Source organism: Pholcus phalangioides, unplaced genomic scaffold (genome assembly GCF_987345545.1).
Source record: "Pholcus phalangioides strain wild (caught in Gottingen) unplaced genomic scaffold, Ppha-v1.0 ptg000001l_1, whole genome shotgun sequence".
Classification (NCBI taxonomy): domain Eukaryota; kingdom Metazoa; phylum Arthropoda; class Arachnida; order Araneae; family Pholcidae; genus Pholcus; species Pholcus phalangioides.
In genome coordinates, this window is record NW_028301594.1 from 30,314,488 (window position 1) to 30,386,576 (window position 72,089).

The window sequence follows — 72,089 nt, forward strand, 5'->3', positions numbered from 1 at the left end:
CAAAAGACGTTGAATCCTGGAGACGTTCCTAATTTCACGATTGATCGAGACACGGCGTCGTGACATATGACGACGTTCATCCCTGTTGTTCTGGGAATTATTGTTGAGTTCTGTTTGTTTGATATATAATCAGAAATATGGATTTACTGCGTGGAGTTTCTTATGTGTAGTTTGCTCTCCAAGAAAACAAATGGAGTTAATAAGCGGAGTTTTTATATCCAATGACGAATGTTCGTGACAATACGGGATTTTGGATTTTTTTTCTTGGTTCTCTAACAACCAAATATTTATAATTCTGACATAAAAATTCGTGGTATTGAGCCAGAAACGAGAGATTTCTCTTAGTCGGAACAACAATTATTATTATAACGTAATAATGCTGAAATATATTAATAGAAAAAGTATAAACACGACTAAATGTACATTTTGTAAAAAATTCTCGAACTGATAATAATTTATAGCTGAAGAATATTTTAAACTCATGAAAATTGAAAACTGAAGAATGTTTTAAACTCATGAGAATTCAAGGTGAAAAAGTGATTCAAATTTTAAAGTGATGAAAGAAACATTTCCAAAATGCATTGAAAGTAATGATTCATCAAAATGATTGAATGTAAATTTCCAGTGTCTTTTAAAATTCAGAATTAATGAAAAAATGATTCCAGAAGCAATGTTATCCGAAAAAATAATTTTGAAGAGTAATTTTTTACTGTTATCCAAAATTTTAAGGGTTAATTTTGCAAAAGATGGGGGTTTTTAATGAAAAATAGAGAAATAACTATACTGGAAAACATATTTACCTACAATTTGGAGTATTTTCACTCCCCAACGAAATTTCTAATAAATCGAATTTTGATGCGTTAATCACGTATCTCGATGCGCATTGGCGAACACTGTCCAGAACAGATAAAATAAATAATTCCGGAGTTGATAAAAATTCAGAATACATGAAAGATTATTAATTTATTCCCCTCCCCATGAATTTGGATGGGGGGAAAAAGAGCCAATGTGATGCCCTTGGCATCAAATACATCTGCCTTTCCCTAGATTTGGTTCCGCAACCGAGTTTCTTTTGCGAGACGAATATCTGTCCTAAATATTCATTTTTACATTTTCATAGTTGAATCTGGCACCTTATCTACAGGGGCAGAAGGTAACTGATACATATTTTTTTTCATTTTATTACCGTGAGTACGCGGCACGGGAAGACTTCAATTATCACACAAGCCCAAAGGTGGCTCGGAACCTACCGTTCAAAATAAATTTTACATGCTTAGAAAATCATGTGGTACAAGAAAATATGCATTTCAAATTTCGTCATATTGTGTGCTTGCATTTCTTCAAAAGTGTTCTGTACTTTTTCTTCTCATGTGTGCAGAAAAAAATATAAATCTCAGCGTGGACCCGCGAACATGTCTTTGATTTTGACTTATGTCAATTCCTATGGCTGGCATACACCATACCATTTTTCGCTTTAGGGGCCTTTTGACCCACAAAAAATATTTCTAGCCGATTTCGCAAGTTAGGACAAAAACTTGTCATAAACTGGGAATCGAACCTCGTTGAAATAGAGGCTGTAGTGCTAACCATTCGGCCACCAGGCGGCAAAATCGCAACATAACAACGCCACCTGATAATTCGTTACAGCACTAATAGGTATCAGGTTGTTATTGTCGAGTGATCGGTTTCATTCTAATTATGGGAACAGGTGCTACAGCAGCCATGGTGTCGGTAGCTATGATGTACTTGATGCTCTTGGAGCCGTTCCTTGCTGTTAAGCTGAACGAAATATCGGAGCCGGTCTACAAAACCGAAAAACAAGATCGAAGTAAGTTAATTATTTTTACCAATGAATTAATTCCATAACATGGCAAAAAAAATTTGAAGTGAACTTTAAAAATTCATTATTTTTTTCAAATACATTAAGAAAATTTCTTAACAATCAATTACATATTGTTACTATTAGACCTTCGGTTACATCGAATGTGATTGAAGGTCTAATACATAGTTTTCCAACCTTTTTTTGTCCCATCGTTCCCCCCCCCCCCACCCGCAATCTAACACATAGAATCGCATGTTATACCCGTAGCATTTACCGTCCCCTGGAACATTTCATCGCCCCCCAGGGGACGTTAACTCCCACGTTGGGAATCACTGGTCTAATAGATGCCAAAAAAAAAAAATTTAAAAAATGATTTTTGAGAGAATGAGAATTTTTTGCGGATTGTTTTGCTTGTTGGGATTAGCAGAACAGCCCATGGGGGATGGTAATGTGACAGCTGAGATCACACCAGGTTCATAGGTGGAGATAGACGGAGGCTTTCCCCCCCCGATCAGTGAAAAAATTGTGTTATCATAGGCGGAAGGGGACGAATGTCCCCCTTTTAAGGGGCTTGTATCCGTTAATGATCAAGCCCCACACTCACGGTGACAGTAATGATTTTTTTTTTCCCCAAGGTTTTCACCTTTTAAATGTGAAAATGTTCATGATAATCTAAATAAGGAATTAGTGAAACATTTTCGTCGCACAGAGGGGCCACGCGATTTTCACATCAGGTTCCATGTTTAATAAGTGCGAGCCTTGGATAGACTTTGAAATGTGGTGATTAATCATAATGAAATTTAAAAATTAGCTGAAAATCCAGTCAGTTTTGAAAATAACATGAAAATTATTTTCGTTCACGAATCAAGTTCTAGATTCTCCTGAGAAATTGGCGAAGTTTTACTTGTTCGGTCGAAGGAAACAAAGTCGAACTCTGAACCTTTCAAATCAGAAGTCATTCGAAGATTTCGATCCATCCTTGGATACCAAAGTCATCATTCACGGGTTCTTAGATCAAGTACGGATCGCCGATTGGATGCACGTAAGTGTTTATAATCCGACGAACTTTGAAATAATATTTGATTTTAGGATCCGTGTTTGCTAATTTGAACAGAATAATTCAAAGTGAATAAAATCGTTTTTTTCCCTATTATATACTAATTCGTGTAACGCATTGTATTAGAGCTACCGTGTAATTTCGTTTTTTGCAGGAAATGAAAGACGAATTTCTCAAGCTCGGTGATTTCAACGTTATAATCGTGGATTGGAGTTCCGGGAATTCAATTCCTTACTCAAAAGCTGCCGGTAACACAGAGAAAGTTGGACATGAGATTGCGGATCTTTTGGCATATCTTAGGGTGAGTTATAAATCGGATTCATAAGACGATTGCTGATGCATTCTCCCAGCATGGTCTATCCAACTGCATATGACCCTTTTCTTTCTAGTATAGAAGGTGTTGCTTCGGGGGGGGGGGGGAAGCGGAGCCAATGCTCTAGTCGTGGGGATACAGTATACTCTCGCTAATCTGACACCATATTACGGCAGGCAGTGCCGGAATACTGAAATCGCCGGATTAATAGATGTTAGTTGAAAAATCCCATTTGAATAATATAAAAATCTGCGCATATATATGCAGTGACCAGCGTAGTCTTAAGACTCGTGAGAACCCCCACTGGCGCCGCAGTAGTGGTCATCTGAAGTCTGTTTTTTGTGGTTTCCAATTTTGAGCCACGCTGGCGAGCATGTCCGGAAAATTCACCGCATAGTAAATAGCCCATGGCTATAGACCGGAGTTGTGCTCGGTTTGAAAGAAAGAGGTCCGTCTTATAAGCCATGAACCCCCTGGAAAATCTTTTTTCAGGCCTCTATCCGACTAGAGATGCCTGCTTACCCAAATTCAGTAGTTCATTCTCAAAAACCTTAATTAAATTTCATTATCACGAGGCTCTCTTTGCTTTTGAGGCCCCGGGTGGGCCCATACATGAATTAAGACGGCACTGGAAATGACGTCTTTCCTCTTCTGTGCTTAAAAAAACTCGTATGAAAAAGCGTGAACGGAATACTGGATGTGCAGGGTTATCGAGGGTCTACTGTAGTACATACTTGTATATTCCAAATACGTATCCCCCCCCCCCCCCCACGTATTAGACGGCATGCCGTAAAACTCGAGCTACACTAGCTTTCGAATGTTGGGCCTGGTCCGTTTCCGGCATGCCGGAAAAAGTTGGTTTAATAAGGATCACAGTATGCATTCGGCCAATTCAATGGATTTTTAGAAGAGATATTCAAGAAATTTTTCCAGAATCTGTGGCAATACATTCATTTAATGCCGAGAATACTCTCATTTCCCGGCTAATTTAGGGGGAATACAGTAAGTGTTTATGATACAAGACAATATTTTGAACTGGTAATATAAGTTGAGCAGCCAATGTACGATTACAGAAAATCGAATTATGTTGTATAATTAGTGTCCATAACTATTTGTATGTGCAATCAGATCAATCTTCGAGCTGAGCATTTTCATTAGCTATATTTTCATATTTTAGGAGAAAGTAGGAGCGAAAACTGAAACGTTTCACCTAATAGGTCACAGCTTAGGATCACACGTGGCTGGTTTTGCCGGAGAACGGATCAAACCTCTTGGACGAATTACTGGTACGTATCGTAATTATATTCGTGACGTTCACGTATTTAACCCTCAATGTTGTCACGTGTCCAATCCGGTTTTACAAGTCGTAAATTATATTTTTCGAATTTATCGTATATTTTAAAGTTTTTGAGATAAAACATTGATTTATTTTACTATTTCCATTTATATAATCCATATCTTAAGCATAAAATTCATTTTTGTGTAGAGATAGAAGAGTACGAATTTTTTATAATTTTTATTCATTAGTATGAATAGACACTAATTTTGATCGTTTTGCTCCCTCGAAGGATTAGACCCTGCAATGTATCACTTCAAAAACGAGTCTCCGAGAAAGCGTCTCGACCCATCAGATGCCAAGTTTGTTGATGCAATCCACACTGATGCTGGTGGTTGGTATTACATTAATTGCGTTCCTTATGGTTTGTTGTGATTCATGTATGTTTATGAGCAACATAAGTTGTTTCTGATTTTTTTTAAGTTCACAGGTTTTTAAACTCATTAAGCGGCATAGCATAAATCACTAAAAACCCTCTATAAAAAATGCCAGTAGCATTGAATATTTGTATGAGCTCACGGTGATATTTGTTCCCAATATGTATTAACTTCATAGTAATGTTTATGTGCTTTCACAATAGCATGAAAAAAAGAAAATTTATGTAATGTAAATAATGTATGCGAGTAATTGAGAAATGTGAATGTCCAGCACTGTCAACGGAGGCTCTGTTTGATTATTCCCGTCGCAGTGGAGGCTTTTTACATATTGTGTATTTAGACCATTTTCAAATCTCTTCCCCCTTCAACATGTCAACTTCTTACCTGCCCCACAAGTCTTTTCCACACTTCTTTTGAAATCCCAGGATGCGGTCCCCGGTCCTTATGTGCCACTGGGCGCACGTGCGATTTTTCTCCCTAGTCATTGGGTTCAGCTATCCATTTTGGTCAAATGGCTTGCACGTTGTATCGAGTTGATGGCAGTTTTCAAGAAAAGAACGACGCGAGTGATTCGATACTTGCGAGCACGGGGCAAGGAAAGACACTGCTATAAATCTTTGCTAACTTTTTCCAACACAACTCTGCCTCGTTTGAGGTAACGGAACTAAGGTGCTTTGCATAAGTCCGGGGGTTGTGGTCTGTTGTCTATCTATAAAAAATGCCATTTTTTTTAAGGTTTTTCCGATTTTCAGCAGGTGCAAGGAAGTATAGGGGAAAAGTATGTATATTAAGATCGGTTCCACACCACAAGAACACTGCAGTTAGAAAATCGGTTTTGAGGTGTAGCTAGCACAGCACGGGTGTTTTTAAATGGTCGATTTTGCGTACCCACACCATAAAGCTGAATTCTCCTCTGCTGAGTTACTGCCGATGTGAAACAGACTCAAAGGGTCTCCTACCTTTTCAACATAAAAAAAACTTTCTTACGGCGAAATATTATTAAAAATATTATTTATCCATTGATTTATTTCAAATTTTTACCACATATATTTGATTATGTATATGCTATTTTATGTTCCAGTGCAAAATTTTACACATCTCTAATACTTAATTTTTTACAAATTAAAAAAAAAAATACATTAAAAACAGCTTGTGTGCATAAAATACCGTGAAACCTGAATATAGCGATATTCTGTTGTCCAAGAAAAAATATCGTTGTAGAGGGACTGTCGTTATATATCGAGAGGCTTACATTGTCATCACGTGTTACCAAATTTATGCTGCTGTTGGTATATTTTCTGAATCTGTTAGTACCATCAGAGAATACGCTTTAAAGTATTTATTCGCGTCGAAAAACTAGTTGATTAATTGAAATTCATTCAGATGCATCGTCCCTGTAAAATAGTTTACCGTATTGCAATTTTGTGTTTTATAGTGAAAGTGGCAATATTTACAGCTACATCAACATTTTCGGTGATCATGTGGTTTTGACCATTACACTGATATTATTAGACGCTGTTGGGAAAATGAAAACAAATAACTGTTATTTAGTTTGAAATTAAATTCAAGACGATGTTCAGCGAAATATAAAAAACATCGTTGTAGCGGTTTCAAAATCTCTTAAAAAAATTATCGTTAATAGAGGGATTTATCGTAGTAGTGGATATCATTGTATATAGAGATATGTTTAACAATGCACTATAGGCAATTCCAAACAAGATTTGAAAATATCGTTGTAGAGGGGTATATCGTTATAGCGAAGTTTTACTGTAACATGACATCAATGAAATTGAATAAAAATTGATTCAAAATAAAAACTGTTCAGTTCATAAAATGGTGAAAAGGTTTGGGATCCATTTATAAATATAGTATACTTAAAAAAAAATTTATAATCGTTTAAAAATTTAATTTTGAATAATAGGTAAAGATTGAGTTGATAAAATTTAACTTTTTCGTCATTTCATGAACTGGACAGTTTATTTCATTGATGCCATGCTTTTTTTTTGTCATGCGCGCAAGCTGATTTTAATGAGTTTTTTTTAATTTGTGAAAAATTAAGTATTAGAGACACAAAATTTTCGTACTAGCATAAGATAGCATAGACAATCATGTGGTAAAAATTTGAAATTAATGGATAAATAACATTTTAATATTATTTCTACATAAGGAAGTTTTTTTACCATGTTAAAAGGTAGGAGAGGCCCCTTAAGAAATTAACTTTACAAAATATCTGGGCTTGTCGATGCGAAAATAAGACCTTTTAAGTAGGCGAGATGTCTCGTCAATGCTTAAAAGGTTAACCAACGGTAATGCCACTGAACTCTTTTCGAATGGTTTTTTTTCATTTGCTTATAACGCAATCCAGAGATTTAAAGAGACACAGTTTGTACCTATACTATTAAGTTTTTTTGTTTGAGTTCCATTTCTCGTAAGTTTTGGATTGCATGTGCAGAACGTGGTCATCAGGATAATCGCCCAAGGTCTGAAATATGTTTATATTGCCTATTTGGAAAGAAGTTTTTCTGATGTGCCTATATTTTCTATTCGATGGGAATTTTACACACAAAATAGATGCACTTTCATGAATATGCGGGTTTCTTTTAATCGTAGGCATTGGAATAATCGATCCCGTAGGCCACGTTGATTTCTATCCGAACGGTGGAAGTTTACAGCCTGGTTGCACAGCTACGAATTATATCACATCGCTAGTTGAAAGAGGAGTTGTGGAAAGTGAGTTTCTAATGTAGAATAATATTGTAATAGTAATAAGTAGTGATGTAGAATAATATTGATCTCTACGGAACTAATTTTTTCGCAGAATGAATTTATAAAAATTAGTTTTCTTGAAAACGTTATTATTGAATAGAAATTAGGAGCTTATTTTCAAAAGGGAACATTGCCGCTTTTGCTAAATTTACAGTACAAGTAAAAAACTTATTCCAGAGGAATACGTTTGCTTTTTGCAAAAGTAGAAACTAGCCTAACTGGCAGCATAAAGGAATGGTAGAAGAGTAAATATTTAAATACTATATCTCCTGATCAACATTTACATGCATTAGGAAACGTTATCTTTTGATTAAAATTAGAGCTGACTAAGTCTGAAAATTGGAAATTTCTACGTCACCTGCTAGTTCTAGGTTTTTACTAGCCCAGGAAGGTACACTTACTACCCTCTTGTCATTAACATAAGAAACACCATCATTCTACAGTGGAACTTCCCATAATGGACACCTCCTCTAATGGAACTTTCGAATTACGTCAGAGGGACTCAATATATTTTACTATCCATTAATGGGTACTCTCCTTGTTAGCGGACAAAATTTTAGGTCCCATTGGTGACCGTTATTGATAGGTTCTACGAACAAATACCGAAGTGAATAAAGGAGGTGGATGTGTTCCCTTTTGATAAAAATGACTAACTTTACATTGCAATTTTTATCAAAAACATTTCCATTGGAATAAACCCCGTTACATAATCCGACAGCTCCTCCCAAACATTCAGAAACCGTTTAAAAATGAATTTCGGAAAAAAATAGAAATGTTCCTTTTTGAAAATAAGCTTAAGTATTTCCGATTACTTTTTTTCACAAACAATTTTACTTGCAAGAAACTGACATGCAATACATGGATAATCGCTCATTTTCACAGGTGTACGCAGTCTAATCTGCAGTCATATGCGGGCCATTATGCTCTTCACTGAGTCTATAAACTCCGAATATTGCCAGATGATTTCTTACCGGTGCGGATCCTGGAAAGAATACGAAGCTGGAAGTTGCACAGATTGTGGGAAAAGCGGAGAGAACTGCACTATCATGGGCTACCACACAGATATATCTCACAAAGAGATGAATTCGTCGTATTACTTGTACACTGAAGCGAATCCTCGTTATTGCGGTGAGATGAAATCGCAGAGAAAATTCTACAGATTTTCTTTATTTTTGTTATATTGAATGTTGTTGATTCCAATTTCCTTTTCAGTTTTCGAATACAGGCTTCACATATCGGATGTGAACGAACCAGCTTTTGCCAGGATTCTACCAGCTTTGCCATCTTTAGGAGCCAGGGATTTGTTCAATAAGAACAAGTTTCTTATAACGCTCATTGGCGATAAAGGTGAAGCAGAATTCTTATTGGATGACAGGTAAGAATAGGGTGTATGTGCATCTTGTTTTACCGAATTCTTGAGAATACGAAATTCAAGCAAAGGAATTTCTAAGGCCGGGATTGCACTAAGAAAGTTCGATAAGAGATCTTTCACAAAACTTGGAAGAAACAATGAATAAGCCTATTGATTACATTCAGGCAAATGCAGCCGATGTGTTTTTTGGTTACATTTTCAACTTCTATAAAAACTTTTACTAAACTTATATAGTGTAATCCCGGCTTTAGGCTGTGTCTCAGGGTGACAGGTAAGCGCGAGGGCTGTGAACCGTGGCGTGTTCGTGTAACCCAACTACTTTGGGAGCCTGAGCTGGCGGACGGCTTGAGGTTGGGAGTTCTAACTGCTGTGGTTCTATGTCGATCGGGCGTCCGCACTAAGCCCGATGTCGATATGGTTGCTTCGGGGGAGCCCATTGTGACCAGGTCGATTTCTAAGGAGGTAAGCTCGATTCGCCCCTGGAGATCCTTTAATTTCCGCAGTTTCGGAAATCAAGTAAAAGAGCAGCATATTTTTTTAAGGGACAAACTTGAGAGTGAAAATTTGAAAGGAAACACAGTTTTATATCACAACTTCTATGATTTCTGAGATGCTCCATTTGACCTTTAATAAATATGTTGGCAGAAATTGCACACACAAACGTGGATTTTTTTTTGATGGGCACATTAGAGACGGGGGCATCAACCTTTTAACTGCACTTTGGAGGACCGTCGAAAAATTATGCAAGTTTTACCGACTATATATGCTACTGCCAAAGTCCGACGTAGCCGGCCACTTCGCGAATTGGCTGAGAGTTTTAAAGTTTGATTTTCAGAAATGATTAATGATTTTTTGGTATTTGACTGGCCAATTCTCAAAGTGGCTGGAGATCCTTGACCAAAGATCGATGCGTTGATGTAAGACGGGTCCGGTAGTCATTAGATCCACTTTTTTCGTCGCCAACGTGTGATGCATTGCTATGTATAGTAGCTGTATGGGATCAGCTTCATGTGACGAGAAAAAAAGAAATTTGAGAGAAAAAAAAACTATAGTAAATAGTCAAATTTTTTGAAGGAAAAAAAATTATCGTATCGTGACTAATGGGTTGCCATAGCTAACGTGGACACACTGTAATTATCACGAATAAGTAGGCCAACTTGGCGGTGATGATGCAAGTACACACAGCTATCCCATCTATAAGGGTATTCAGGTAACTTTCGTAAACCGGACGCCGCCATCCGACTCGGTACAGATCTGGCAGGGCGAGGTGGAAATAAATCCCGAATGGAGAGCCAGCGGAGCCAGGTTTGAGGGTTGATGCCAACCCTCAATGTCCGTCGTGTGGCTTTTGCTAAAGATACAAATCTATAGCCTTCGACCGCAAGGCTAATTAGTGCTACATAACGGCAGCACCAAGCTGAAGCTCTATCCTACACGCAAGGGCGAAATACCCAACAGTAGGTTAAAACATACTGTCTCACAACGATCAAAACTTGGCTATGATCCCGAATCGTGTCTTTTCGGATTTTGGCAAGGGATCTTCAGCCAAAGACCGAAATTCGGACATTGTCCAGGTGAATTCACAACGAAGTTGGCCAATTCACGAACTAGTCGATTTCGGGCTTTAACATGTACACCGTTGGGTACAGTTGATTTTATATATATACACACACCCATAACAAATCTTTTTGAATAGCGATGCAGTTTCGAAGGGATCTTACGTCGTAACGAGTCGAAGAATCCTCGGCAAAATAGATGGTGCAGTGTTGAAATGGAAGCCGAAACCTGTACAAAAAGTTGCCGGACTCGTCTCCAGAGTGGTTCGCCAGAGAAATAACTATCCACTGATAAGCCAGATGGAAATCAGGACTATGGATTTCTCTTCGGGAAGGTGAGGAATCAAAACTGGTTCTATGATAACTAATCGCAGCCTGGAATTTAATATTTATTCTTAATACATAGTTTGATTAGCTCTTAAATCCTATATTTTCAATATACGTATTTTTTTTCAGGTTGACCAAATTCATTCTGTGTACAAGTCCAGTCACCTTAGATGCTCATCAATCTATAATTGGGCTTAGGACCGTGTACTGCTAATATAATCCACCACCGTGAATACTTTTTTTTAAACCCATTATCACATTTATTTCACAATTTTGTACTAGAATGTATATTTATAGATTATAAAATTAGTTTCAAAATTAATGCTTCATTTATTGCTTTATCGTAGTAACAGCCCTATAACCGAACAGGATAAATTAGCCCGAGTGCATAAAATGACAACGTGCCGTATAACTGAATTACTTAATCCAAACATGCTCAACCCGTGGGCCAAATGTGGCTCTCGGAGTCATCTGACGTAGCCCGCGACGTGACCTAATTAAAAAAAATGGACTAGTTGGCACATTTCTAGATCACTTAAGTGAACCGCGACATATTTACAGGTCATTCAAGCGGCCTGCAGCACATTCACAGTACAGATCATTGAGTGACCAACGGCATAGTTCCAGATCACTTAAGTGCCTTACGGCACATTTAAAGATCACTTAATTATCGGCCGCCTCACACGTTTCCACATCGATGAAGTTACCCGTATTCTTCTAAAGGTTGAATACCCTTTACTCCAACCCATTTGCGTCCCCAAGAAGAATAATCCATGAAATCTCTTATTTTCCTTTATCGCCAAGCGCTGAGCATTCCGCAAAAATGTGACGGTCCCTTATTACTGAAAAAGGAATAATTCACTCGCCCCAGCTGTTAAAATTATATAAATCTTTTAAGTGACATTGTGTGTGGAGCTGTTTTTTTTTATCATGCATTTTCACGTTCATGACACTTATCTTTGCCCTTTTGTAGTCACAATCAGTAGTTCTCCTCTAAAGGAATACGTCGGTTTATGCTTTATACAGGTGCATGACAGATTTAAATTAAATAATACACAATATAAATTACGTTGATTTTGTACACGTGCTCGTAATATAGTTCTCAATACTATCAGCGATGCGAAGCCTTCGACCAAAAGCTGTAGTAGCTTTGCGTGATTTTACATTTTATGGCCCAAGCTTGATTAAATCTTTTGGCGAATTTATACAAGCATCTGATGTCAGTAATATCTTATTTTTGCTTCTGTGAAAGATTTCGCTCCGAGGACAGACCACTGACGTCACATAATCTCTTGGTCTATGGAAAAAAAGAAAAAAATTATTTTCTTTTTAAAATATCATAGATGCAAATATCGATTGTCGAATGAAAAAAAATAACACCGGATACGAGTATGAAAACTCTTTCAGCAGCTTAACACTTTCATACCCCGAGCATTCATTTTTGGAATTTCCAAGATATTTTAGTATTTTTTCATTGTGAAAAAATTCGTTAAAAACAAATGTCATCAAATCTTTATTTTTCAAATTTTCAATTTTTTTGCGAAGAAATAATTCATTTCGTTCGTTCAAATTTTTCCAGCTAAGATGATGCAGGGTATATTCATATTCACATAAAAAATTTTCCAGAATTTTGTTGCTATATTTCTTGTAATAAATCTCACTTCTTCCGGAGGCACTTTTTCTTGAAAGCCATCTTAAAAACGCTTGCAAGTTCAACTTTTGGTGCTGTCCTCTGATGAAAGCTCCAAAGTTCATATTCACCATACGTCTAACTCAAAACTTACACAATCCTTTAAGTTAAGGCGTTACTTCCAGAGGTAAAAAAAAATCTACAGGGAGAAAAACAACCCACACATTTGTGCATACAGGGTTAAGGAAGGCCCTTGACTGGGCTCTCTGAATATCTAATTGCCCTCGAGGAACTGTTGGTACATTTATATCCTGACGGTACTTACCAGGTTAGATAACTTGCTTTGAATTGTTTCAAAATAATTTTTTTTTGATTAGAACTAAAATGACCTACCAAATAATTTAAATAACTATTATCATCGTTACATTTATACTTTTATTTTTAATTTATTATTTTTTTGTTGATTTTTCACAACGTCTGATATAAAGGGATAAATGAATGCTAAACGATTTTAACCGATTGTCCTTTTTTTGGGACTTCATTATTTAGGTACAACAATCCAAAAAAAAAAACTGATTCCTACAAAAGTTACAACTTTAATAAAAGTAATTTTACCAATTTTAATAAATATAATTTAAACTTTAAACAGTTTTTCTTTTATATTTCATTCATGTTATCATATTAATGCATTTTTTTTCTTCGAAAAATGAAATAACAGTTTAACAAAATTTTGGAACATAATGGATTAATGGAATACTTACAACGGAAATAAGTACGTCACTCTGACCCTGTCGACGAATAGTGAATTAGGATATCCATACTCTTCTGAATGATCATCGATGTCTTCGAAAATCTTCAGTTCCGCATGCGCGACTTGGCCGATATGATGAGGTGACGTTAACAGAACATTCACGGGTTTGCCGTGTCGGGTATCCAAAGTGCTGTAAAATTCACACATTATGTGAAAAGTCGAGAATACTGAAAGTATACTGGGTGGGCGAACAGTTACGGTGTGTGAATTTGATTGTCATTTAATTTTTAAAATAATTGCGGGTGGCAATAAATACTTATGGCGTAGAGTTTGTTTTTAATAAATTGAAACTTCACAGAATTTTAAAAACATAATTTTTATCATAAAAACTCCACATGTAAAATGCGAATTAAACGCGTGAATATAATTAATATCGCGATTATTACGATTCGCGTTAAATATAAACCTAACATTTCAATAAGAGCAGCCCGTTGCAGCTTGGGCTACATCTAACCTACACTCTAACTGATAGTCTAAATACTAACATCGATTACGTAGAGTCTGGAACAATCTTCATTTAATTCATGTTGATTTCATGTGAAGCGAAAAATAGGTTGCTCTTTATATGTTGAGTTTCATGATACACCCTGTCATCTGTTAGTGAAATTTTGAACTTTTAAATTCATAAAATTACGCCATGATAGGAATTTTTTTTTTAGTGAAATAGTTTCCCAAAGAGTACATGTCACAGAGAAAAGTTCGAAATACTGACGTTCATTGATAAAGTTTATAATTTAGAAAGAAAAATATTATAGATCATTAGACTATATATAATAGAAAGATTCATTACTCACGACAAAGAGATCACACCATGAAGAGTGCCGTGTTCCCCTTTAATGATACTTTTGATCAAGATTTTATGATGAATGGATGCCAAGTTTATATGTCGCACATACAAAGTGACTCTGTATTGATGAACTACATAAAAATGAACATAACTATAAGAAAAATAAACTTTGACTTTTTAGCTTGAAATGATTAAATTGGCAGAATATATTCAAATTTTATAAATTAAGAGCGTCAATGAAATCGTGTCATGGTTGAGTCCATTAATTCTCGGTTTCATTACGACTAATTTCAGTCAAAACCAAAATAGTTACACTGCTCAACACTGATTTTGTTCTCAAAGATATTTCAGTGATTTTGGGGAACTGAATCCAAACTTGGCGTTGGTTTCTCAGATTGGCTCTAGTTTGAGATGAAATGGAAATTAAATTTCTCTCTCTCAATAGTAATACAGAATACATCAAAATAGTGAAGAATATTCATTATTTTTCAAAAAGTATAGAGCCAATCAGCAAAAGTAAGTCCAGTTTTGAAATTTGTAACCCAAAAATATCCTATCACAGTTTAAACTTCCTTTGAAAAAACACTAATTTCTTTTTGTTGAACAGTGTTATAATTATATTGGTAGATAATTATGTAATTTGTGTCGTTTACCGATATTCAAATTATCGGTAGGCTACTGTGTGTATAAAACGATATTCAAAACTAATTGTAAAGAAAACGGCAAGAACTTGTTTGACCTTGTGAAAAAAAGTAAATACATATTCTTACCACAGAAAGGTCTGTCCGGATCAACTTTTAGGTACAACCTCCGATGGCCCGCAATCTTGTAATCAGCATGATAAGGAGATCGATTCAATGGAGTAAGCAAACCCATAAACGCACACCTCTCCCCATTTATACCACAATCGCATTTGCCATCAAGGAAATGTGCGTAGGAATCGCATTCGACACTTACGAAATCACAATGTTTCAAGTCGAACGAATACGTGAAATACTCCGACGACCTTAAGTGAGGACATGCGAATACGTTTGCCGCAGCTGAAAAATAAATGACAATGGCGCTGATGTATGCATTTAAAGTGAAATAATTTAACACACGGGACTACTTTGCAGCAGTTTTGAGAGTATATTAGGAAGAACTCGCGTTTAGCGTAATATGCGAAATGAATATATTCTAAGACAATGAGAGAACAATGTGCCATAAAAAGCCATGACTTTATTTTTTTTTTAATTAAACCCGCTCCTGTGGGTTACTTAACCATTACTGTTTTTTTTGTGGTGCTATTTCTAAGTAAGACAATATATATATTAGAGAACTGTGGATGCACTTAAAATTTATTGTGCTACCACATAGTACAGCGGGAAACTGACATGATATGGATTATTTTGGCCTAGTTAACGTTGAGAATATTTTTTTCATCATTGGTGCAAAGTAGCCTCGGACTACATTAGTCTTTTAATTAAAACATTGATATGAGCACTGAAAAAGGTTGTGGATTTAAAAATTTTTCACAACCAATATGAGCGGCTTGCAGATTACCTTCGAATGCCGAGCTCTCGATTAACGAGCGAGACACGGATAAGTCGCATCTCTGTTGCAAACCTCCGTCCGGATAGATATCCACATGTCCAAGATCGTCTGTGGTGCCGAAACCTTTCGAAAAAGTTGAAAGACATTGGTTTATATATATAGCGTCTTTAGGAGAATTATATTCACAACTTGGACACTCGGTTAAAGCTGTAAAAAATTAGATAGTGAGGTTTTGCTGTTTGTTCATGTACAGGGGTGTCCTAGAATAGACTGCTAATAAACCGTATATGCACCTCATAATCATTCCTTTGGGAGATTTCAAACGAAATGGTTTATGCCGGATTGTGTTTTCTTAGAGTATGCCCTAACGTATCTATGTTATCAGAGTTATGCGTGTTTTATCGGTGCTGCAATTTGTGTCCCGTATTTTGAAATGAAAACTACTGACTCCCGAATTTTCGTGTTGAAGGTTTGCCTGATCTCTGCGGAGAGACTTTCCCAAAAGGAGACCGATTCGCGTCTCGAAGTCGGAAAGCCAAAAATAGACTGAAGGTTTTTGAAATGGCTAGCAAATGGCGATGGTCATTGAAATTAAGATCTATGTGTTGTGTCAGAGGAATGTTCTGTTGATACGCTTCCTTGTGCCATATTGAAAGGGTGACGCTCGGTTTCTGTTGCAGTCAATCATTCGGAAACTTTCGCAAATCGCATCACAAACAGTTCTCGAAATGTAACGCAGTAAACAAAGTACGAGATTAGCATACACTTTCAGTGACGTCGCTAATATGAAATCATCTCATTCCACTGCATAACATTCATAACTAAGGGTGTGAATCCTCAAGCGTAGTGGTGTTCTGTAGGCAACAAAAAGAAAGCAATCGCATGAATTGAGATATTGCGATGGTCAATTCACACCCTTGCGATACGTACAATTGGTAATAACGATATCAAACATTTCCCCGATCTCTTATTTCATCCAGGCTTCTATTGAGTTTCGACAGTTGAAAAGATAATTCTATTACACCCTGTATATCATCCGGATGATTTATTCGTCAAAAATATTTGAATATGGACAATCGATTCGAGTCTGAAATCGCATATCGTCAGTATTACCTAATAATAAAATAGAGGCCGGATTGGTGTGAATGATGTCCACAAAAACGGCATCGCTGGGGTCTAGTTTGACTCTATCAGGAACTCCTCTGAAATATGGTCCGGCTGGATCCAAACCTTTTGAAAAAATAGAAAATACCCAATTCGGTCAAGAATTCATTATTCAGTCCACGTCCATCGATTCAAATTAAGAATTTCACGATGGGTTAACGTAAGTTTTATTTTCACGGAAATAAGATAAAATATTTTGTACAACAATTTTTGAAACACATTTGCATACATTTCGGGATAAATGATTTCCTATCCTATCATCAGTTTCATTTGCGTTTTTTATATACAGGGTGTTTCATCTTAATTGACTGAAAGGAACATAAATTCTATGGTTCATTTTAAAATTCAACAAAAATATGAAAAATAATCAGCTGAGGGAACGGAATTTATCTGTGATAGTTGTGTGTGAACATTTCAAAAATCATTATTGGGGAAATACAAAAATCGAAATTTGACACGGCCCCCCCCCAAACCTAAAAAATGCCAATTAGTAAATTTTACGCTTTTCTCTGTGAAACTCAAAGAAATTTACTTCATGAAATTTGGATCGAAATTCGTCGAGATATTGATGGTCCAAAATGCTGATTTTTCGTCACTTTTGAAAGATTTTCTGTCTCGAAAGCTAAATCGACTTAGAAAATTTTCGCTTGAAATTTGCCGAAAAATTACGAGATTTGACTCAATATCTCAATGAGTTTCGATTGAAATTTCACGAGGTAAATTTCTTTGAGTTTCACAGAGAAAAGCGTGAAATTTATTAATTGGCATTTTTTAGATTTGGGGGCCTTATACAAATTCAATTTTTGTATTTTCCCCAATAATGATTTTTCGGATGTTCAACTATCACAGATAAATTCCGCTCCCTCAGCTAATTATTTTTCATATTTGCAATATTAGCCTGCATATAAAAATAGGTATATTCCTTTTTCTCATTTTTATGACTTGAGGCGTAATCTTTACACGTTTCGTAATATATCTATTGATATTACGAAACTCTACTTACTATATTGTTAATATTATATATACTGTATAATACTATGTAAATATATATACAGTATATATATTTTTTGAAATTCATTGTTTCACATAATATAATTATAACCATCGCTCGGGGTCAAAATTCACAACACAATGCTCACACATGCAATTTTTTTCGTTCTTTTACGAATAAAGACAGAAGATCAAAATCTCGATTTACGCTCGAGTAGAAACAAAGAGTTGCCCGTGTAACAATTTATTATCACAGCTAAATGTACCTGTAATTCTTCCGAGCCTGTGCAATCTTTCGCCCGCGTAACCAGCAGCGTGCGCACCAAGACTCAGTCCAATTATATGGAAACTTTCTGGTGAACTTCCTTTCACGACCTTCAAGAAATACGTGATTGAAATATATGTATATATGAAATATATGTTTATAAGATAGAAGATCTGGAACAACAGATAACGTTATCAAGTATTGAAGGGAACTGTTCAAAACTTGTGATATAATACTTTTATTTACAAGGTCGATACGCTAAGGTGGTGGGAAAAAATGTTTAGGACAGACGAAATATCACCATATATCTCGAAAACCTGTGGGTGTAAATATATGGAAATTAAAAAAGCGATAATTATAAGTGCATTTAAATATTTTCCAGTGAAAATAATGTTGAGTGCTTCACTGCTCCAGAAAAAAAAATTGTTTAAATTATAGTAAAGGTCAAAACCTGGGAAAAAGTATGAAGAACACACGCGCGGGTTTTCTGAAGCCGGGGAAAGAATTTTGCAGTTTTCTCATGTTGGCGTAACAGCCGGGAATGTTTTGACCAGTTTTTTGGAATCGAATATTTTCTGAAAGTGTGAAGATGGCCAAAGGCAACAAGTTTGTTGGATATTGAAAGGGCAAAATACTTGCTCTCAGAGGAACTGCGATGCCTAGTCATGAAATTTCGAGAAAAATTAAAAAACTGAAAACAGTTGTTTAGAGTTTCGTAAATGGGCCAGTGAATTATATGAACCGAAAGCTAGCGCAAGAAAGCTTTTTTTCTCTTACTATTCGTAAAAAAAAGACGATTATTCTCAGTTTTTACGTGGGGAAAAAACAACTCTCTGTGTAATTCAGAAGAAATACAACTTGCCTTGCGCACGTCGAACTTTGCCTTAATGTGGTAAAAACAATTCAAAGTCTGGTATGCAAAACCGAAGTGCAAACTCCCCTTATAAAAGAGCACAGAGAGAAGAACGATGTGAATTGACCATACAGCATGTATCTTTCAGTTCCAAGTGTGGGATGAGGATGTTTTATTTGATGAGAAGCAATTTGATGGACTCGATGTTATCAAATTTCACTGGCCTATGCAATGACAGTCATGTTTTCGAAATATAGCCATATCAATGAGTTCCTATTTTCTGAGGAATTTTCTCATTATTTTTAGGTAGCTTTTGTTCCAACAACACAATTCTTCTGCACGTGTTCAAAGTCTAAAAGGTGTTAGTTTGAAGCCAATTCAGGTGGAATCACTCGAATTGTCATTCAGAAGTCCTTTTCTTAATCCTGTGTGTGTAGAACACACTCTCTCGCTCTCTCTCTCGTATTGCATTCTGACTCACGAAGCGTATAAAAATGATACGCAGTACAAAACCAAACATAATCTTATTGCAGTCATCAAGCAAGCTTGGAAAACAATCACATAACTAGTTATTTATGGCTTATATGTATCAATGAAATCTCGAATTGCGAAGATTATTTTAAAAAAAAAGTGTCTTTCTTGATTAAAACAAAACTTTTGCACATAATTTTGAATTGTGTGTCCTTACGCCAACATGAGAAAAATGCAAAATTATTTCCCCAGCTTCAGAAAACACGCTCCTGTGTCCTCATACTTTTTTTCCAGTTTTTGACCTTTACTATAATTTAAACAATTTTTTTCTAGGGCAGTGCAGCATTCATCAAAATTATTTTCCCTGGAAAATGTTTAGTTCCGCTTGTATATAATTATAGTTCTAAAATTTTCATATTTATATCCGTAGGTTTTCGAGACATGATTTTTAGGTTGTCCTTAAATTTTTTTCCACCTCCTTATTCGGAAAGATAATGATGGCGTCACGGCTTCTTGTAGAAATTTCTAAAAACATTTTGACGATGTATTTTCGTACTGATTTTTCCATTGTCGGGATGTTTTATGATCCTGAAGAGTTCATATCGTTACGCATATTCTCTTAAAATACAATACTATACAGCGTGTTAGCAGTCCTTTACCAAAAACATTTTGTTCTGAAAAATTAAATGTTAATCTTAATTCTTAAATCTTCCACAATCGCAAAAACGTTTTAAATGAAGTACATATTCATATAGTATGTATGATACTTTTATGTAAATTAATTACTAAAAAATTACAAAATTTAACTTTTTATATTTGTCCGAACTTCAAAATATTTTTACATGTGGTTATACGGCCCTGGAGAGATAAAAAGTTTAATTTTTTTATTTTTTTCAAAAAATAATTTGCTTACGTAAAAGTAACGGCATAATGAATAATTAGTTAATTTAAAAAAAGTTTTCGTCTACGTTGATATTGAAAAGTCCTAAATAAGTGAAGAACGTTATGGACACGTTTCATATAATTAAAAAGTATTATTAATTATAAATTAAAACTAATAATAAAGAAAAATTAGTAGGAGAAATTAATGTTATCCACTCATGCATTTTAATGGCTTACGTCCCTGAATTTTAATTTTAAATTACTGATAAAATTTCTTCTACAGTAGGACTTCTCAATCTTTTGCCCTAGCACAACCCTTGAAAGAGAAAAATAAAATCCATGTTAATGTTCTGTTCATGTTCTAGTGCTGGTTGAACTATTTCATTCTGCCATCCATTTCTTCTAAAACCGGAGATATTTCGGTTAAGAAAACTCCGAAATAAAAAAGATTCTTATGGGATGTGGACGGCTATACTTATAATCCCATTTATAATTTTAATTGCCCATTGGCGTTGATTGTTTAGATTTTATTTATCTGTCATATGATTTCAGGTTGACGATAATTTTTTTTTTTGGTTGCCTTCGTCTGAGGTGGTCATGTTACGTTGTTTTTAATAAAACTTTTGGGATATACCCATCCTTCGGGAACTCTTCGATATCTCTCCAAGATGAGAAGTGGGGCGTGTCCGGTCTTCGAAGGTCAAAGGTTAAGAAAACTGCCTGTGGGTGTCTAGGGGTCATTCAAGTGTTACGTCAGCATCGAGAGGGGGGGGGGGGTTGAAGATTGTTTACGTCATCAACCACCCCTTTTTGAAGATTTTATAATCTTCAAAATAATCTTCAAATCTTCTTTTTAAATATTCTAAGCTGCTGACGAAATTTTGGTGACGGGGGGGGGGACAGTGTTTTGCTGACTTTTGCTGAGAGGGGGGAGGGTCAAAAACGGCTGAAAATCTGCTTACGTAATACTTGAATGGCCCCCTATCTAAAACAGGGGGTTCTTAATCTTTTGAAAGCCACGGATTCTTTGTGGTAATAGAATGAAGTCCTCTTCACAAAATAATATTCATTACATAGCAATGCAAAAGTTGACTGTTTCTTCATCTATGTTCATGGACCCACTGAAATCCCTTCATGGGGGTCCACTGATTAAGAATTCCTGCTTTAGAAACGGGTTAGGAATATCGTATAAAACCAGCGCAATTTTTTTCCCCAGGCTCAGCTCTGGACAAAAATTCCTTTCGACCATCGTATCAACGAGGTTCCTAGACTAGTTTCTTCACATTCCACCAGCAAACAGTGAGAAAAAATTTAAATACTAATGATCGCTATACCGGAGACCAATTTTTACAGAGATTGAACAGAAATAAAAATGAGCATTCACAGGTAACTTTAGTTCAAAATACGTAATAAATGAACGATATACGACTTTTTTTTTAAAGGTATCTTAAGGTTTTTATACGTACGCTTAGATGCTTGATCAATCTTGCAATTTCGGCACCAACAACTCTAGCATTCGCAGTTGCTTGAGTATAAGGAAAGAAGTTGGCTCTGCTCCAGTCCACGATGATCACGTTCTCGTCAGCGCGATGTAGTAGACGATCTCTCAGACGCTGAAAAAAGTACATAATAAAGAAGCTCGATTTTTTTTGGGATAAAGCTTCCAGCTTTCGCTTTATTTAGCGGGAATTTTTCCCTTTTCTGGAGTATTTGCAATACTAACTGCTGGACTGAATGCAGTACTAAAAATCCCGGGCTAGAGGTATTTAATTTTAGTGGCTTATAGAGAGAGATACCCCCATTGCAGATTATAAAAATTATATTGAATTGACGAGAGAGTGACTCCTCAAATTTATTTGCAGGTTAATAAAGTTCGTAGTGAATCTGCAGAGCAGAAGTGTCCAAATGGTCATCGTTTTCTCGCTAAGTGCTTACCAGCATTGTGAGATGTTATTAAATCAACTACTGCAGAGATACGCTATTTCAAACATGTGGGAAGCTTCACATTCACCTGATTCTTTCTTTCAAACCGAGCATCGCTCCGGTCTATCGCCATGGCCAATTTACTGCCGATTGAGTTGTGCCGGATGTGTGTGTGTGTGCGCGCGTGAGAGAGAGAGAGAAGCTTGCTTAATTGTCTGGATGCATATCTAGTGTTGTATTTCAATTTATTGTGCTGCCGTCTATATATTAAATTGTGAATGAAGTGTAAATGATTGAATATTTGTGCTATTTTGTGCTATTGTAGGCCTGATGCTTTCTGTGGCGAGACTTTTCAACGCGATGATTGGCTCGTGTTCGCACCTTGAAGTTGAGAACCCCAATAAACCAACTTCAGCCGACCACTAAGTGTGTCTTCGGTGAAGTTCGAGGCGTGTCCCTGGTTTAAATGCAGCTTATGTACGTATTATTATCTAGCGTGGACATTGATGTTCTCAGATTTCCTCTGACACGTTGTCTATATGCTCATATGCTTTTATAACAACTTATATAAGTGGTTTTTCGTAGGCCCCACTCGTGCCCTGCAGGCGAAGTGCATCTATGTACTTGTCCATGTTTTCCCCATATCTATGTAGTACTTGATAAACAAAATTTAAATGTAATATAGAGTTTGAGACAGCCATAAATTTCTCTATTTTACAACAACGCGCGTGCGTTTGGTTTTTGTATTTCATTTACTTAAAATAACGAAAATCTTAAAAAAAAGGTAAATATATGACCATGCCAAGCTTCTCTTTCTTTCTCTCTCAGTGATTTTTTCTGCGTCCTGTATGGTAAATTCTGAAAAACACATAATGTTAAAAAAATACTCTGAAGCGTTGTTAAAAGAAAACAAAATGATGATCCCAGGTATATTCTCAAAAGAAAATATTTGAAAAGGTAGTATTTTTCAGTCTACCTCTTGGCCATATTACCACCAGGTGAAAGTAATATGACCAGTGAAGTCCTGATGATGCCCTCCTCAGTCATGAAATCTCAACAAATTAACAGGCATTTTTGCAAGAACGTATTTGACTTAAAAAAATTTATTCAACAAAATATTTATTGAAAATTATAGACAGAAAGAAATATACTTTGTTCCGAAAGTGGAAAATAAATTCTGCAAGCTTTAACTGAAATAAAATAACTGATCAAAAATTGAATTTTTTTTAAGTGAATTAAGAAAAAAACAGATGACTCCTTCTTCTTCCTTCCCAGTGAACAGAAATTAGGGGGGGGGCACCCAGAGATTTGGTCCCATGAAATTTCTGACAAATATATTTGATACTCGCACATACGCAGTAAATATAGCATACGTCACCGTAAAAACAACTTATCAAATATTCTAAAGAAACCTACATGACCAACTGAATTCTATTCAGAGTGAAATTACAATGAATGTAGTAGAAAAAAGAACATTCATGAGCATGCTGTTGTTAACGAACTTGAGTTGTGGAATAGCGAAACCCGCGAAGAAATACAAATGCATCACAAGTGTATGACAAAACAAAAAACAAATAGGTCTTATGTACAAACAATACATACACAATACAAACAAACACAGCATAAGAACATCAAATTTCTAATCCCATTTGAAATAAAAAGAATACAGAAAATTGGCCATATTACCGACATAGACAGAGGCGGATTTAAAAGCGGACGCAACATGCACGCGCCCAAGACCCCGACTTCTGAAGGGACCCGAAAACCCAAATTTCACACTTTTTCTAAATTTTAGGAGCCGATTGTTTTCTCTTGCGTCCAAGGCTTCAACCGACTAAAGTCCGCTTCAGGACATTGGTTATACAAATGCAAAGATCTTAACAGACGAAATGCCCAACGAGGTGAATAAATTTAGTATTACCATCAGACAACATCATACCACTGATAGTCACACATCGAAGAACTTTGGCAATATTTTATACATACATACTTACGTAAAGAAAACAACACCATGCTCTTACCTGCCTCCATGTTGTGAAGATATCATTATCAAGAAATCCTCCGACGACGATCCTCGTAATGACGTCTGTATCGAATAGGTACAGGAAACGATGATCGAATCCCTCAGAAGTCGCGATCGCAGCTTTTCGAGGGTTCTTTCGAGTATACAGCTCGAACCTCGTACCTATTTCGTGCGGTGTTTTAGGCAACAAACTGAATGGCCGTAGTTTCGGATGATAGAACGGTGGACCACTCGAAAAACATCCCAAGTCTCCATAACATACGGTATCTTCACCTTTTTTTTTTTGAAAAAATGAAAAAGCAAAAAAAGATCACCACTCCATTTCAGTTTCAATTCAAAAATCACATTGAAGCTTTCACTAAGGTAAAATCCAATATTTACTATATTTTCAGTATTTTCTTTAAAAAAAATGAAGTAGGGGAGATTGTCATACCTTGTAGAACATAATTTTTCGAACTTATTTTTCTCAGTCTATTTTTACAGCAAAATTTTACTTAATAAATTTTTAGTATCTGTACAATGTATGAAACATCATACGGGAAATTTGGATTATATATCTTTCTTTCGCACTGTGATAATGAAACATGGATTTTTAGAGAAGACAAAAATTTTCCATAGTGCAACAAGGTTCTTGTGCCTTGAAAAAGGAAGAAATTACAAATCAAAAAAGTACAAATATTACTGGAAAAAAAATATGAGTATTTTTAATATGAAACACACACACACAAGTAACTGGATGGAGGTAGGAACGTATTTATGATTAGATGAAATGCATAATTATTATTTATTACACTTGTTGAAAGGAAAAATTGTTTCTAAATCCTTTGTTCCGTCAGTTCCTTTGTTGATTGCGATAGAGATACAACATTCGTGATGTCAACATTTCCTATACCTGTGGCACTGATGAACAAAATAATTACTTTTCTTACGTAAGTTCAACTTTCACTTGGTGAAAGTTTTTGCTCAATTTTTGCATTGTAAACTTTTTTTAAAACAAATTTGACCAGGAAATAACCAAAGGTGGATGGAAGAAAGAAAGGGAGGGGGGGGGGGGTAGCTGAAGTTTCCACAGGAGAGAAGTACATAACTAAAATTTAAAATATAAATTGTATTTAAATGCAAAAGAAGAAACATTGAAAGTTAGTGTAAGCTGAGTAGGGTAAACTAGGAAAATTTCAAGTTTTATGCTGTTCCAAGGTACACGATGTTGCACCACGTGTGAAAGATTTCAAAAACTTTATTCACAAGTGCTTGTTATTAGGGGCGTAAGCAGGATCGACATTTGGAGGGGACACAAGAATTTTCTTCCCGAGAAATTTGGAGTTACCACCCTTCTCAAAAAGCATATAAATTAATATAAATTGGTTAATATAGCATTTATTAATAAAGGATATAAGGGAAAAGGATAAAGGACATAAAGGATATTTTCTTTCGAGATATTTCAATTTTTTCACCAATTTCTCCCGCGTACACCTCTGCTTGTTATGACTGAGCGCTTGATATGGTTCAGCAGGTGACGGCATGGATTATAATTACTAAATATACTCCTCTAAACATGTAAAGTTAAAGAGAAACACGGCGAAAACAGGAACCAATTTTATAACTGAAATGTGCCTTCTTGCGAAATCTCTCTCAAAAAAACGAAACAGCGCTCAGTTGTAAGATATTTATAAGTTCTTCAGGTTGTTGTATTTCTAATGTCTTATAGTCCAAAAACATCAGCTAGTATGCAATACTATTTATGATATTTGAAGTGATTCAAGGTTTATAGTTCCCAAGGTATAGATAGCAGTTTTCCCTACAATATATGTATATAACTAAAATTTCCTAGGTTGAAAAAATTTGATAGAGTTTAATACTTACAGATTTTTAAAGTAAAAAGCGACCAAAGAAAAATACCGCAAACTCACTCAAACTCCTTTTGATCCTTTCATTTAATGTGGTGAAATTTTCATTCCTATATCCACTTGAGTAGTTTACGGTGAAAAATACGAAAAATATTTTCACGAAAAATAAATACATCTTTTAGTGTCATAGCTTTGGGCATGAACATGCAGTAGCCAACAAATTCTCATGAAAACCAATAAACAAACTCATTTTTCATAACTTTCCTTAGTGTTTTTATATATAAGAAAAAAAGAAAAAAAAAAACTTTCACTACTTACGGAAGGGACAATTTTCTTGGGCGCTGTCGTGACCTACATCGGAACATTTATATTGTCCACTAATAAATCTTCCTATGCTTTTTGTCCAGCTTTTGTGGAATTATACTTTTTATTTTCTTCAACAACCTTTTTCCTCAATACGTCTCTCAAATTGAAGGATCACAGGAAGCCATTTTTCTTTTCTTTTGCTCTCACCCTTTGCTTTGCTGACATTGACACATTCTCTAAAGAGTTGTAATCCTTCTTTTTTTTCTTTTACTGTTCTTTGCTTTACCTTATGCAAATGGAAGTACTATCAGCGATGTATTTTGTGAAATCAACTTCAATGTCTGGGTGACAATGCTATGAGTGGCCACGCAATTTAAAATTTCCGGCATTTCTGAAATTCTGTGAGTTTTTGAGACTTTTGTAATAAGTTAGAAACTGACCTAACTTCTGAAAAAATATTTCAGCCTTGCAGTTAAGGTTGCTTAACGTGCCGTATTTTACAAAAAAATATCCTCGTGTCCCGAAAAGTTTTCGGGACGAACGTTTGTATATTTTTTTTAGAAAAAAAATATATTTTAAATCATTGACAAAAAGTTGAAAGAATTCAAAATCTTGGATTATATTCACGTATACATTTTTTTTTATTAAAAAAAAATAAGTGAAACAAATAATGTTAGCCGTAAGATTAATGAAAGTTTTAGTCACTGTAGTTTTGCCCTCTATTGAAAACAGAGGAAAGTGCATTTTATCAAATTAAATATGTCAACTGGAGCTGCCATCACTGTTTCAAGTTTTCAACTCAACATACAAAGAGTTTGCTTTAAGTAGATGAATGTCACTGTAATAGCAATCATTCGAATTATGTTATTTTAACTGAAAATAAAAACTGGCGTATATTTTCTATTTATTTTTAAATAATTTTTTCCCAAATTTTCGATGATTGTTATGTAATTTGACAACCCCCAAAAAACATTCAAAAAAAATTTAATTATTCAACTTTTCCGTTTGAAATACACGTATTACATGTATTTATATTTAGTAGGCAGCACACAAACACACAGTGGTGTATCTTCAAGACCGACAGTCAGAGAGACTGATGCAAAAATTGAATGTTTGTTTGAAGACCCAATATTGATAAATTCTGTTTATGACATATTATTGTAATTGATTATAATAAATTAATTAATGATTATGATAAATTAATGAATGATTATGATACATTAATGAATGATTATGATACATTAATGAATGATTATGATACATTAATTATATTTGATTATGATACATTAATTATATTTGATTATGATACATTAATTATATTTGATTATGATAAATTATATTTGATTATGATAAATTAATGAATGATTATGATAAATTAATGAATGATTATGATAAATTAATGAATGATTATGATAAATTAATGAATGATTATAAATTAATTATAATTAAGAAGTAATTATTCACCATTAATTAATTATGAGACCACTGGAGATTCTATTAATTTTTTCAATAAGTATTCACCCTTTATTTGGCCGTGTTATTCTAAAAAGCAACACACATGGGTTTCTTATATTTTTCAAATATAAGTATTTTTTATATTTCGCTATTTATGCTTCTAAGCAACTCTTAAACATCAGAGTTTTACTTGTGAGCTGTTCATGCAGTTTATATAATTGCCAGTAGAATGGATCATAGGTACTCATGTGTCGCCTAGTTCTTGAGAAGATTTTTTGACTTTTCCTCCATTTTGGAGGGAATTACCCATGTGTGGAGGAGGCATATTGCTATGCATTCTTGAACAATGATAAAAAAGTAAGTTGGCAAACAATGAATGACATTTTTGTGCTCTTCAAATCTATGTAAATCATATAAGTTCAGTTGTGTATCCCTAAAGTGCAACATACCATATTTTATTTTAAATATTAACAATAAAACTTTTTTTTTTTGTCATGCAATAGCAATCAAAGTACCACATTTGCTTAATTAATTATTTATTAATTAGTTATTTAATTAATTAATTAATAGAATTGCTTAATTATCAGAGCTAGCTTCTGACTGTGCGGGTGTGGGTTCGAATCCCGGGTCGGGCATGGATGTCTACTAACGCTAACAAATTCCCTGGACAGATCGTAACGATCTCTTGAGAATACGTGCTGATCACATTATTAAAAAAAAATAAACCCGTAAAAATTGTTCTTCTCTGGATATTTTAATGTTTGCCAACTAAAGGATTAATTGATAATGTTTTTCATGAAGCAACGTCATCATTCAGTCAGTTGTTCAAATAGACACGCACGCATCATATTATATTATTCTTCATAAAAAAAAAAACAAGAATACTTTTTCCGATATATCTAACGCTGGCCAATCTTTTTACTTAAGCCTATAATTCGATTTTTAATGAATACTGTTGTATGATATATCGACCTTGAAGAAAGAGCACGTGTCTATCACCGAAAAAAAAGCGGCTCTTTTGAGGAAGAAAAACACTTCCAAACTTGACATTGTTGCATTTCACTCAATTAACAAAAAAGCTCTGCTCCATTAAATGTTTACGCAACACAACCTGTTTTCGCTGGTGGTTAATGTTCGTCATCATGATAAATGAACCTGCCCTTGCAATTAAGGAAAAAAGAAAAATAGAGTGTGTTCACAATGTTGTAAACCAGATTGTTTCCGGTCAAATTGCTTCCTTGATTCGAACTTCGGCCAATCTCGTATATGATCTAAATTTTACAGTTTTGTTCATAGGCCATGGGTTCTTGACGTATGGGTCGCAACCCAAACACTTGGGATGGATCATTCAAATCCACTTACAGCCGGGGCCTGTTGAGCTATGGATCTCACCCCTTTTGATTCTCTGGGGATTCCTAGATGGGTCACTCAAATCCACCAACTGCCAGGTGTGCTTGAGCTATGGGTTAAGCCCCCTTCTGATTCGCAGGCTTCCGAGATGTGTCGTACGTATCTACTCATAGCCAGGGGCTCTTGTTATGACACAAAATTGATTCCGAGATGGATCGTACAAAGCCACTTATAATCAGGGATTCTTGAACTATTGGTCACGACCCAGACTTAATTCTCATGAGCTTTCCAGAAGGATCGTACGAATCGACTTACAGTCCTGTTATAAATGCACTTATCGTGTCACTGGTTTGACTAAATTCTAAGACCATACAGTCCCAGGGGTCGCAAAGCTGATCGAGTTGTTGATTTTGGGTCGCAGCTGACAAAGTTTAAGAACGTCGGTGATAGTCCATCGCTCTTGAACCGTTTTTCACCTGCGGACGGTGAGAATGGTTGGGAAATTCGGCGGACTTAATTTCAAGAGGAATGGGATAATCAACTTGCAGGCATGCAGTAAGGCAAATAAAAACTACTATAGAGACAATATTTTACTTATTTAATGTAAAACTATGTAGCGGCTACGTGGATAGGGCGAAATATTTTCCGAAATTTCTATGGTTGAAGAACACTAGGCTAGCCTATATCTAGCAAGGAAACTCGATTGATGTTACCAGCCAAGTAAATAGCAAAAATAGTCTCCATTGTTCGACCTCATTCTCTAATGTTTCACATGAATTTTTTTCATATCGGAAAAAGTATCCATCCGACAATATAGGACTTTTTTTGCCACCTATCAAATAAATACTAAACTATCTGTTGTAATTCTCTAACTAAAGTTAGTTGTTGGTTTCAAACCGGTATGCAGCATCGAAACGAATAAAATGTGTGATGATATCATATACTATATTTTGTCATGCTATATATAAATATAAATTTTAAATACCAAAATATTGGTTAATATATTTTTAAGGTATTTTCATATATAAAATTTGCACCACTAATACTTAGATAAAGATACCAAGACGAAAAAAAAGAAAGCTCAGTGCTCGGTACTCCGCATCAATCCCTGTGTATTCATTCATTCACTTTCATTCTCCACTTCGATTTTAAATCAACAACCATTTTATTTTGAGAATTGAAATGGAGAATTTCGGTTTTATTCAATAGATGGCAGCCGAAGACCTAACTTAGAACGGTTTCTCGTATTTATATGATACCGAAGAGTAAAAATATGAAATATATAATAAGCCAGGGTTATAGGAAATTTTCCTCCAATTTTTTTTTTCACTCGTTCGCAAATAATCTTTCTCATTTATCCGGGTTCGTTAAAATTTTCACCAAATTTCAGCAATCTACGATGAGAAAAAAGTTGAAGAACACTGAAGTAAACCGCACACAAAATATGGCCAAGGTTTTTAGTGCCAATCGGTAATTTTACCCATTGCTTTACAATTCGACACTATAATGACTTCTGAAAAAAAAGTTTCAGGATGTCTCGATTTTTTTATCCATGAGTTTCTATTATGTACTAGTTTCACGGACATGTTTAGGCATGTAACTTTTTGGAGATTTGTCCAGCACTGGAAAAAACACTTTCTCAAACGGTGAGTGAGTTGTGCTGGAAGTATGCATCTAACAGTTTGCTTGCGTAAATAGTGTTGTATGAGAAGTTAGTGCTGTCATCTATATTTCGCATTGTGAACGAAGTATGATGATTAAATATTTGCACCGTTGTAGAGTCTTTCGCTTCCTGTAGCTTTAGAACCGGGAGATCGGCTCGCATTGACGTCTCGAAGTTGGAAAACCACAGAAAGACAACTTCAGCCACGCACCACTGTGCTACCGGTGGGATTCGAACTCATGTTTACGTGTATACATGTTTTATTTATATTAAAAAATTTACCACTGCGACATTTTTTTGCTGCCTACTTTTCAAAGTTCTGTAAATTGTTTGTGAAATGTCATTTTAGCGCGTAAAAAGTAATGATTTCAATCACCGATATCTCGGCAAAATTTTGTTTGTCAAGGGGATCATTTCTCTCCGTAAAATAGAGGAGGGTTTAATTGCTATAACTGTCACACACACACGAATAGAGGTGTCATTAACATAGACTTATTATATGATTATTGGTAAAAAGTAATGCGTTCATATATTTAGTTCGTGATCAGTGGTGACAACAATCATAGAATCGTCTCTACAGTGTTGGCATTCCAACACACATACGCCATAACCCACAATTTTTTTTCTTTTTTTAACAGAGGAAAACGGCTGTTTCTCATTGCTTGATGTATCGGTAAAAGACTTGAAACTGTAGAATCTAAAATATATATATGTGTACGAGAAAGGTGCATTAAATGAGGATGATGACTGTGTGTTCCCAAGCGTAATATAGGACACGCTCGAATTAACAATTGGTCTCTTGCAATAGCTGTTATATACTATTACGATTACACCAAGCATCGCCGTGATCGTATAGTGGTTAGTACATTGCGTTGTGGCCGCAATAACCCAGGTTCGAATCCTGGTCACGGCAAAGTCTGAGCATTTTTTTTATTCTTACCTCGCACAATATTAATATTCATTTCGAAATTCCAAATAAACTGTATATATATATATATAGGAGTTTATAATTAAAGTTCCCGTATGTATAAAACTCGGAGTAGTTTTTCTCAAAAACTAAACTGAATGCAGCAAAATTTTCAAGATATCTTAATCGGACTATGGGAGAGAGATTAATGCAATAAATCTGTTTAACTTAGTTTCAAATATTTGCCATCATCAAATTTAATTATGCAATGAGATATACATAGTAACATTTCCCACCACCAGGTGAAAAGACATGCTTTTTATTGCATTTTCCCTTTTTCCCATGGTCCATATAGCGTATATACCAAGTTTCAATGGAATACATCCACCAGAACAGGCGCTGTGTAGGTCTGAGCCATAGACTAAAGATATAATTCTTACTCTGTGGTCTGAGCAGTGCCAGTACTGAAACTACTCTGTGGTGGTCGAGTGGTTATAGTGACGGACTCGCGATGCGAGGATCCGATGCGAACCCCACAGTGGTGGTCGGCTGAAATTGGTTTTCTGTGGTTCCCAACTTCAAGGCGCAAATGCGAGCCCATCTCCCCGTTAAAAAGTCTCGCCACAGAGAGCAACAGTCCTACAACGATAAATCATTCAATCATAACACTTCACTCATAGTTAGAAAAACTGGTGGCAGATGGCAGCACTACACATAACAAGCATTACAGAGAAACAAAAAACTTCACGTCAGGTTTCACTACACGTACACGCACATTCCCGCATGTACCGATTCGTTGGGGGTTCCGGGGGGGGGGGGTGTGGGCGGGGTGCATGTGTGGTGTAGCAGTAGTAGGTAGGGCTTCCAAAAAAAAAAAATAGCTCTGGGATACATGATGTTCTTAAGTCAGCCACCTCGTTGGGCAATTTGCCTGTTGTGGCGTTGTATTTGTATTTGTATATTTGTTGTTGTACGCCTTCCATTAAAACTTTTAATGTACGCTGTATGTACTGTGGGAAAAAGAAAATACAATAAAAAAAAGCACAAAGTTCTTACCTGGTGGTTGACAATTTAACTATTTATAGCATAAATCTTTCTCCCATGGCCCCTCCTTTCGGGGTTGAGTTGTACCGGAAGTGTGTATCTGATCTTTCGTGCATATGAGAATGATTTCCGCCTAATCCCCCTAGTTGCGGTCCTGCATTTGAATTTTGCATCTCAGTGTTTTTAACAGGTTCTTTTTTCCAGATTTCCCCGCTCAGTTTATAGTGGCCCTTGAATCGTGGTGTAGTTGCCTGCGAAAATTCTTTGCCGGACTAATGTTGGAAAGTTCTCCCAGCAGGGTCTGCCTAAGACGCCTTTATACAGGGTGATTCAGAAAAGATGGTGGGGGGGATTTTAAGAGGTGGTAGCACACACGCACACACTATTATTATTATTTTTAATTATTATTTCATTTTTTATTATTATTTTTTTGTGTATGTGCTACCCGACCTCTGAAAGTTATTCCTATCTTTTCTGAATATCACCCTGTATACCGTTATTAAAGAGGTTCTAGGTCTATCCTAGGTCTAAGCTTAAGTTCCCTTGGGGGACAAAGCCACTAATTCCTATATACATAGTATATCGGAGGTAGTGACAGAGCAGGGACCATGCTCTGGTCTGGTGGTAGTGGTGTTGTTCCATGATGTGGCGAAACTTTACGAGTCGAAAAGTGAAGCCACGAATAAGAAGGAATATGCGTACACCAATATACACTCGTATCATTCTCTGTGCATCACCACTTTTCCCCTGGCAGCGACGGGTAGTTTTCGCTGGCGTAGAATACGTGCATCGATTCTTTTTTCTTTAATGATAGGAAGAGGAGGAAAAAATATAGGAATTTTTTCATAGTCGAAACATATAATTTTTATGCAATTATATTTCGTTTCTTAAATCATTTATCAAATATTGACAGAAAATAAAATTCTTATTTCCGAATGGTAGAGATCATATATTTCCTGCATTTTTTCTTCTTTACTCCTGAGAGCGATTTCGCTCACAGATTGTAACTCGCATTCACTCCGAATATACAATTTAAAGACTTACCATCCAGATAAAATACGTAAAGTGAACGCACAAATTTGACTCTTTCCGTTTCATTTCCTACTTAATTATGTACTTACGGTAACATCCAAACCACATCGCTCGGATTATCTGCACGATTGGCATCCATAACGATACATCTCGTTTGAAGTGCAAAAATTAAATTTACTATATTTTATCAAATTTATTCGTACAAATATACACGTATTTGAAATACACAGTGTGGTATATACAGAAGTTACAGAGAGAAACGACGTCGCTTTCCGCTGTTCATACGATGTACGAAAGCCTGGATAACCAAGCGGAGATCGAAATGTAGTTCGGGAAGAAAATTCCCATTCCTCTGTGGGGAATCGAACCACCTATCTCTCACTGTCCGCGGGCGAGTGTTGTAACCATTGAACTGCACAGGACAGCCAATAGCGGAGAGTGACATCGTTTCTCTCTATATGTCGCCATCTGGGGGCTAATGACGCAAGAACTATTAGCTGAGCTGAGGCTGTCCATGCGCAATCCCGTTCAGCATTCATACATATGCTCTAAGGAGGGAAAATGTCGGTTCTCTGTAGTTCAATGGTTAGAACACTCGCCCGGACGGTGAGAGAGCGGTAGTTCGGTTCCCCACAGAGGATACATCTCGATCTCCGTTTGGTCATCCAGGCTTTCGTACTTTGTATACGGAAGTTATTAACTCATGAAAATTTTTTATAATTTTATCAGTTGATGATAAAAACAACAATCTAAAAACTTTATCTTAATATTGAAAAGTGGGAAAAAATGAAAATATCTAAAAAAGTCAAAACTTGAAAAAAGGCTGAAATTTTTTTCAATTTAAATGAATTTTATTTATCAAATTTTAACTTTAACTGCATAATTCGGAATTTAATATACAGGGTGGACGAAAAATCCTGGATGCATTTTGAAATAATGGCATAAAAAAAAGAAGAGGCATGCACTAAAATAGTGTTATCATGACCTATAAAAACTTTATATATATAGTCGAGTGTCCCCACTTGGGACAAATTTGAAGTTTGCACTGAAAAATGAACTCCGTAATGAAACGTTAAAATTAAGAAAATATATACAGTCTAAGCTCTTTGTACCGATATTTTTAAATTTTAGGTGTACATTTAGTACCTAAAAAGATAAATAAAATGGCGTTTGTCCCAAGTTAGGCGTGGGTACCCTAAATTGAAACAATACAGTATTTTCGTGTTGTCGCATGTTTAACTGCCTCAGTTTTCTAAAACAAGTCTTTCTAAAAACAAGTCCTATGACAATGCCAGACACATAGAGAGAAAATGTGTCTATGACTTCTCGCCCACTTTGCACTACTTTATATTATACGAATAACAATCTACAATTTTTCAAATTTACCACAAAGATAATTTATGGTAATTCATGTATTGGTGATGTGCCGGAAAAATTACAGGAAGAACGTCCCAGACATGAATTGTTGTATCAGTTGTTATGGATTAGTTTTTATTCAAACCAATCGGCCATGTTTTCCGCTTCACAAAAGTCCTACGCCTCGTCAGGGAACGCTTTTAGTGTCATTGTTATTCCGTTCTTATCCAACGAGATTAGCGGTTTTAACCCTTCGTAATAGGATCGTAAGGGATAACGATCTTCGTAGATCGTTATCTCTTTAATCGAGGTATATTTCTCATCGAATATCGTTCAAAAACGTGAACGTTGTTTTTTTTGTTTTGCTTTTTTTTGAGATCAGGAGAGACAAAACAACAACTTTCCAATTGGTTTTTTAAAGACAGGGTGACTAAATAAAAAGTCAATATTTTATTTTAATAGCACACTATACAACTATCCCTTCCACTATGGATGGCATGTCTGAGGTCTAAACGTTATTTGGTTACTTTTTCTTAATTAGAAGTATGTCCGTGGGATCAATGGTTCGCGACTTACACAAAAATAAAGAGACTTCCCCAAGTGTATATACGCTGTATATTTGTAAAAAGCACATTTAGCACTTACATCACAAAGAACAATACACAATTGTGTGAAAAAAAACCCATTACACAAGCAAATAAATTTTCATGCATGAAAAGAAACAGGAAAATTTCAAAATTTTACAAACTACACAAGTAAAATCAAAGTAATACAGTACACACGTTACGTACGAACCGTTGATCCTAGAGGTATACTTCAAGTTAGAAAAAGTTTCCAAATAACGTGTAGTACTCAGATATGTCATAGGGTTGTATAGCTATTAAAATATACATGTGCTCAAGAACCCGATTACAAAGTTGTTTTCCCGCCTCTATCTCGAGGCCAAAAAAAATCCCGTTTTTAACTGCAATATTCACTGAGCTATTCGAATTCAAAAAACAAGGGAAAGTTGGGAGAAAAACAGCATTAAATAGATGCGGGTGAAACGGTTTACCCTTATCTAAAGCGCTTTCTTTTCACAACTTTCCTCCGCTTTTCGAACTTGAATATCTCAGTAAATATTGCACTTGGAAACGAGGAATTTTTTTAGTTGACATAAGGAGACATAGGGCAACAACTTTCTTATTGGGTTTTAGGGCATACGAGGGTGATATAAGAAGTAATTTTTTATATTTCAATACCTATACAGCCTCTTGCAATATGAATGGCATAGATGGGTACTACACGTTATTATAATTGGAAATATACTATCAACGGTTAGGATCAACCTCTAGGGTCAACGGTTTGCTAGTAGAAGGCCATACGCCCTGTTTGCTGTGAACCCTGTATACATTGTTTCGACAAAAGCCCAAAAATTGGCTTTACCAGGGCGAGTTGATGAAAGCCCGAAAAACGCTTGCAATGTTTTCATTTTGGACTTTTACCAAGACAAAGTCCATTTTTAATGAATCAATTAACCATCGTGTGCTTATTAATTCCTGACACTTACCAAACTATTGATAATTGTCATCAATTACTCAATTTATTAATTTTCTCTGAACGGTAAAAAGCCCGTTTTTAATTAATCATCGTGAACTTATTCCTGAAGCTTAAAATTGATAATTAACTAATTAATTAATTAACCATAATTAATCTGTTATTTCTAAATGTCAATTTAGTAATCAACCATTCTTCAGGTTCAGGTTCACTTGTATTTATGAAGTTCATAACGATTAGTTAAAAACGGGCTTTTACTGTCTAGAGTAGATTAATTAATCAGTTAATAAATGATAAATATTAATTACTAAATTAATTTCCAAACTATCAAGTTCACGACAGTAAATTGATTCATTAGTTACTATTAATTGGTTATAACTAATAAATATTAATTAATTAATTATTACCAGAGGATCATGAACCAAATTCATAATCGTGGGGATAAAGTTCATGTTAGTCGATTGATTCATTCAAAACTGGGTTTGGCTTGGTAAAAGTCTGAAATGAAAACGTTAGCAAACGTTTTACCAACTCGCATTGGAAAAAAATCTGGGTATTACCAGTAAAGGTTAGGTTTTACTGGTCTTCTGGGTTTTACCGTGATACGTGTATATACAGTATATACAGAACAGAACAAACCGAGCACGACCGGTTTCTGTCGCTCACGCGATGTTACCTCATTACTCCGGAAGGAGTGAGATTGAGGGCCCCTTTTTTTTTCGTAGAGTATGATGCACATTCGTTAATCGTTGCCATTGGCGTACGCAAAGGGGGGTTTGGGGTTCTACCCCCACCCCCCCCTTGAGCTAAGATTATATTGTTATTTTGCAGGAACAAAAAGTAAACCCCCCTCAGAAGGAAAAAAAATCTGAAAACCCCCGAGAAAATTCTGCGTACGCCTATGATCGTCGCAACAATATACATACAATACAAAAATGAAAAAAAAACTACAAAAAAATACAGTATATACAGGGTGATTCAGAATTTGTGACAGACACAAATTTTTTCTGGGGTGATAAAACACGCCTAAATGAGCATTTTCCGACTTGGAATGTGCGGTCGAATATAAAAGGTTTAAGTGTAAATGCTGTAATAAAACACGTTGCGACGCATAAATTTTGCTAATTTTGGTGATGAGGTCCTCAAAGGTTTTAATGGTAGTCGCATGTACAATGGCCGCGAGATGGATTCACAATAAAAAATCGAGAGAGAGAGAGAGGGGGGGGGGAGAGTGCAGGGTTACCTCATGGAAGACGGGTGACAAGTGATGGGAATCACCATATTCGATCCATTATTCCGGGTTTACTGATTTTTACCAGAATTACATTAAAGATTGAAAAAGTTACGATCGACAAAATCTGAATTTTGTTTTGCCTCTAAGTAAGAAGCAATGATTTCGTTACTAGTTCTACGCGTTGGTTTTGCCTTTCCGTTGTTGGCAGCTAGAGTTTCACCGGATCTTTGATGACTTAATTAGTACCTGCCAATGGCAGATGCAATGAAGGAACAGTACTCAGGAAATACGAAAGTTTATGTGTGTATGTGATACTCAACTCCTACACGTATGGAATATTTAAAAGTCGGAGAGCTAAAATCTTAGTTTATTGCCTTTCTTTCTTTCTTTCAAAACGTGCACAACTCCGGTCTATTGCCATGGGCAATTTACTACCGATTGAGTTGGGCCCGGAAGTGTGAGTGTGTATACCTAACAGTCTGAGTGCGCATAAAGTGTTGTGTGTGAATTTGTAGATCTGCCATCTATGTTTTAAATTCTGAATGAAGTGCAATGATTGAACATTTGTGCCGTTGCATGTCTGTTTATCTCTGTGGTGACACGTTTTTACGAGGAGATCAGCTCACATTCGCACCTCGGAATGGGGAACCACAGAAAATCACCTTCAGCCGACCACCGCTGAGATAGCGGTGGGGTTCAAACCCTCGCGATGCGAGTTCGTCACTATGATCACTTCCCTACCGCAGCAGCAACTAGAAAACTGACGTGGTAAGTGATATAGCATATTGAATACATATTCATAATTGTCATGAGTTTTTGCTTTTTTTCTGAAAGTTTTTATCCCACATCGAAGAATCGGGTAATTCAAATTTTAGATAATCTGAACTTTATTGCTGTCCTCTTGAGCTTCGAATAATCAAAGTTCGACTGTATTTGCTACTGGTGAAGTGCTGTTCAGCACTCTCTGAAAGCACCTTCTACCGCCTTTGCTATTGCGATTCGACCACACATTCTAATTACCAAAAGGTGGCTTGTTTACAGAGTAATTTGACGTGAGTAGAGTTGAGTGACGTCTTAGTATCCTCACACCGGGACAGAGAGTTTCTGATAACAATAACCAGTTGATAACTATATCCGAAATTTCCTGTAGCCAGAATCATAGCCATATGTTCCGTTCGGTCAAACGGGTCGTATGAAAATTGGACAAATACGTTTTTCTTTCCCACAGCAATGGTTTCAAAATTTTAAATCGTGCTGTTTTTTTTTTCCATGTTGTGTTCTAAGGCAGTGGTTCTCAACCTTTTTTTGTCCATGGCCCCCTTTCAACCATTTCTCCTTCCTGTGGCCCCCTTGCGAACGTGAATAATTTTCTAACCCCCCCCCCCCCCGTTTTCCCATTAGAAGATATTCAAAAATTGTCTGAAGTATAAATATTTTTGAATTTAATTTGATTAATTTTTAATTTATGAAAATAACGAAAAAACAGAATAAACATAATAGAATAAATCCCTTGGGGTCACAAAGGTTCTGTATCATCGTAATGTTACTTTTTGTGAAGTTTATTATACAAATACAACGCCACAACAGGCAAAATGCCCAACGAGGTGGCTGATAAAAAGATGCCCATAAAAATATGGATGTCATATGTTTCAAAAAAACAGCAACCCAATTAAAAATGCAATTAACACAAATTATAAACAATATATACACATGATAAAATATTATACAATGCCCATAAAGAATACTTATGGTTGTCTTATTCTAAGAATGGATAGCTTCTGGATTTACCCCAACATGTTTATCGTATTTCTTTTTAAACGTGTCAATTGTGTTACAATTTACTACCTCCGAGGGTAAGCTATTCCATTTATTAACAACCCTATTGGAGAAAAATTCCCTGCGACACCATAACCTTGCATTGTCCCTCACCAATCGATACTGGTGTCCCCTTGTAAAAGCAGTTGATTGGCGGTGTACTAAAAGTTCATGGTCCATCCTATCCATCCCATTGAAAATTTTGAACACTTCGATCATATCTCCTCGACACCTGCGTTCATCCAATGTAAACATATTCAAAAAATGAAGTATCTCTTCATAACTCATGCCCCGTGTGCCAATAAAGACACGCGTAGCTCTTCTCTGCACCCCTTCAACCAAGTCTATGTCCCTCTGTAGGTATGGTCTCCAAAACCTTACAGCATACTCCAGTCCAGGACGAAATAAGCCTCGAAAAAGCGGAAGAATGACTTTAGGAGAACGCGAAGAGACCTTTTTGAAAATGAGACCAAGCATTCTATTCCTTTTTTGACAACCGCTGAACAATGTTCAGAAACATTGTTTTGTGTTTTTCTCAGTTTGATTTGTATGTTTTATGTGTTGTGTCAGTCCAATTAAAAAAAAAATATTTTTAATCAATGTAATCTCTACAATTGAAGACGGCACAATGTCATCAAGTTACTCTTTACTGAATGAAATTTTTTTATTTCCAAATTAGTTTTTTTGTGTGTAAGAGATTATGGTTTCATTGAGAAATGTCAGTTGTAGCTTCCAAAATACGCATTCTTATAATGATAAAAATTGCAAAAAGTGGTAGCAAGCAGTTTTATTAATTTTATTCTCTTTATGTGCGGATAAAAGTAGTAATGAGGGAGTAGCCACACAAATGAATCACAATTGAAAAGTTCAACCTTCAACATCGTTTTCAACAATAATACATGTATCAAGGATATAGGTTCATGTTGTAGTCCTACTATGAATTTAAAAAAAAAAACTAAAATGCGTGTGAATTTTTTTTTAAATATTTATTTGAGCCATTCATTCCAGAGAAATCATGTACGCAGTGACAAAACTGTTCGTGTGAACAAACTGTTCGTGTGAATAATGATTCATTATCAGGATTTCAAGCCCATCGGAAAATATAACTAACCAAATATTCAAATACGAAAATTATGTTTGTTGACTTGAATTTCGATACGGTGAAAATCTGATATTTCGTTGGATGACAAGCTACCTGCAAGTGACTTTTTGGTTCATAACGTGACCGCTCTCTCGCAGGCGAACGAAGCAACGTGCGTGTTGGCTTAAACACAACACAATATTTCACATAACAGTCCGTACTATATTTCATATACAGGGTGCATAGGTAACGGGACATATGGCATTTTACTGGCGAACCATTGGTCCTAGAGGCATACTTCCAGTTGGAAAAAGTACCCGAATAATGTGTAGTACTCAGATATTTGATTCATGTTGCCAGGGGTTACAGAGTTATTAAAATAAAAATGTTAACTTTTTATGCGGACACCCTGTGCCCCAAAACCCAATTGGAAAGTTTTGTTTCCTGGTCTCCGACAAAAAAATTCAACGTGTCTAAGTTCAAATTTTCATTGAGATATTCCAAGAAAGTTGGAAAAAAACAGCATTAAATAAGGGGAAACCATTCTACCCACATTGGCTGCTGTTTTTTTCCAAATTTCTTCAATTTTTTGAATTCGCATATCTCGGTGAATATTGCACTTAGAAACGTGAAATTATTTTAGTTGGCATCGGGAAAGACAGAGCAACAACTTCTTAATTGGGTTCTTTGGCACACGGGGACGGTATAAAGAGTTGTTTTCTTTTTATTTTATAGCTATACAACCCCTTACAACATGAATGACATATCTGAGTTGGACACGTGATTTGGATACTTTTTCTAGTTGGGTATGTCTCTAAGATTAATGGCTCACCAGTAAAGTGTCATACGCCCTGTTACCCATGCAGCCTCCAAATACACGTAAAAAAATAACTTGAGACGAAATACAGTCTCATTGTAACAAATACCATTACAACGGGAAAAATATCGTTTTAACGTAAACTTTTCTAATCCCTCGAATAGGTTTTACATAGGAACAACATAAAAATCTGGAATTCCTTTGTAACGAAATTTCGTTATTACGAAGTGATTTCTCGGGTCTCTTGGAGTTCCGGTCTTATGGGGTTTGACCAAAGCGTATTAATAATGGGTCTTTAATACGCTTTGGGTTTAACTGTATTTCCCTCCAAAAAAATTTGAGATTTTAGCAGTAAAGTAATTGAACTTCGGCAATTTGATCTGAAAACAGTCCTTTTTGTAATGGTTATGTCCTTTTTACTTTTATAAATTTAGGAAGGAAACAAAAGGAAGAAAGGGTGGAGAGAAAAAAGGAAAAATGGTCAAGAGGAGTTCGGTTGTGCGTAAATGCCTCGAAATTCCACTTGTGCGCAAGGGGTTTCGTGCCTCACTCTCAGTTTTATGACAAAATTTCACATTTATGAGACGTATGACTACGGGCACGATTAATCTCTATATATATAGCTCTTTCAATATTAAAATATTTCATTTATACGAAGCACAATTTCAATTATTTGACATTTTCATTTTGATTCGAACTCCAAATCTTTGGCATTTAGACATTTCCAACTATCAAATGCAAGCAGTTTTTGCAGATTGTGAAAACGCGTCGCTGAATTGGTTTTGCATGCGTATTATCAACACTAAAAACCATAAATTTTAGGTTGACAGATACAAATAGACGCATTGAGCGGGTTATGGACATTTCAAAGGAAGACTTACGTGAGAATTTATTGCACTTTTTTTAGAAATCAGCAGATGCAGTCAGGCTCTAATAAACGGATTTAAATTGCTTTCGTAGTCATACGCCTTTTTAGAATTTTTTTTTCTAATGTCCACAACATTGTTCTCTCAGGATAGGAAAATTGCATTGAAATTATTTAGGATGCTGCAGCCCAGTAGTAGGGCAGTTAAGAGGAAGCATTACAGTATCGATTAAAAAAACGTTAAAGATGTGGTGTCAATCTTGGAGGAAGTCCCAATACAGGGGCGGCTCGAGCTTACCTGCCGCCGGGTGCGAAGCCTCATGTGCCGCCCCTACTGGCGACCCTGCCAGGAGGCTGATAGGGATTCGGTGAAGGGCACCTGGAGATAAACCTGGTTTTTTTTCAGAAGAAAGCCGCACATAATTGTTTACCATGCAAAACGCGTGTGACCATACGTCCTGCTTTCGAAGTATAAAATATTTTTGTTCTAGAATTATTTTACTATTCTTAATAAATGCCAGATAACTTAATCCTTGAAAGAGCACTTATTTTTGTGAGCCATCATCACTTATCCTGTGAAGATGATATTTAACGGGGTAATTTTTATTAAGAAAATTTTTTCAAAGGTGTTTCTGGTATTCCAGGGGCCGGACAAGTGAAAAACCAAAATTTTCCTTTGCCTTCATTTGACTATTGTGGATCAAATTCTGAGTGAGGGTATGGACACCTAGGCTGGGATCTTTCGCAGGCCTCCTCCCAGTCAGATTTCGCACGGCCCCTTCTATAGTTAATTTATAGCCTGAAAAAGAAAAAAAAGTATGACAACTATCCCGGGCTCTTGTGGGGGGGCCATGGGTGAGGGAACCAAAATGGCCCTTGTAATAGAGTGCAGGGGTGGCGCTTGGCCACGCGACCCATTACGGACACACGGGGCACCGTTTGCTAAATCCGGGGTGAATGGGTAAAAAAAAAAATTCAATTTGCCGAAAAAAACCAAACTGTCGGCTCTGGCGGGGCGCAAAATCGGAAATAAAGGGCCGAAAAAATGTTTTGTTAGGAATTGTTTGGATAAATTGTTAGGGAGGGGCATGACCTTCTGAGGGTAGGGTTGACAGGGCTGCAGCTTGAGGAGCCCTGTTTGCCCGGGACTAAATCCTTATAATTTTTCTTTTTTCACTCTATAAATTAACTGTAGAAGGGGCCCCGTAGAAAATCGGGCATGGGCCCTACGAATGATTCCCTGACGCAGGAGGTAGGGGCTATGGAGAAAATAAGTCCCACACGGGTACATATTTTGTCTCGAGCCGCCCAGATAGCTTTCTGGTATTACGATCAGAGGTCTTGTCTATTTTCTCAACGTTTCCGTTGTCGAGGTATAATAGGACTCAAAAGCGTGATGTCGTGAATTTTTACTGTGTTAAATTTTGTTGTCTTAAGTAAAGTCTACGCTACCGCCCCTTACACAGTGCCGTCTTAAGTCATGGGCCCACCCGGGCACGAACCGGGGGCCTCAAGCGAAAAGGGGCCTCACAAAAATGAGATCTGGTTGAAATTTGCGAGAATTTGTTTGGTAGGGCCTCTGAAAAATCAATTGGCCCGGGGGCCCATGATACTCTTAAGACGGCCCTGCCCTTACAACTTGCCGCCCGGGTGCGCCGCACCCCTTGCACCCTCGCTTAAGCCGCCTCTGTCCCAATATATTATCACAGCAATGTAGTTTTCAAAAATTTTAAATTTCGCGGGTATTTTTGCCCATGTATGATTTGATCTGTTGGAGTTCGTTATAACTGAATTCGATTTTATTTCTTTTCAGCAGAGGCAATGGATTGGCACCCCCTTTCAAAATTCATAAAAAAATACCCCAGAGCAATCATTCTCTATTCGATTTTTATAAATATATTCCTCATCAGAACACTCAGTGCTGGCTGCAGATAGCTTTGTGCTAAACTAGATGGCTATCCGTCTGTGCATGAAAACGATGGGTTTTTTACAAGCTTTCATTTTTCACCCATCTACTTCTTGGATTACATTTACTACCAGCACTCAAAAGAATGGCAATGAATGGTCAACAAAGCTTTGTCTGCTTCTCTGCTATGGCAGCCCTCTTTGAATGAAAAGTCTTTGAACACACACAATTTCCTGTCTACAGTTAATCCATTTTACTTAAACCTCTTCTATAGTTTGTATCAGGGCCTACTGTCACCCTCAAGTCGTAAAACCACCGAGATTACATGAACCACTTTTTTTTATTTCCTTCTTCCTCATGTTAATGTTGTTACTTGAATGGGGAAAAATTACGAAAAATATAATATTCTATGCATTTTGTTTGAAATTAAAATTTTTTAGTCTGACTAAAAAAATTTAATGTCACAAATTTCTTCGTGGCCCCCGTATCAGTAGCCGTGGCTCCCCTTTTGCAAGATTTTCATCCGTGGCCCCCCTGGAATATCCTAGGGCCCCCGGTTGAGAACCACTATTCTAAGGGACTTTTTTCCCTTTGAACCAAAAAAAATCCTTTTCTTTAATTCAGAATTTGTGAGGAGGGAAAAGGTCTAATGTGTATCATGCGAATAACGTTATTATTATTTTTTTAATGTACGATACGTCCCATAGAACCCTTGTGAAAGTCTTCCGGACGAGGACCTGTGAATGTGGTCATTTGAAAGAAACTGACCATGAACTGGAGAAAGAAACTTTTCTTATTTTGCACATGCCTTCACTATAGGAAAGCCATTGCAGAAGTAGTGCTGCATGGACCATAGTGACTATTACGTCCCGATTAGAATATTGTGAACTGAGTGTGTATGCATGTGTGTGCGAAAAATTTATTAATAAGGGAAGGAACCGTTTGATCTCCTACACAGTTTGCAGACTGATAACGATAACTTATAGGGAAAAGTCTGGTTAAAACCTTAGTTTCAAAATATGCATGAACAAAACTATCGACGAAAATAAAAAGATAACACAAACCGAAGTCCTGATAAAAAAAAAAAACTAATTTTTTTCCATGTTATGATATTGGTTCGTTCTGCAATCAGCAAATATGATAACATTACACGAATGAAAAATTACATTATCTGTGATTCTAATAAGCAACGTGTGTCGACTGTACCTGTATATAAAAATATTTTTCCCATTAAAAATTAATGGAAGATGTGTGAAAATAAAATAACATAAAACAATACAAAATATAGAAGCAGAAATATGACTTTGAGATTAAAAAAAATTTCAGTGGAAATTTTCTTAGGCCGGGATCACTCTATGAAAGTTTTGTAAAAGTGCTTTTATAAAACTTGAAAAATACAAACAATGAGCAGATCGATTACATTCGAGCAAATACAGCCGATCAGTGTATCGGTTGTATTTTCAAGTTTTATAAAAGTACTTTTACGAAACTTTTATAGTGTAATCTCGGCCTTAGGCCGGCATTACACCATAAAATTTTGATAAAATCCCTTTTATAAAACTCAAAAAATTCAACCAATAAAGCTCATAGGTTAGATTCGAGCAAATGCAACTGATAATCTTATTGGTGGAATTTTTCAAGTTTTATAAAAGGACTTTTAGAAAACTTTTATAGTGTAATACCGGCCTTAGACAGATTCTGTAAATGAAAGTGAATCAGTTTTTAGTTTTGGCTCGAAAAGATTCTCATTTTTGTTTGATGTACCGCTATCTATAGCACAACATGCATTTAAATAATTATGTAACTGTAATACAGGAAATATAAGAAATGTTCGTCTTAATCCAAGATCAATGTATTCTTTATCCGCGTCTACCCTTGTGGGAAGTGGGTTGAAACATCGGAACAAACTCTCTCTTTTCTTCTCATAAAAAAAGCTAGAATAAGTTATTATTGTATAATATAATTTTTCCTTTTCACTTTTCATATGATACTTAATCCTTTTTTTCTCTTTTCCGCCTTATAACATGACAGCAAATAAAAAAAGGGGTGTGCCATCTTGCGGATGCATTTCCATTTATATTTGGTTAGTGTCGATCGAGGATATTCATTTGATTCTCTTCTTCGGGTACATTGATTGCTTACGATGCTTTTAACAATTTCGAAAACACTGTTACTAGTAATCATTACTATCACTATGTGCCATGGAGATCGTCAGCATCATGATCACTTTCATCCCAACACCACTGACGCAACGGTCAACAGATTCAGAAGAGCCCTGAGTAAGTGTTTTTGTTTTTTTTTGCAATATAGTAACTTGCTTTCTAAATTCAATAATTTTTTATGAATTAATATACATGGTATCCAGTAAGTGGCAATGTTTTATCTCATCCACCGTCCATCGTAGAGGTATCATTCCAATTCAAAAAATGCTCAAAAGGTGTTCATAAATTATCTTGTATCATATGACATGAATGTCGCTCTCCACTTGTTAATACAAGATATACAGAAGACTGGATGTTTTGAAGACTATATTATATTATATCTCCTATTAGCTGATCGGTTTCACCGTCCATTGCACGGTTCCGTTCGGCATATATACGCTCTAGCGAAGGAAAATCTCTATCTCCTCTGTAGCTTAGTGGCCAGACCACTCGTCCGGCAATCGAGGGACCCGGGTTCGACTCCAGGTAGAGGCAGAGATGAGTTTTTTCCTTCCTTAAAAAATTATCATCTCAAATAATCGATATCTTCACAACATCCAGTCATCTGTATATCTTGTATCAGTTTTGAGAGTGAAAATAAAGAAATTTAAAAAAATCTAAATTTTTATAAGGTCCCCCCTCGTTCTCTAACTGTCAATTAGAGAGTTGTTGCCCTGATCTCCTGAGGCAAAAAATACAAATAAATAAATAAAACAATTCAAGTTTTCACGTGCAGTATTTGCTGAGATAATCAAATTCAAAAATCGGAGAAAAGTCGGGAAAGGACAACATAAAATAAAATGAGGGAAAAGAGCGTTGTGTGTCTGATAGTGTTTCTGCCGTTCTTTCATAACCTTTTCTCCTATTTTAGAATTTCAAAATCTCAGCGAATATTTTACATGTAATTTTTTCTGTTGATCTCAGGAGCTACAGGGCAAAAACTTTCTGATTAAAAGTTAGAGGACAAGGCGGAGGGGGGCGGTTACCGTTTAAAAATTTATATCTGTTTTTATTTTGTGACACACTGTATTTTCACATTCAAAACTGGTACAGAGTAATTTTTGAAAGTCTTTTGAGCATTTTGTAATTCATCATATCTCTACGATGGATGGTTGATGCGATAAATGCAGCATTAGCACTTACGGGACACCCTGTATATTTTAAATTAATTATAAAATCATAAAAGAGAGAGAGATCTCTAGTATCAGTATTTTTAATTATGACAAAGCTTAATTATGCTTTGTTAGGCCGGGATTACACTATAAAAGTTTTGTAAACGTGATTTTATAAAACTTGAAAAATACAGCCAATAAACAGATTGCATTTGATCGAATGTAATCGATCAGCTTATTGGTTGTATTTTTCAAGTTTTATAAAAGCACTAGCTACAATACCCGGCGCTGCCCGGGTTTTCTTCAATGAGGCTGTTTGGATCACGTGATATCTCCCTCTTTCTTTGAGGGACATGCAAACCGTGTCTAAGTTAACCAATATGGCGACGTCCTGCGCGACTCATGAAAGAAATAAATCTAAATTTAAAGAAACGTAGAAATGAATAGTCCCCCCCCCCTTTTTTTTATGGGTGTAAGGTATTTCGATTCCCTCCCCCTGAACTTCAAGTTATCTATTTCTGCCTGTTTGAGCTTCCAAAAATGCTTAATTAAAGCTGTGGAATTTTTTCGATGCACTTTACGGGGCCCAAAACTAATTTTAAAAACATCCTAAACTATATGAATTTATGCAAATAAATATCAAAAGACAATACGGAGACATTAATTTTCATGCTTGAGAAGATATAAATAAAAAGTTGAAATCAATGTTATTACATGGATATCAAACTCAAAAGTAGATCCGGCAAATTATTCATATTTTTAATTTTCTGGGCTTCGTATCTCCAAGTGAATTCCATATTTCAAAAATCGAGAATTCAATTTAATTTTTAAAATTATTGATGTGGCAGGAACCCCCCCCCCCCCACTAAATTTCCGTATTTATGCAGTTAAATCGGCAATTTTAATAGTGATTTCTATGAGGATCATCCTTTTCCTGACCCTCAAAGCGATGATGGTGATGATTATGACGTCTATTCAAAAAGCCTCATTACTGAGAGTATTGAAAATGTGGCAAACCATTATAAAGGCATAAACTATTATACATAACTGGCAGCATTAAGGAAGTGACAAACCATTGTAAAGACATAAACACGTCTGAAACTCATCGCTAGGGAACCACGGTAACCAAAGTAAACGTTCGGAAAGTGATTGTTGAGGCCCAAAAACCATTGTTGCCCTACGGTTTTTTGCCCATTTGGGGCATTTGCCCTGGTCTGACGAAATTTTAAAGTAGCCTATCGTTCAAGTCGGGTCCCATTTGGTATATATGCAAAATTTGGCGACGATCGATCTAAAATTGTAGATTTGTATAGAGAACATACACACACACACACACACACACACACACACACACAGAAAATCAATTTTATATATATAGATAGATTGTTACAAAACTTTTACAGTGTAATCCCGGCCTTAGGCCGAAATGACACTATAAAAGTGTCATAAAACTTGAAAATGCAACTAGTAAGCATATCGCTTACATTTAAGCGAATGCAACCGATAGGATTATTTATTGATTGGGTTTCTTTTCAAGTTTAGTAAAAGATATTTCATCAAACTTTTATAGTATCATCCTGGCCTTAGAAAAACTTACTGGGATTTATATGCACTTCTAAAACTTGTCTTATTAAGATCAAAATATATTTTTTCAAATAACTTTTTTCATTATATCATAAAAGAACAATGCTCTGTTATGATTGAAGTGGTCTTTTATAGTTATTTTATGAATTATTCGATTCCGATGTATTTCTAATCCACATTTAAAAAAAAAGTGAAAAAAGTTTGCTTTAAAATACTTATTATTATGGCGTAGTTGTTTTTTTTTTTTTTTTGATGAAATAGAAATTTTATTTAAAATTACCCTCACAGAGGGCGTTGTATCAAAACAAAAAAATCAACGTAACGTATGGAAAGAAATTTAAATAATGTAGATCAGGGCTGCACATCTCCGTCCGTATCATATTTTCTTCGTAAAAATACGGAAATACCAAAAATATTGTTAAATGCAAAGGAAGTGGCCGAAGTGCAGTGAAACCTATCTGGACGAACACTGTATGAGACGGAAACCTGCCTTCAACGCAATCAAAAAATAGCCCCTTGATCGATAAATACTTTTATCTGTGTGTGCACCTTTATAAAATGGAAACCTGTCTAAAATGGAATATTATTTCAGTCTTTTGACGTTCCGTTGCATACATGTTTTGTACAATACAATCGGAAAAGAAGGTGCGATGCAGGGAATCCGGGTTCGATCACTATGCTCGATGGGGGCCACGGATGAAAATCTTGCAAAAGGGGAGCCACGGCTACTGATACGGGGGCCACGAAGAAATTTGTGACATTAAATTTTTTTAGTCAGACTTAAAAATTTTAATTTCAAACAAAATGCATAGAATATTATATTTTTCGTAATTTTTCCCCATTCAAGTAACAACATTAACATGAGGAAGAAGGAAATAAAAAAAAGTGGTTCATGTAATCTCGGTGGTTTTACGACTTGAGGGTGACAGTAGGCCCTGACACAAACTATAGAAGAGGTTTAAGTAAAATGGATTAACTGTAGACAGGAAATTGTGTGTGTTCAAAGACTTTTCATTCAAAGAGGGCTGCCATAGCAGAGAATGATTCACAGTTAGAGCCAGAACTAGGGGGAGGGGAGCAATTGTCCCGGGTGGCAGTTGTAGGTAGAAACAAAGAGCACCGTTATAAATTATGAATTTTAAAGTTGTGGGGGCGACAAAAGTTCTAGTTATATACTGCCCTTTCCACAACCATCAAGAAAATAGTGATTTAAGTAAGCGGTCACTTTACCACTATTCAAAAATGTAGTCATCTCACATAGTACAAGCAAATGTGTTAGAAAATAGAGAAATAACAATAATAATAATAAATATACATGTGTACGCCATCTAGACCTCATTTAAAGAACTTCGTGTAAAAAAATTTCTTTGGGAAGCATCCAGATCATGATGGGAGGGAGCACTCTGAGGGTTGATGTATCAATTAAAAATAAATAAATTCTTTTTTCACATGATGAAATTCAAATGAAAAAATCTGAACTTTTTTGTAACTCCTTTTTTACAGCAAAACCCTAATTGTGTTAGTCTTTTTACGCTCAAGAACTTGGAAATACGTGTGTTATAAAATATTATTGATACGTGTTTTTAATTGTTACACACACAATTTAGCTGTATATTACCATGGAATAATTTGAATTTTGCAGCATTGCTGCCCAGTTCAAAGATGGCTAAGGTGGTGAAGACTTCTGGAAGATCATTGACAGGTATGGGTACATTTTTCTAATCGTTTTGAATCGATTATTAATCATGAAACTCCGTCCTCACTAAGGAATTTTAGTCAATGAAACAACTGTGACGAGGGCAATTAAATAGCATAAGTGAAAGATTAAATTTAATAAACCATTAAATTTGTAATACATAAGTTACACGGGTGAGGAGGGGGGGACACAGTTTTTGTTGAGTTGGATCTGATAATTATTTTTCATTAACTTTTGGGTTGTTAATCAAAATGTGCCCTCATTTTTTCCCATCACATCAACTTTTTGCGAGAGAAACAGGGTACCTTCCACATTGCTCAAGATATATACAAAAATTTCATGCAAAGAATGGGAAATACATTTTACAGTATTTTACCTGAATATACAGTAGATTCTCGATAATCCGGCTCGTCCAGTAATCCGTCATTTTTAGGCAGGTTTTCTTCGAGCATAGGAGAGGGAAACATATCCATATGTTTGCGCGTGAATTTATATTATTTAAATGCGTTTTTCAATTAACTTCAAGTAATTCGGCACAGCAACAGGGGCCCAACTTTGACTTGATGGGGCAATGGACAAGAAACGTATCTTCCCCCCCCCCCCCCCCGACTGCGGTCGAAGATGTTTGGCATGTCAGCAAATTCAGTACATGTTTGTAAACATAAAAATATATGCACTATTTGAAATTGGAAATGTGATGTAAAGTTATCAGTAAATATCTTACAATTAAGGCTTTTTGTGAAAATTACGAGGATTACAGAACAGATGATGCACCACGATAGGAAAACACAAACGTGCTTTATTCCACACACTTCTCCCCAATTTTGTTCTTGTTTTATTTACCCTCTCATCAGTAGATACGTTTCCGTGTTTCCGGCATGTTATGTATATGCACACTATGTACATGCAGGGTGCATAGCTAACAGCTGGCACCACAGTTTACTGGCGAACCGTTGATCCCGGAGGCATACCTCCAATTAGGAAAAGTATTCAAAAAACGTGAGGTAGTGAGATATGCCATTCCTGTTGGAAGGGGTTGTATAGTTATTTAAATAAAATGATCGTCTTTTTATGTCGACGCCCTGCGCCCAAATACCGAATTAGAAAGCTGTTGCCCTGTCTCTCTCGTGGCCAACAAAAGAAATTCCTCGTTTTAAAGTGTAAATTTCGTTGAAATATCTGAATTCAAAAAATGGGGGAAAACAGCATAAATGAAAGGAAAGAAGTTTTGTCCGCCAGTTTTTGCTGTTCTTTCATAATTTTTCTCTATTTTTCGAATTCAAATACTTTAGCGAATATTTCATGTAGATCATTTTAGTCGCACCACAGTCATTTTCTGCTCACGAGGGCTAATTAGACCGGGACCTACAATTTATGGTCCAATATACCTCGATGGGGGAACTTCCTTAGCACTTTTTTCTGCGGTCTTGTCGCCGTTTTTTTTGTTGTACCCATGTGTGAGGAAATTTTTTCTGACAAGGACGAACCTGGTGTCGAACTCGCGACACCTCTAAACATCATTTGGTACTATAGGCGAGGATCTCATCGACCTGGGCTACCGAGCCCAATATTGCACTTAGAAACGTGGAATTGCTTTTGTTGGCTTCAGGAGAGACAGGGCAACAACACTCTAATTGGATTTTTGGGCACAAGGTGTTTGTATGAAAATTTAATATTTAAATACCCTGTTAATATTTAGTAGTAATTAGTTAGTTAATGTTTAGTAGTAATTAGTTAGTTAATGTTTAGTAGTAAGTAGTTAGTTAATGTTTAGTAGTAATTAGTTAGTTAATGTTTATTAGTAATTAGTAATAATTAATTAATGTTTATTAGTAATTAGTAATAATTAGTTAATTTTTATTTAATTAACCATACAACCCCTTTGCAATATGAATGACGTGTCTGAGGTCCATACGTTATTTTTAATACTTTTTCCTAATTGGAAGTATGCCTAAACGGATCAACGTTTCACACGTAAATTGCGGTGCCAGCTGTTAGCTATGCACCCTCTACAAGGGTGAACGCGACCTGTTCCGCCAAACATATACAATACATGTACATAAGAAGGGAAAGAGAAAACAGGTAGGTGAGGGTGAAAAGCGAAATGCAGTTCATACCTATCTGTAAGTATTACAGATAAGAGCGAGACTATAGTAATGTACTTGTTTTTTCCTTTTATTTGTTTTTTTCTTTTCTACCTTTTTCCTTACTTTTTCCTAACATGCCATTGTGTTAGAACAAGGTTATCATCTTTATCAGCGATTCGTCAAAATACATCCGAATTTCTTGCCAATTACTTGTAAGTGAAGCGGTTTAACGTGTAGTTTTACATATTTACTAAATTTATTTAAAACGTTTTTGATACATTATTCTCAATATGTGTGAACTTTTTTTTTTGCCTCAGATGGGAAAAAATGGAAAATCGTGTGTTATGGAAAACTCGGATGCTTTTCGAATGGACCACCTTTCTACCATCCCAAGATCAGACCGTTAAGCTTTCTTCCGAAGTCACCGAAAGCACTGAAGACCACATTCGGCCTTTACACTAGGGCCAATCCATTCAAACCTTTAATTGTGACTCTTGAAAGTATCAACTCCTGGAGAAATCGATTCAATCCTACAGTTGAAACCAGAATCATCATCGGTGGTTTTTTTGATTACCCGCCAGGCACGACTTGGATGCAGGTAAGATAATTAGAAGAAGAAAAAAAGATCTGATATAATTATAGCATCTTTGGGTGCGAGATACAGGCAGGTAGGTACTATGTGAAGAGGAATGTTAAAAGGGCAATCGAAAATCCAACTTGCCCATGCGGGGGGGATCCACTGAAGTGCGACATCATCTTTCCGTATGTCGCCGCCTGGGGGACAATGCCATTGAACATGAGCTATTAAGTGAATTGGGTCATCACGTTAATTCACAGTCCCGTTTAGTGCCCTTAAGGAAGAAAAATGACCAGTGCATCTACAGGATAGTGGTCTAGTGAGCTCGTCAGGATTGCAAGAGGAGACGGTTGTTTGATTTACACTTTCCTTGATAAGTACGGAGTGTTCGTATATAGTCCTCCCTCGGTATTCGTGAATTTTGCATATTTTCGGGTTCCTTCCCAGTTTTCTGAAGAAACAACGTTGTAGTGATAATTCTCGTATCAGAACAAAATATAAATTGCAATTGTTAAATAAATGTTTTAAATATCCCTCCTGAAGTTTTTGCTAGTGCTTAAGTCTTCTATATGCCTTCTAACTCCACATCTAGTGTTCAGCTGCTTGTTCGGTTGTTATACGATCATTTATGACTCACTATATACATTACTCAAGGATGAGTCTGCAGGCTATCAAAGAAGATGTTAATGCAATGCAGGAAACATCATGAATGAATTTCATGATGTTTCATGCATTATCAATGAAGTCATGGATGAATTTCATCGATGTCACTAACGTCATTGCAAGAGCTGTGGAAGCTATAAAGATGGGAACATCTCGTACTGGAAGAACTTTTGGTAACAATATGTGCCGAGGGCACACGTCCATTTCTATAGAGCCAACCGAAAAGACTATGAAAGATATTGTTACGTTAGCGAATCAGGTGGATGGGGAAGGGTTCAATGAAGCGGACAAAAAAGAAACTGGAGAACTAATTAACAGCAATTCAGGAATCGACAGGGGGGGGGGGGGAAAGGTTAATCGAACTGACGCTCCTGAAAAGGAGCGATACGGTATGATGATCAAGATCCAGGAAGTGTACGACAAGTTCATTATCAGCTCACGGGCTTCGTAAGTTTAAAGGGGCAATTGATTGTTTCCATGACCCATCCATGGTACGTTTTCACATGTAGAAAAATTGGAAGAGGAGAAGCTTTGTTACCATAATCTTTCTTTCTTTCAAGCTGAACACGATCAAGGCTCTATCTACTATAGCCAATTATAGCCATTGCTCCTGTCGAGGGGCGGATCGTGTAGGAAGTTACCTAATCTAACAAATTTACTCTGAAATGAAGAAATGGTTAACAGAAATTATAACAGTCTTTCATAAAACAACACCGAGAATCACTGGGCGCCCCTTCTACTTCTGTCCCACAAAGCAGATATAAACAAGATGTCTAAAAAAGCAAAAGTTCATGGTTTAAGTAATTCGCGGATTTTCCGTATTCGCGGTCACTCCCAGAACATAACCACCACGAATACGGAAGGGATGACTATAAACTGCGAGTACTCAGAGCCATCTGTGGCACTATTAAACCTATTAAACAACTGGATTGACACCTAACTTGATTGGAGTCAATCCGATGCGTGTTACTTTATAAGCATGAAAACCTTACTTATATACGCACATGCATTTACATAACCCCACATACGTACGTGAGCAACCTCGTCTTTCCACATTTTCACACGCTCTTACGAGCAACCACCATGTCATCTTATACCTTTTTCATATAGTATTATATGGAGATTGATAAAATCGACAGCATTACGACGTTTATAATCAGGCGATATGATATTTTTTTTTACAGAGGATGAGGAACCGTTTCCTTGAACGGGCTGATGAGAACGTTATCACCGTGGATTGGAGCGCAGGTGTCGGGTTGCCTTACACTCAAGCGACTGCCAATGCACGAGTCGTAGGAGCTGAGGTGGCTCAACTCGTCAACGAACTTTGCGTTAGTACATTAAAAATGATAACTTATCTTTTAGCACCAAGACATAGCAGCTCAATTTACATCTTTTTGATATATTTATCAATATTTAATTTTGAGTTTACTCATCTAATCACTCACACTAAATTTCTAATTACACCAGAACTCTGCTAATCCGAAAACCCGCTAAAAAGCAGTTCGCCATGGAAAAAACAGAGAGAAACTACGTGCGCGAAAATGTTGAAGAATCAACAATAGAAAAGAAAACAAACGAGCATAAATTCTGCATTGTAACACGTTACATTTTACATATGGGCAATGAATGCATGATCATGCTCATGCTGATGAATCACACAGGTGCCTTTAAAAAAGGTTCCGTTTTCATTGGAAGAAGTGACATATACCTAACGGACGATGCAGTTCGTAGTTTTCGTCTTAGAAACATGATGTCTGCAGTTGCTGCATCATCATGCTGCTCCTCATGTATGGATTGGGCAGTTTCAAGAGCTACCACATTACCTCTTAATCAGTCACTAGTGGTGGACCATCATAATCTAACGCAGTGCTTCTCACACTTTGATGATGTTTCTGCATCAGTGTATATTTGATGGTTGTTACAGTCTAGTGATGACATTTTGACATTTTTTACCCACATTATATATATATATATATATATATATATATATATATTTGTTGTTTTCTCGCAACCAGGGGTTTTTTTAAACGCTGGAGGATTTCATTGGATTCCTTTATTGTTTCTTGATCATCGATCGAGAAAAAGCAAGTCTTGACAAGACTGACATTTATCAAAGAAAAGCAAAAAAATTACTACTCACACAGTGCTCCTGATGATAAATAAAAAAAACAACGCATGACCGGTATCACACTATAAAGTTTTAGAAAATTTCTTTTATAAACTTTTAAAATTTAACCAAAATAAGCGTATTGGTTATATTCGAGTAATGTTACCAAATAAGCTTGTTGGTTGTTTCTACAAAATAATTTTTCTAAAACTTTTGTAGGGTAATCCTGGCCTACGGTATATTCCGGCTACCCAGTGAATGTTATTATCATAGGACGGGATTACGCTATGAAAGTTTTGTTAAAGCTTTTAGATAAGGTTACATTCGAGCGAATGTGACCAATAGGCTTAGTGGTTGTTTTTTTTTTCAAGGTTTTAAAACATCTTTTAGCAAACTTTTATAGTGTAATTCCAGCCATAAGTAAACAACCGGTACAGTTCAACACTGAGGACCGAATGAAGCGACGAGTATCTCCGGCGGACACGGACATATGCCCACCTCGTTTGGTCCTGAAAATCTTAACCGAACTTCCCGTTTAATTTAAACGACGACACCCAAAAGAAATGTTTTATGAAGTTGCAATTTTTTGTCGATATTTTTGCGTAAACATCATTCAAAAATGTCTTCAAAAACATACAGTTACTCTACCAAAAAAAAAAAAAAGCCTTAGCGTGATTTTTCAGGAAGCTCTATATATAAGCCCTATCCCTAATTGCATTTGTAGAAGCAAAAATTAATACAAGACCGGGTTTTATTTTTAGGGAACGTGCACGCAGTATAATTTTAAAGAAACGAACAGTACAGCGCGTTTTTCACAAGATGGATAAATCATTTCATTGTAAGCAAAAATTACGTAATGAATAATATTCCCAAATAAGTTTTTTTTCCATTTCTTTTTCATTTCAGAAAATGTTGGGTAGTAGCCCGAAAAATTTCCATATTATAGGGCACAGTTTAGGAGCACAAGTCAGCGGTTACGCTGGAGAGAGGATTCGTGGGCTTGGAAGGATCACAGGTTCGAATTCGTTATCGTGATTTTTTCACTTTTGCATTTCTTTTCTTTCTTTTTCTGGGTTCATTGAACCATTATTATTAACTGATTAAGATCATCTGAACGTCATGGATCAAACTGATCTTAATCACAAGACAAAAAAGAACATTAATGATAACATAAATATTGTTTCCCCCTTACAAAGAGTGTGTCTTTAGTCAAATTGCCATTTTTATTCCAATTTCACTTTCATCGCCATTTTTACTATGTGAATAGAGCTGGAAAAAAAAAATACATAAATAATTTTTTTTCCTCATTACATATAAATGCAGTAATTTAACAAGTTGCCTATAATGCTGCGCTAAACAAACAGGAAACTAAAATGTGTGCAGAGGGATTAGCAAAGTAGTGATGGAATAAAAGCCCCTCGAAAATAGTGCTCGAAAATGAAAGCCATGCGCATGATTTGTAGCTATCCATGCATTATCTTACCAGATTTCGTTATTGATATACTTTTAACGGATCATTAATTCTGGCTTCAGTAACAGCTTGTATTGAAAATGAAAAGCTCTGTTTTTAGAACTCGTACACCGTAAAATGGGGTAACTTTAGGGAAAGCATTGTTTTCATATTTGAAATTATGTGGCGTTCTGGGTTTTCGTGTTATCTCATCACGTTCTTGATCTATAAATGCTCACGAGACTTTATTAGCAGAATGCGCTGAGGTGCTTGAATATATTCCGAGTGGTGCTTCCGATTGTTGGCACCATGTTTCTTCCATTTAATGGTTATTTTAACTTTGTGAAACCTCTTAAAACCTTTATTAGTGAAAATCGTACTTCAAATAAAAACAAAAAGTAGGTAATTATACAATTTATAGTTTTATGATGATTAATTTTACTGTTTCAATTTTACTATTCTAATTACTGTTTTAATTTGCTGTTTCAAAAACAGAAAAGAGAATAATATGTCTGGGGGAAAAACTGTAAAAAAGATTATTTTTAAGAAAAAACAACATTTTTTCATTATACATCAAACTCCTCCTGTAGAATTTCTATAGGCTAGTATTGGGGTAAAAATCAGACAAAAGTGCTAATACGGCTTTCACAGTAGAATAAAAGGCTTCAGAGAACAACTGGCGTACAACGGTAATTATTGAAACATTACACTTCACTCATAGTTGGGAAAAATCGCTGATAGATGGCAGCACTGCACATAACAAGCAGAAGTATACTTCACGTTAGGTTCGCAAACATACACGCGCTGCTTCCAGCACAGGCCCAGGTCTTCTTTGACTATGGCGTGAATTGCTATAAGAATTTAGGATATTCTTGTAAAGCATTCTGCGTATTAGGAGAGTAAACAGAATCATTCATGTTAACTGTTGTTGTCCTGATAGTAGTAGCTTTCAGTCTTTAGAGAAAGAATATTTTTATTACTAGCTTTTACAGAAGGAGAGTTATCGATCACGTTATTTGGGATCTGCTCGTTTCCCACTAAGTCTAAGACTATACTAGTATTTGCGCAGCTTCACAAAGTATAGGCCCGTGAACTTTAAATGAGCAAAATCGAATATTTAACCACAGTGACGTGCCTTATGGTACGGCAATTACTTAGTACGCAGGTACCCGAATACGAAAATTCGGGTATCTGTTTTTCACTTCAAATTATAGAAGTAAGATGACAGCACCACTAGCACGCGAAACACGCATAATTATGACAACAAAAGTTTGTCAGTGTCACGCATACACTCAGAACAAACGTTCCGGCATGTATCTCCTCCTAACCAGATCACGTGGAACGCCGCTCTATCTCAACGAAGAGATAGATATAAGTAGACGGTCGAAGAAGACGTGGGTACATGATGAAAAAATTCGGCATGCACCAATTCGTTATAAATTCTCAAGAGGAATGTTTACATGTTCGGTTGTACAGTAGTTGCTGTAGATTAACATAAGTTTTGAGCATTCAGAAATGTATCGAATGATTTTTACAATAATAATAATAATAATTTTCCGTAGGTTTAGAACCTGCTGGGCCATATTTTAGAGGGCTAGCTCCCAGAGTGAAACTCGAACGAAGTGACGCCAAATTCGTGGACATCATTCATACGAATCCAGCTACGTTCCTCGCTTTAGGTAAGAAATACGTATTAATAGTGCATCAATTTTTCGAATGGATCCTCAAAACTAGGGGTCTTCAACGAGGGTCGTATCAATGTCTTCGTAAAGTAACGCGGTCACATTTAATGGGAAGGGCGAATCACTGGGGTTGGGCAGCCCCCCACTCCTCTCCTCCTGGTGACTGTGCAATAAGTTTTTGTGGTAAAATTTGTACATTTATTTCCCAAAAAATAAAAAAAACATGTGTATAAATAAATTAGAATTATCAATAATTAACTAATATAATAATTAATAATTGATATTAATATTAACGTGATCCTCGAGTATTCCCAGGAGATCTGTATGGTCTGTCTAGAAAATTTGAGTTTTAATTGATAATACTCAATATTGAAACTATTTGACGCATTTTGAGCTCTCTCTCTCTGAGAGTTTTGTTTAATAATGTGATGGGTTAAAAGAAAATCAACTTTCATCTTGAAATAGTAAATTTCTCAACAAATTTATTCCAAGGTTTGACCTCCTCGACCACTACTGGTCAAACATTTCTGATAAAATCGAGAAAATTTCAATACTAGTTTAAAGTAGAAACTGGTCAGTAAGAATTCTGGTCAAGAGTTGATTTTGAATTTTCGATAATAATAATTGGATTTTCTTCTAGATATACAAACTTTTTTTTTTCTCAAAATTAGAAAGAAACGAATGAGAATTTTACAATCATAGTTATAGAAACTGGAATGCTGATTTCATTTTAAAATAATCAGTTTCTTGGCGGGTCACTAAAATGCTCAGACCGTAGTATTATAATCCTTACATTCTTAGAAACACAAGAGGCATTAGCTCGCAGTGGTTACTACTAGAACCCCTATATACAATATGAAGGCGTATATGAAGGCGTCTTAGTTACTACGAGTAAGAAAGGTAGCAAGACGTCGCTAGGGGCGTAGCGAAACTACTCGTTATAATACGCGAATACTTTTTTTTTATCACTTAGAATTACGGAACTCTTATCATTCTCTTCCACGATGTTATTCACAAAAGATGATGGCAACTTCATTGAAACAATTATTTTGGTCCTTAAAAAGTCCTTTTTGGTATTATTAAAATAAAACAATGAAATTTAAAACAAGAATCGGAAAATCCTCCTGCGAAAATTCACGTGGGAAAATAAAACGATGGGGGAAAAAAAGCTTCGCTAAATGTAAATTTCACCAAGAATTTCACTATGAGTGACGTAACGGTTCATCACACATTGCGACCAGTCACGATGTGTTAAATTCCTCATAATGTATCTAGGAATGTAAGCTTTGTTTATACGCGGCCAGGCAACGAGTTGGAGACCCGTACTCAAAACGGTATATATATATACTAGCTATAATACCCGGCGCTGCCCGGGTTTTCTTCAATGAGGCTGTTAGAAACACGTAATATCTCCCTCTTTCTTTGAGGGACATGCAAACCGTGTCTAAGTAAACCAATATGGCGACTTCCTGCGCGATTCATGAAATAAACAAATCTAGATTTAAAGAAACGTAGAAATGAATTTTTTACCCTTTTTTAAGGGGAGCTAGGTATTTCGATCCCCCCCCCCTCCTGAACTTCAAGTTATCTATTTCTGCCTGTTTCAGCTTTCATAAATGCTTAATTAAACTGTGGAATTTCTTTAATGTACTTCTTACAGGCCCATAATTAATTTTAAAATATCTCAAACTATATGAATTTATGCAGTTAAATATTAAAAGACAATACGGAGACATTAATTTTCATTCTTGAGAAGATGTAAATAAAAAGGTGAAATCAATGTTATTGCATGAATATCCAACTCAAAAGTAGGTTCGGCTAATTACTTCATATTTAATCTCCTGTGCTTCGAATCTCTAAGCGAACTCAATATTTAAAAAATCGAGAATTCTATTCAATTTTTAAAATTATTGATGGGGCGGAAAACCCCACCAAATTTCCGCATTTCTACAGTAAAATCGGAATTTTAACACTGATTTCTATGGGAATCATCCTTTGACCCTCAAACTGATGCGGATGATGATTATGACGTCTATTCAAAAAGCCTCATTACTGGGAGGATGGAAAAAGTGGCCAACCATTATAAAGGCATAAACTATTATACATATACTAACAGGATTAGAGAAGTGACAAACCATTGTAAAGGCATATACACGTCTGAAACGCATTGCTAGGGAACCACGGTAACCAAAGTAAACGTTCGGAAAGTGATTGTTGAGGTCCAAAAACCATTGTTGCCCGACAGTTTTTTGCCCATTTGGGGCACTTGCCCTGCTCTGACGAAATTTTAAAGTAGCCTATCGTTCAAGTCGGGTCCCATTTGGTATATATACAAAATTTGGCGACGATCGATCTGAAATTGTAGATTTGTATAGAGAACATACATACACACACACAGACACACACACAGAAAATCAATTTTATATATATAGACTAGCTGTAATACCCGGCGTTGCCCGGGTTTCTTCAATGAAGCTTTTTTGGATCATGTGATATCTCCCTCTCTTTTTCTTGAGGGACATATAAACCGTGTCCAAGTTAACCAATATGGCGACTTCCTGCGCGATTCATGAAATAAACAAATTTAGATTTACAGAAACGTAGAAATGAATATATATTTTTCCTTTTTTAAGGGGCGCTAGGTATTTCGATAAACCTCCACCCCCTGAACTTCAAGTTACCCATCTGCCTGTTTTAGCTTTCAAAAAATGCTTAATTAAAGCTGTGGAATTTTTTCGATCCACTTTTTACGGGCTCTTAACTAATTTTAAAATATCCTAACCCATATGACTTTATGCAAATAAATATCAAAAGACAATACGGAGACATTAATTTTCATGCTTGAGAAGATATAAATAAAAAGTTGAAATCAATGTTATTACATGGATATCTAACTCAAAAGTAGGTCCGACTAATTACTTCATATTTAATCTCCTGGGCTTCGTATATCTCTAAGCGAACTGAATATTTCAAAAATCGAGAATTCAATACAATTTTTATAATTATTGATGGGGCGGAAAACCCCACCAAATTTCCGCATTTCTACAGTAAAATCGGCACTTTTAACACTGATTTCTATGGGAATCATCCTTTGCTTGACCCTGAAACTGATGCTGATGATGATTATGACGTCTATTCGAAAAGCCTCATTACTGGGAGGATTGAAAAAGTGGCAAACCATTATAAAGGCACAAACTATTATACATATGGGAACAGGATTAAAGAAGTGACAAACCGTTGTAAAGGCGTATACACGTCTGAAACGCATTGCTAGGTAACCACGGTAACCAAAGTAAACGTTCGGAAAGTGATTGTTGAGGCCCAAAAACCATTGTTGCCCATTCGGGGCATTTGCCCTTCTCTGACAAAATTTTAAAGTAGCCTATCGTTCAAGTCGGGTCCCATTTGGTATATATGCAAAATTTGGCGACGATCGATCTAAAATTGTAGATTTGTATAGAGAACATACACACACACACAGACAGACAGAAAATCAATTTTATAGATATAGATATAACAATGACATATTTTTCTTTTCCTAAGGTTTGGGTACAACCGACGAAGTTGGGGACCTCGATTTCTATCCCAACGGTGGCCTGCCAACAAAAGCTCAGTGCAAAGCTGAGATAGGCAGAGGGATATCAGAAGCTTCGATTCCAACAGGTGACAAAAACCATTTTGTACAGTAATGAGAAAAAATCAATGTTCAGGTTTCTATTTGTTGGATAATTGTTGTTTCCTTTTTTTAAATCTCTGCTTACATTTCAGTCATAGCAAATATTCTAGCTTGTAGGCATGTAATATCGACCGAATATTTCGTGTATTCTTTCAATCTGGGCAACTGTCAGCCAGTTGGAGTCGAATGCCCTTCTTACGAAGAATTCTTGGCGGGAAGCTGCGATTGTGGACCTGATGGCGAGAGGTGCGCTTTCATGGGATTCATGGCCCCACTGACCAAAAACTTCAATGGCCTTGGCATCAGACGTAGTCAGCTGTTTTTGAAAATGGGACTGAAAAGACCTTATTGCCGTAAGAGTCAATTAAGTTTCCGCTCAATTATGCATTTCTTTTGTTGATGCTCCAAAAAGATTTCACCAGTAATTTCGAAATCATTTTAAATATTGATCAGAATTTTTCTGCAATTTCTTACGTCACCTCAAAACTATTTGAGGAATTTTGTTTTATATTTTAAATAGGTTATTGAATTACATAGAAGAAAGTTTGCGTTTATTTTTTCAAAATCATTGAAATAAACCCGAAACTTATTATAAAATGATGAAACTGATAAAGCATTTATAAGAATACCGTATTCCAGAATTAGTAAAAGATCGTCAACTCGCCATGTTGCCAAATACCTCGATATACACAGGGTAATTAAAAAGTAACAAAAGCAAAGTAAAAAAAATTAATAATTTGAGGGGCATAGACAGTGGCACACGATGCGGTTTTCGCAGAAATGCACAATAAAATTGAAAATTTTATTGCTAGAATTTCAATAGATACGCTCAAACGGAACTGTACTGAAACAATTGAAGTGTTAACTGTCGAAACAAATATAACTACTTGACTATTTCTAATGAAGAAACTTTTCGTTTTTTACAGAAATTTCATGTCTTTCTGTAAATTTCTTATAAAATCACACCGTGCTCTTCACTGTACTTTTCTAATTATGGAAATCCACTTTTCTGTGACTTTTTGGGTAAGTGGTATGTGTATTAATGTCATGTACTGTAATTACAAATAGAGCCAATTTATGATCATACATTTTTTTCTTCTTTCAGTTAATCAGTATCGAGTCGTTCTGAATGTACGCACTACACGATCAAACACGGCAAAACTTCGTAAATATTCCATACAGTTATCCGTCCGAGGACAAAATGCTAGTCTTGCTACATCCATGAAACTAAAGTAAGTGTATCCCACAGAATTCATAACCAATAATAATAATAATGAAAATTAATTTATTTTGAAAATAAATTCACCTTTTCCTTGAATGACGCTAGGGGGAAACAAATTTTTTGTTACATTCATACAAGCACTTGATCTTACCTAATGCGAGTATACTGATTTCAAACCCGAATTCAGTTTTTCCCTGTAAGCTCTAATTTTTTTTTCTTCAAAATAACATTTTTAGTATTTTTCTGAATTTAATTTTTCTGGCACTTTTTAGGCAAGAATTTGGGCTTATAATTCTTGCGTTTCTGGACTTTACGAGGAAAATCCCATTTGATGCTCCAGCAGTACTCCACCATCCTACTTTTGCCCCAGCAGCCTTGGTAGCGCGCTTCCATCGTCTAGAAATCTTGGTGAAAGCTTCTCCCTATTCCCCCCCCCCCTACAGCCTCAAAATTCTTTGGAATTGATCAAGAGGACTAAACAGGAAATGTAGCTTTACCCTCATGTTGCATCCGAGCTCACGAAAAGCCAACAGAATTCTAATAATCAGAATCACATAGTTATCTGCCTTTCTGTTACCAAGAAAATTTTGTATAACTGCCTTAAAAGACATCCACGCTGACTTCTAGTTTTTATTCACTCATCTTCGTGACAAATTAAGGATCACGCACAAGGGCACGAATTTGAAGTCTCACTTGCTTTGATCTTCTCGAAAGACAGAGCAGAAAAAAAAAAACAACTATATATTCGAAACACATTGACCATCAACATTCAATTCCTTGACGAACTGCTTCATCAATCTAAGCTTGAGGAGAAGTGGAGGAAAAACGATCATCTCTCAGCTGACAATTTGATCACTCACAATGCTTGTCATGCCTGCTTCCAGAGCTTATATGGACATGCCACTCGTTCTGGGTCCAGTGTTTTCCTCAACCTTGGCTGCCCCACATGCTAAGAAAGCATAGAAATTTTGTGAATTCTTTCTGTTGGCCAAGTAGGATGTTGACCATTTTCCGGTCTATACAAATGATCCAATTATGTACAACTAATCTCTGCAACAAATAAGCTAATGTAAGTCGTTATTCGATAGCCCAGGACCTATGGCCATGTATCAGTATGCAGGGTGTAAAGTTAAGTCCTTAGACGCCCTTTATCTTTTGAACCGTTGGTTGTAGAAGCATACTTTCAATAAGAAAAGTTATACAAACAACATATCCATCTTGGATATGCCATTTATTTCACTAGGGTCCGTATATGTATCGAGATACAAGGTTTAATTCTTTTATACGGTCCCGCTGTCCTCCAACCTCTAATTAGAAAGGTGTCGCCCTGTCTCTTTTCTGATCCCAACAAAAACAATTCCACGTTTCTAAGTGCAATATTCGCTGAGATATTTGAATTGCAAAAAAAAAATAGAGGAAATTTGGGGGAAAACCGCTTTAAATGCGGGCAAAACGGGTTTTTCGCATTTTTTTAACACTATTTTTTCTCCTAATTTCCTCTGTTTTCGAGTGTCTCAGTGAATATTGCATTTGGAAACGTGGAATGTCTTTCTTGGGATCAGAAGAGACAAGGCAACATCTTTCTAATTAAAAGTTAGAGGACAGGGGAACCGAATAAAAAAATTTAAATTTTGTATCCCGATAGATCATATACAGCCCCTAGTGACATGACATATTTGAGATGGACATGTTGTTAGATACTTTTTGGAAGCAAATGCTTCTATAACCAACGGTTCGAAAGATAAAGAGTGGTCTATGAACTTGATTTCACACTCTGTATAATATAGAGTTTCATAAAAACTAGAGCTTGCAGAGAAAAATGGATTTCAGATTTTAAATCAGTGATCAGAAAATAACTTCGATCAGTTAAAAAATCTCATGCAACAGAGAACAAAAAAAAATTGTTCCCCAAGTGTAATAATTTCATTGGTGGTTTTTCTATGGACATTTAATGTAGGTCTGAACGAGGTAATTGATACAGCTTATTTTACAGACTGAATCCTCTCCAGCACCGTGAGAAAGTAACAATGCTATTGACGTCACCTAATCATATCGAAAATGTTGTTTCAGCAGAAATGAAAATTTTCGGAAACATCATTGACGCAGTAAAGAGTGGATATCATTCGAGCTCAGTCTTCGTCGAGAATCTTCGAGTGACGTATTTGTACCCGTTGTAAGTGCTTTATGAATTCCAAAAAATTAAAAATAAATAAATTTTTTTTGTATTGAAACAAGAGGAAAATAAGGGTACATAATTACATACATTAGGGGTGGTCAACTTCTCACTATTCAAGAACCAACATAATGGTCAGTTGCAGCGTCGCACGAACAGGTAACTGCACCAGTAAAATGACCCAAAAAATCTCGCAGATTTGCGTCCACCATAAGTAATGTAGTGAAAAACGGGCAATTTAGTCATTAAAATTTTACCCCGGGCTCTACTTCTTCATTAACTGATACACACGCATATCCATTTTCTCCTCTGGTTCCCAGTTAGTAGATGCAATGCATTAAAAATTACTATTAAATGCAAATTAGTCCATTCAATTGTATCCATAGTTTGAATTTTACAGACAAAACATTTTTTTCTGAAATTGTTTTTATCCCTTACTCCCGATTTCTGTGGGGCCGCACGGGCCGAAGTCAGCCGAGGGCTCGTTGCAGAAAAACGCAAAACATTCTACTTTGAAGTGTAGCACTTATGAAAAAAATATCCAATTTTTTGGAAAATATAAAAAAAAAAAATATGCTTTTGACTAATCATAGGCACATACAGGATAGGCTGGGGTTCGTTTCTTACCGCAAGAAAACATTAGGCCAGGTAATAAGTGCCATTACCTGCCAAGTACGTCAGTGTTCCTAACCGATCCATAAATTATAACTCGTTCATAAGAAAAACTCCATTTTTGATAAAATCTAAACGTTGACAAAATAAATATGATTTTGATGCTATAGCATTTTTTTTCGACTTTCCAACAACATTATCGGTTTTTCAAGAATTTTTTTTTTTTTTTGCTATTTTGATGTCACTTTTTATCTTCTTTTTAAGGAATTTTTTCGAGTTTTTTGACAATTTTTAAGTTTTTAGGGCTACAACATCCGGGCCTTGTTAATCACACTTGATTCTTCCACTACTTAACTGTACATGCATCTCGTACACATTCCTCTCGAAAATATTAAAGGAACTGGCGAAGGAACTTGTGCGCGTGTGTATATATGCGTGGCCCTAAAGCTCGCTCCACACTACTCTGACGTTACTGACGTTAGGTGGTTCCACGTCACATCAGAGTGGTGTGTAGTGGCCTTAACGTATTTTTGTCGTTAGATTTATGCTTGTTTCGTGTTATACTGGTGCGGCCACCTGCCTTCCACATTATGAAGTAAAAATGAAAAATACCTGAATTTTCCATTTATGTAAGTATCGTGCTGGAGGATCTGCCTGCTCTCTATGGAGAGACGTCCTCAAATGCAAGCCGGAATAGCTGTCATCAAATTTTGTTTCAGAACGGGAAAGTAAAGATAGAAAACTCATATTTTGATAAAACTAGACTGGATAACATTTCATAGTATCAAGTGCTATACATAATGCAAAAAATGAGCTCATAGAAAGTGAAAATGTTTTGTACAGACTGTGTACCATTGCGATATTTACTAGTTATTCATTAGTGATGAATGAATTAATTCAAGTGATAGAAGAATAAATAAATATAAGCGCAAGATACTTAACTTTCGTTCATTCTGTCATCGTTATCACAAGTTGCAAAGTAATTACAGTTGTTGTTCATGTATTGTACAATATCATAATGGATTTTATGTTTTAATAAACTTTTCAGGCCGAGAAAGCGATTGACAGTCCACCTTTGTCCTGTGACAGAAAATAATGCTGGTATTAAAACGAAGTTGGTGTTAACTCCGGAAGCGTGCAGTTGAACGAAAGACGACACAGAAAGACAGTCTGCATGTTTTCCATCTTATTATCATCAAAACTTGTACATGCCGAGCTACTGTTGGAGGAATCAGCTATCATCATATAAGATAAAGGAGTGTAAATATGTTATAAATATATATCAGACTTCATTTCTATCTCGAGTTGCAGAGACTTGTCGTCAGTTGCCATCATAAAAAATGTACAGTGTGCCCCAAAAAGTCTGTGAAATTTTTAAATAATAACAGGAAAAAAGGAGAAATAATTGTATTGAGATGTGGTTGGTTGCGCACGTGGGACTTCTTATACTTTGACAAAAATAATTGCAAAAATCTCAGTTAAATGGCTTTAATACTAAAAATATGCTGGAAGATGCAAATAAGGTGGCTATTAAATGCCGAGTGTAGAATAACTTCTTCATATGTGTGAATCTAATGTTTTTCATGAAAAAGATTCATTGAGCAGGAGTACTTGATGATGAGCGGCATGAACCACAATGAACACGGTAAACGTCATTTACATTGTCAGCTGTATACAGGGTGTCCCACAAATTTAAAGCTTCATGGATACCATAGTCTACGTGTCCTACAGTTTAAAAATTCATAGAAAACAAAGGAATTTCATTGCGATTTGAGAAAAAGTTATTCTCACGAAGGGGAATATTTTTGGTACATAAGAAAAAACTAAGTTCAAATTGTCGACGGAAGAGAACGCCGCATGAAAGCAAATTACAGAATTCTGGATCTGAACTTTTCTTGCATATCTTCTGTGTCTGAAATAATCGTAAAGCTTCAGCCAGTGATTCGTGGCTGCGGTAAAACTACTTCAACAGTAGTGCTTTTTCCACCAATGTAAATATCAAGATAAGAACCTCATTTAAGGGCAGAAATGGGCAGAAAAATTCAGAAATGGGCTTTACCCTGCATTTTATAGGACTCCGATTTGCATATTTCCAGTGATTTGCTTCAATGCAGCATTCTCTACCAACAGAAATCTAAACTAAATCTTTTTGTGCACCATAAAATCAACTTTCTTCGTGAGAGTAACATTTTCGCAAAGCGCATTCGAATACAATTCCTTCAAAAAACATTTATTTTTGAATTTATGGGACACACAGTATTTATTTATTATATTTTATTTGTCAACGCTATCTAGCGGTGACTTTTTATAATTAATATTTTTTTTTATATATTATATTCAATGCAAATTAACTTAACCACACATCTTATAAAATACCAGCATTTTAGGAAAATATCTACTTACCCAAAAGATTAGATATCAGCTTTTTCCAGACCCAAAAACTTTCTGGTTGATGAAAAGACCGAAGGTACCGGGATTGTGAAAAATGTATATAAGCAACTATATATAGTGTAAATAATTAGACCAACTGCAAAATATCAAATTTTGTAGATAATATATATTTAACCAAATAATCATAATTAACTGCATTTATTAATATGATGTATAGTTGACGCTAAATATAAAAATGAGAGTAGCTAATATATGCATTATGATGAATGATTAATGTTAAAAGAATAGCATTAATTATAACTTAATGACGTCCTAACAGGCTGATGAAGTGACATTCTGTCACTGCCCTGTTGAGTGACTTTCTGCTTTTTATTTCCCCTCCAGCCTGCTTAAGCTTTCTTTTCCCCCAGATTAATATCATCAATATGGGTAATATTAAACTCTAAGTAGTTTTAAAAATAAAACATATACAAATATATGGCGAAAATCGCACTACTAGTCCGGGATGGCTAAGAAATGACTCAGGGGTATGCACTGTTTGCCAATTTCAGTCGGAACCCACAGGCCACTATGTCATATTTAGGATAACCTAACCACACATCAATTCAAACATTTCTTCATCTTAAAAACATTTCTTCATCTATTAAATAAATAAAAAGGTTTTTACGGAGTATGTTTATACCAACGTACGTTGGAACGTCATTAACTGTATATAAAAAACAATTTGCTTAGTATTTTTTCTTGGAAAACTACAGAATTGTTGTAACTTCTGATTTATTTTACTTTTCTGTACATATGTATATCGAAATTATATTAAACTTTGAGTAACATTGTGAAGAGTTTCTTTTTCCAAAGGTAAGCACAATTAATGGAAATACATATCAGTAATCAATCAGAAAAACTTACTGCGGTATTTCATTCCCAGATATTTCCATCAAATTTTTTTATAGAGGTTGTCTATGAATGAAATATATTTTCTGAACATAATTAATTGACTCCCGATCGATCATCTCGTGTAAACTTTCTAATATGAGGGACTTTCTGCTAGGGAACCACACACATTAGTTACCCCAGAAGTGATTCGAGAACTACCATATCTTGAAATCTGTGGATGCAAGTACAGGATGTCCTATAAATTCGTTAATAGTTTAAAAATTCATAAATTGTTGAAGGAATTGTTATATTTTAATGCAGTGTTTGGGATAATTTGGAATAAAACACATACTGCATTCAAATACATCAGCTCCTCCGATTTTTATAAATTTTTAAAATATTTACGAATTTATGGGACACCCTGTATATAGAAATTTCAAAGTAATAATTACAAGTAGAAACTCCAAACATTTTACAGTGAAAACTACTTTAATGAGTGCTCCAAAAAAACAAAAAAAAAACAGTTGAAATTTTATGCACTTCCCCGTAACTTGAAAATTTGCTATAAATTGTATAAAACTTTTACAAATTTATTTTTGCAATGCATAAATGTAATGAAACCTCTCTCTCTCTCTCTCTCTCTCTGAAGCGGGGATTACATTACAAAAGTTTAATAAAAGATCTTTCACAAAACTTTAAAAAAGAACAACCAATAAACCAAGTTATATAAAATAACTTCTACAATAATATGTGTGTGAGAGATCTTTTACTAAGGTAAAAAGAATGAAAAACAACAAATAAGCCTATTGGTTACATTCTAATGTAACCGGCAGGCTTTTTGGTTGTTTTCAAGTTTTATATAAGAACTTTTATGAAACTTGTATAATGTAATATCCCGGCCAAAGAAGGGTTCACACTTACTGCTCCAGAAAACTGACCCTTCCGAGATTAATTGTAAAAGAGAGAGAGAGAGAGAGTATAATTTCAACATCAGTGTATATTATTCATCATCTCTCTGAAAATGTTTGAATTTAGGATGGTTAGGATGATTTCAAAAAAAAAAAAAAAAAATTTGCCGTGACCAGGATTCGAACCTGGGTTATTGCGGCCACAACGCAATGTACTAACCACTATACGATCACGGCTACGTTTTAGCTTCGTTTACTAAAAGCATGCTAACTGTTGCAAGACGGCCTAATACAGAGCCTAACCCATATTGCTCAGTAGGGCGTGTTCGATTATTTGTTTCCTCAAACGTCTTATGCGATAGATAATGGAGGGGTGGGGATCGGCTAAAAACTGCACGAATTCTAATTTCTAGATTTGTTTAGGGACATTCTCAAGATAAAGACAATCATTTCGAGCATCAAAAATGCGGGTGGAACATAAATTTTATTATGTTCATCCCGAAAAAAACCAAAATTATTCTCTCAGTTCATTTCGAATACTTTTTTACTGAATTTATGGACTGTAAATAATGTAGTCAAAATAACGAGAATCTATCCGAC

At 35.8% G+C, this 72,089-nt stretch overlaps 3 protein-coding genes and 2 non-coding genes across 5 annotated transcripts; 3 read left to right on the plus strand and 2 right to left on the minus strand.

The window, feature by feature from the left end:
- Positions 1–1,651: 1,651 nt before the first annotated feature.
- LOC149090350 (lipase member H-like) lies at positions 1,652–11,252 on the plus strand. Its single transcript, XM_089234346.1, has 10 exons — positions 1,652–1,828; positions 2,692–2,864; positions 3,034–3,180; positions 4,370–4,478; positions 4,761–4,862; positions 7,516–7,635; positions 8,554–8,799; positions 8,884–9,046; positions 10,740–10,934; positions 11,056–11,252. The coding sequence occupies exons 1-10, from the start codon at positions 1,699–1,701 to the stop codon at positions 11,138–11,140; spliced, it is 1,470 nt and encodes a 489-aa protein (XP_089090472.1). The 5' UTR covers positions 1,652–1,698; the 3' UTR covers positions 11,141–11,252.
- Positions 10,931–26,353, minus strand: LOC149090351 (pancreatic lipase-related protein 2-like). The gene is made up of 10 exons (XM_089234336.1): positions 26,169–26,353; positions 24,257–24,531; positions 21,779–21,925; positions 18,108–18,216; positions 16,801–16,917; positions 15,697–15,810; positions 14,925–15,194; positions 14,162–14,285; positions 13,318–13,497; positions 10,931–12,223 (listed from the first exon to the last, which is right to left on the minus strand). The coding sequence occupies exons 1-10, from the start codon at positions 26,278–26,280 to the stop codon at positions 12,094–12,096; spliced, it is 1,578 nt and encodes a 525-aa protein (XP_089090462.1). The 5' UTR covers positions 26,281–26,353; the 3' UTR covers positions 10,931–12,093.
- Positions 26,354–31,720: 5,367 nt separating this feature from the next.
- On the plus strand, positions 31,721–31,792 carry TRNAH-GUG (transfer RNA histidin (anticodon GUG)). The gene has a single exon. It is a non-coding gene; the product is annotated as a tRNA-His (tRNA).
- A 14,781-nt stretch (positions 31,793–46,573) lies between these two features.
- Positions 46,574–70,434, plus strand: LOC149090353 (pancreatic triacylglycerol lipase-like). Its single transcript, XM_089235997.1, has 11 exons — positions 46,574–46,751; positions 51,012–51,071; positions 53,470–53,750; positions 55,577–55,723; positions 57,409–57,517; positions 59,515–59,631; positions 63,178–63,297; positions 63,403–63,663; positions 64,416–64,542; positions 66,526–66,705; positions 68,366–70,434. The coding sequence occupies exons 1-11, from the start codon at positions 46,616–46,618 to the stop codon at positions 68,460–68,462; spliced, it is 1,635 nt and encodes a 544-aa protein (XP_089092123.1). The 5' UTR covers positions 46,574–46,615; the 3' UTR covers positions 68,463–70,434.
- A 1,220-nt stretch (positions 70,435–71,654) lies between these two features.
- Positions 71,655–71,726, minus strand: TRNAH-GUG (transfer RNA histidin (anticodon GUG)). The gene has a single exon. It is a non-coding gene; the product is annotated as a tRNA-His (tRNA).
- Positions 71,727–72,089: the final 363 nt, after the last annotated feature.

What these genes read in the sequence shown, in the direction of transcription:
- LOC149090350 (XM_089234346.1), top strand. Translation starts at nt 1,699, where the DNA reads ATGGGAACAGGTGCTACAGCAGCCATGGTGTCGGTAGCTATGATGTAC. An exon ending in TGAAAGAGGAGTTGTGGAAA is followed by an intron (nt 7,636 to 8,553) that starts GTGAGTTTCTAA and finishes TCATTTTCACAG; the next exon opens with GTGTACGCAGTCTAATCTGC. An exon ending in ATGGATTTCTCTTCGGGAAG is followed by an intron (nt 10,935 to 11,055) that starts GTGAGGAATCAA and finishes ATTTTTTTTCAG; the next exon opens with GTTGACCAAATTCATTCTGT.
- LOC149090351 (XM_089234336.1), bottom strand. Translation starts at nt 26,280, where the DNA reads ATGTATTTATTTTTCGTGAAAATATTTTTCGTATTTTTCACCGTAAAC. An exon ending in CAGGCTCGGAAGAATTACAG is followed by an intron (nt 16,918 to 18,107) that starts GTACATTTAGCT and finishes TTTTTTCAAAAG; the next exon opens with GTTTGGATCCAGCCGGACCA. An exon ending in GGCCTCTATTTTATTATTAG is followed by an intron (nt 15,811 to 16,800) that starts GTAATACTGACG and finishes CTTTTTCGAAAG; the next exon opens with GTTTCGGCACCACAGACGAT.
- LOC149090353 (XM_089235997.1), top strand. Translation starts at nt 46,616, where the DNA reads ATGCTTTTAACAATTTCGAAAACACTGTTACTAGTAATCATTACTATC. An exon ending in CAGATTCAGAAGAGCCCTGA is followed by an intron (nt 46,752 to 51,011) that starts GTAAGTGTTTTT and finishes TGAATTTTGCAG; the next exon opens with CATTGCTGCCCAGTTCAAAG. An exon ending in AGCTACGTTCCTCGCTTTAG is followed by an intron (nt 59,632 to 63,177) that starts GTAAGAAATACG and finishes TCTTTTCCTAAG; the next exon opens with GTTTGGGTACAACCGACGAA.